This window comes from Coregonus lavaretus, assembly GCF_964263955.1.
Source record: "Coregonus lavaretus genome assembly, chromosome: 7".
Lineage (NCBI taxonomy): Eukaryota > Metazoa > Chordata > Actinopteri > Salmoniformes > Salmonidae > Coregonus > Coregonus lavaretus.
This window is the reverse complement of record NC_139994.1, coordinates 24,796,036-24,866,539: the sequence shown is the minus strand read 5'-3', so window position 1 is coordinate 24,866,539 and position 70,504 is coordinate 24,796,036. Positions and strand designations below refer to the sequence as shown.

Genomic DNA, 70,504 nt, shown 5'->3' with positions numbered 1-70,504 from the left:
ACACTAAGGTTTTTAAGCAAACCTGGGACTTGAACCAACTATGAGAAGTCGGCATTTGATTTACAGTACTTACGAACAAAGGTCAGTTCAGGCGGTTACTGCAGTTTTGCGAAGGTCGGATATACAGACCCTTTTGAAGTAGCTTCAGGGGGAGGGAATTTCAGCAACACACTACTGTACTAGACCACACCTTGAAGTCTTAATCGTCGCCACTTCTTGCTTTGTATTTAATTTGTCATGTCAGTAAAGGAAAATCTAAACAAACTCATGGTGTCCAATGACTAATTTGTCTGGTGAATGTCATTCATTATTTCACAATTGACTCATTCAACCAATATGTAATGATACTGTACACAGCTGGTTTTATATCTGTTGTTTTTACCTGCCAAGCTCCATTTTCTAATTCTTGTGGAAACGTTTTTGAATGTTCTTAAAGGGTTACAGTGGAACCGGACACTAAAATGGAAGTTACTCACGCATACAAACACACAGATTTATTTTCCACTTGTTGCAGGACCATTGCAGTTTTTCCAAAACCAATCATAGGTTTTTCTTCCCTTGCAGCCTCTTCTCTTCTGGCTGCCTTTGTGTTCTTTGGTTTCCACCTTTCTCATATCTTCCTTTGTCTTGAGGTCCTCCTGTTTCTTCTAGTCAGCTTTAATCCGTTTCTGTGTAAGTTTGTCCCACTCGTTCTCACTCTTAAAAGCAGCCAGATACTTGTTTCTGACTACCTTGACCCATTTCTCCTTTATGAAATCCTTCTGGGCCTTCTTAAACTTCATATCTTTGTGATGCCTCTTTTGTCCCAACTTCTTGTTCTTCTCCTACTTCTGTCTCTCATTTTCCATCTTTTTCTGCTCCATCTTTGATGGCTCTTTCCATGACAGACCAGGGGAAAGCTATTATCCTATTGATGTCACTTGTTAAATCCACTTCAAATCAGCGTAGATGAAGGGGAGGAGAGGTTAAAGCCTGGAGACATGGATTGTGTATGTGTGCCATTCAGAGGGTCAATGGGCAAGACAAAATATTGAAGTGCCTTTGAACGGGGTATGGTACACTGATACGTTCTCATACTTACAGCTATACATACTCACACTTTCATACTCACATTCACACACGAACCCCACCTTCAACAGATCTGATCACATACAAGGCCCCTGGATAGGCAATCGAGTAGGCTACTTCCTTACATCAAACTAGATGTAGCTCCGGCGCTGATGTGCTCTGGCATTTGCAGGACAGAGCGTACTCACCAATTCTTGCCCTCTCACTGTTTATTCTCTTCCCCTTGCGCCTTATCGCTCTATATTTGTATCTGTTTATGCAACCTATCTTCCTTGGCCATGCATGTATGTGATAGAGACAGAGATACTAATACTTTATGGGAATTAACCCTGTTCTTAGAATCAGCACTGTAGAACATAGCGTGTATAATAAGTATAGTGTTAATTGCAGTATAGCCTAGGTTGCCTCTGGCTATGAATGTTTCTGTACTTTTATCAGTACATTTTTGGCTAATAACATAGACCTAATAATTATTGTAAATGTGTGTTTACCTTGTGTTATAATAACCTATTTTCAATTTAAATGATAGGACTGACTGAAAAGCTGACTTCCTCCATTATAGGCTCCTGGTTGTAATTATTAAATGTGTAAGCCCACAACAGCATTGCTGTTAGATAGCTTCATTTATTTAGTTAGCTATACGAAATTAATAATAGCCTAAAACGTATATTAGCTGTATGGCTAGCTTTATTCAAAATAGCAGAACATACCTGCCAGGCGACAAGTCAGCTCTCCCGCGCTGCCTCTCTTTACGCGAAAATCGTCATGCAGACTTGTGCCCTCATGGAGATTCCGTGCAGTGGATAATTAATACTGAGGTATTAATTTGTGATACTTCACTAGGCTAAAACAAGGTTTACTCGTTCATTCGTGTCGGTCAACCACTGAAAACATAAATGTGTCAAACTTTGTCTGCCTCTTCTTATCCATTTGGTGGAATTTCAACCATGCTCCGTCTTCTCTGCTTCCCACCCCTCCTCGTGCACTTCTCCAATCCTTCCTCTCAGTCTCACAACAAGAGGATAATGCTAGTGTCTCGTTTCCCTTAGCAACCAGTTGCTATAGGAATATTCCTTAGTAATTCAAAGTGTTGATGATGATGATGAAGAGTCCAGATGTATGACCACGATAGTTAGATTAGGCTAGTTATTCAATCAAACACATTTATTTTACAATTATAGACCCCTAACCTAGGAAGAAATGTGTCTCTTATAAACGTCTGTGTGCAGTTACAGGTAGCATACTCCAAAAACTAGAGAAAATTCGACAAAAAATATATTAAATCCACCTTTTGCAAAGTCCTCGGCATTTTAGCTGTGCACATCTCACATTTCCCAACACGGTTGCAGTAACTAGTCGTTTCTATGCGAAGCGGCTGCGGCCGCTTGTAGAAGTAGCCTTAATGACAGCACTTCCCACAGTGCGACCAAAAGAAAGTCTACACATATGCAAGGGGTATTTATCGCTCAATACAAAAAGTGGATTTAATATTTTTCTGAATATTCTGTTTTTTGGAGTTCCACCTGCAACTGCACACAGATGTTCATAAGAGACAAGTTTCTTCCGAATCGAGAACAAAGAAAGTATTGTCGTATATGATGAATGGTGGCAATTATCGCTGTCAACAAAGAGTTCGCCATACTGCATCGTGTTAGAGGCTTTTATTAAAATCACGAATTTACAGCATAGATACAGACTCGCGATGTCCGGAGAACGGCTCCCAGATTGATATGGCCGTTCTGCCGTCTCATCGTTTACCCCCTATTTATAAACAATGCAAAGGGAGGGGCTACTCCCTCTTCTGGCCAATCACCAGTCTCCCCTCGGGCGTCACCCTCCAAGCGGCACATTTCAAATAACATCATAAAACATCCCCCCTTTGGCCTGAACAACCAACATTCCATTTCGTCATGAAAAACATTTAACAAAGGCATAATCTTCAGATACGATATTCCCCCCTTTCGAGACGAAATAAACGTCTCGAAAACAAACAGAATAAGATTATGACTATCAACCATTTATCTCATTGAACATTCTTAACCTTAAACCCAAAAACATTCTCCTCTAGAGTGTAAATACCTTTCTATGAAATACCTGTTTATGAAGTGTGAATACATTACTATGACCTATGAAGAAATCTCTATGGAGTGTGAGAGCGAAAAACTGTCCAGCAGCCATCCATCCATATCAATCAAGACAGTAAAATTCTCTCACGGTCCCTCTGCCCCAGGCAACCACCGTCGGTACTCCAGATAACCTCATTAACCATGTAAATGCATTTGAAACTATGATGTAATTAAATACACATGTAAACAAAATCCTATCCATAAATATCCATTGTACGACTGGTCCACCCATCGAATCGTACAATGAATCTCTCCCTTCCTAGACCTTCTGTCCCTAACCCCATCGAAATAAACAAAAGCATCTAAGATCCTCATCTGCATTCAATAACATCAAACATCATTCTACTAAAATCAATACCTAAGAATATGACACAATTATGTATTACACATGTCTATATTTCATTGCAGACACTGGAATGTAGTCCACTACACTTCCTCTCCCTGTAGTGTCCTCTTCCAATGGACTTGTTGATGATGGAATCAGCCACACCCTCCTTGTTACATCTCCTCCAGTCATATTGTCCCTTCATATTGTCTTTGTTTGAGTATTCCAATCTCCACATGTTCTCCCAAATGCCTCTGGAAGAAAAAGAAAAAGACCAAACAGTATCTTTCCCAAAAAACACTTTCAAATTAAACATCACTATCCACTAAGACTATAAAACTGATATATAAATGATGCATGAATCACATAAACCCATTCCCCCCTTGATTCATAAATCATACTAAAAATCACACTAATATTGAAAAAAACATTGTAAAATGATCAAATAATCAAAAAGGATATTTATCCATCAGTAGTCCATCTAGATCCCCTCGTCCATCTTCGTCCAGATCAGGAACAATCAACACCGGCATCTGAGTGTTGTCTCCAGGCACCACTTCTCCAACCTATCTCAATCTCATAACTTTCTCAAAAGTCAGTACAAACATCACACAGTGTTATCAAAGCTTAAACTAGAATCTGACCCATCACTGCCCCTACTGGCCTAATTGATCTTGCAACCAAATCCTTTCAAATGCATCCCTTATAATGCATCTATAACCCCAGTGATATTATCTGAACTATCTGGACTCACAGTATAACTAATATTTATCAATATTATCTTCTCAAATGTTACACCATACCATGAATGAAGTCCCCCCTTCTCCCTTAAACTTATTCTTCAATGATAGGCTTGAAGACTATGACATGTCGCCATGTGTCTGCTAAATGACTAAAATGTAAATGTAATGTCACCCTTTTAACCCTAGAGTTAGCTGTGTCCAATGCTATCCCTCTTATAATGGTAAAACCTCATATGGAAGCTTAAACGTTGACATGTAACCAAATCCTGTCCCCCATAGGGTAAGAATATACTCTATCATCACAAACCCACCAAATATCTCTAAAATTCCCATAGTCACATTGTCAGTCAAAAGCTAATCTTTTAACCATCAAAGTCCTGCTCTTCTTACTACCTGATATATAAAAAATAACCTATTATTTGTCATTACTACCCTTAAGGTCATACTTATCCAAAGTTATCATCTAACATCCCAATCTGATCTTCCCATAAACATACCCCTTACCTCATATGTTTTATTAGAACAAACACAACTTTTAGCCCTCAATATTTCACCTGAATACTTCAGAGTTTGCAATTACCTGATTTTACTTTCCCTCTAACCAATGCCAATAGGGTAATCCCTTCACCCAAGAACACTTAAACCCTACTGGTCTGACAACTACATTATTTTATCTGTCAATGACTGTTGCCGACACCACAGTCATGACAAAGCATAACACTTACCCACACCTGCCAGAGGCCGCGCGACCGTCTAACACGTTTTGGGCTGGCATCCCCAACAGACATCAACCCTCAAGATTCCTCACTGACTCTTACAGAATGAGTTAATCTATCTCTAATTTTCACAACAGAGGAACGAGCAGCACTGATCAGATGCCCCCCCCCTCTGTCATCAAAATCAAAAGACCCCATCCTGCAGCTTCCATGATGAATCTCTATTCTCCATTTCAGATTAATCTATATTGTTTCTATCTGCTCTCCTATTTTAACCCCATTCGTACCATAACCTCCTGAGTCCCTCTTGCTACCTCTTTAATTTCAGAACAGTTGTTGTCAGTATCATACTCCTATATTTGCTATTGCCATAGTATCATTAATCCCTTCCAAAGTTACCCTTAAAGTAGTTGATTTAGCTGCTGTATCAACCCTAATTACTTCTAGTGCAAAATTTCCCCTTATCATCTGTGTATTATCTACTGTTGGAGTGACTACTGTCCATTCAGTTCTACTCCTCCTGAACTCCCTCAATGACTGAAAACTTCTACAGACTTCAAATCTTCCATTATAAGCGTTACTTTATGAATTACATAGCCCTTTAACCAATAATTCCTAACCGGAACAAATTCTAATGCTTGCCCTAAATAAGTACACATATATTCTCCCTGACCTTTCTCTGTAACATTACGCAACATCAGTGAACAGTCACTCCTAACCCTCTTCTAAACTATACCTCCTTTTACTCCTGGTCCTGATAACAACACTTATTCTCCATAATTATCTCTCCATATGAGAGAAACATCCCCATCCTAAACCCTAATAAGTGTTTTCCCCCTAAAATTGGTGCTGTATTGGTTCCCTTATAATCAAATGCAATATATTTATGCCTTTAATACCTATCAATGTTGAAAGAGTTAAACTGCTTCTCCCTGTTGTTCTAATAGACTGAAGTGTTAATGTCCTTATTTACTCCTAGTTTTCCCCCAAGACTTTGAACTCCTTCCTTGTACTTCCATCCATCCCCACTAGTGTCACTTTTTCCCCCTTTCAGTTCTACCTCTAAACTTTAAACCTCCTGATTATAACAAAATACACCTATAATGACCTTGATCTCCCAATTCTAAAGTGTCATTCATTACGGTTCTCTCTCTCTCTCTTACTACTAACTTTGAAACTTAGCTTACTGTCTTAGAGTCCCTTCAACCTAGCCTACCCCTAATTCATTTTAATCTAATCTATTCTCTCATAACAGTTAAAACCTTTTCCCCTGAGTTATTGACAAAATCTCTTACCACCAAATTTTTGGAATATGTGATTGGGAAAGTTCCCCACCTGCTTCTGACTCATTACACACAGACTTGGCAAAACCGACTAAACACCTTTAGCCTAACCTCAAATCTCTTTGTGTCAGGATGTAACCCAGAATAACAGTCACTCTATTAAGTTTATTTTCCCAGACAGATTGTCTAACAGGTAATCTAATACATTATCATCCTTCCCATGATATTATCTTTTAAGCAAATGATTCCCAAAAAACCCTACTTCGTAAAATATTCTACCAGACAGTCAGTCGTCTAGTGTGCATCTTATTGTACGCTTCCATTCTCTTCCCAACACTACAATAACAGTATCTTCTAATATTAGTACTTTAAGAGTAAGTACTACCTCAAATCCCTATCCTAATTAGTTATCAATTAGTGAGATGTTTAACCTCTTTAGGCTGAACACAGATAAGTTTACCCCTATTCACTATCACTTCTAATTGTCAGTTGTTTCAACTGTTAGCTATTTTCTCTTCTTCTCTAATCGATGCTCTCAGCAATGCACCCCTTCCGGATATTCTAGGCACTCTAGAATATTTAGTGTTCACCTGAAGCACAGGTGATCTTCACTTGCTCGTTGATCTTCCTCTGTTTCTTCTTCTCCAATTCTGTGTCTGTCCAGAAACTGACAGTCGATATGGAACATCTGGTCCCCCCTTGACTGGTACAATTGCCTTTGATATTGTTCAGTTAAAGCTGTAACAGTGATTGTTGATTTGATTCACTCTGATTCTTCATAACCAACACTTATTTTCTTCTTCTCCACCACCAGTTATAAGTTGTATTTGATAGAGTTTTCTTCGTCCGGTTCTTCTCGTTGTGGACCTATCAGTATTCTTCAAAAGGTTATCTTCTAAGTTCTGTCCTTGAAATATCATCTTCTTACCAGTGGCCATTCCTTTGGCCTCACTGTATTATTCTTCTCCTTCAATTCTTGGGATTAAAAATGTTCTCCGCAGGTTTTCTCCTTGTCTCTTCTGTATCTTCAGCGTCTCGAGCTGGTTGTATTCGTCTTCATCTCTGCTGCCATAATCACCCTGCTGGATGATGTCTTTCTGCTGAATCCATATGTGAGAAAGGTGTACTAACTTCTGCCATTAGTCTCTCCTAACACTACTCTAACCCTACTTTGATTAAAAAAATGACTATTTTAATCAATTTTCCCCTATATCAAGCCCTTTATATTCCTTTATTGTGAACTATCCTATTTTAGACTATATATATAACCTAAACAAATCCATTAACCATCCTGAATAATTAACCCCAATTCCTATTCCTATGTCACCAATTTATCAATTAGTGTTGAGTATATCTTACCACAACCCATCAACTGCCAGTAAATGCAAGTTAGTCATCTTCAGACTAAAATACCCCTAAACAAAGCCTTTTAACCCCTTGCTCTATAACCCCTAATTATCATAAATTTAAAGAATAATGTCAGTACCTGATTTCCAATCGAACTGTAATCCAGCCCAGTGATGCCCATAGCCTCCAAAATGTAACTTTTATTGAAATAGAATTTGCCAAGCCCATGCAAAATTGTCATAACATCACATATCCTGTTAGGGAAAGATCTTGTAACCATAATCAGTACCGAAACCTTTTTGACTTGATCCTCTGCCACGTGACGTGATCACTTCCTGTATCTCCTCGCTCCCCCTCTCTCTCCTGTCTCTCATGACAAGGGATAAAGACACAAGAACAGCTTTTAGTAGTTCATGCCATCACTGAGTATTTCCAACCGTTCCATATTCGTTCGTTCTACATTCACTCTAAGACTTTAACTCAGAACTAAATAGAACGCTCAAAAACATTTATTTTTATTCGTTATTTAATTATTTAATTCACTCTATTATAATCCGTTACCATACATTTAATTTATAAATTCAATAGGTACCCAAACAAGTTTCATCCTAACCCACCACCGTTTAAACTAGAATCATCGTGTGAAAATCTCCTTGTGCCTATTTGTTCCGTCGTCTGTGTTCCTCTGTCTCCCCCTGCAGTTTAACCAATGTGTTGTTTTGCAGAATCCCACGCATGCGCAAATATCATTTATTACATAGATCGCTCCAAAACATTTCATTTAATTTTAATCGTCTTTTAATTTAATTCATTATACTCCGTCAACATATATTTGATTTATAACTTTACCACATCTCGCCAAATAGTTTCCCGTTCGAACAACAGCCGTTTAACACCTAAGAGATTTTTTCCCAAAATCTCTCTTATTCTGTGACTATTATCCCTTGCCGCGTCACATGGGACCTATGACCCTTACCCATAATGCCGTGCTTTGTAGGCTTAGCACATAACCACATGTTGTAGTTTTTAGCCCCGTAAAATCACACGCACCTGCGCACAACCAATTTTAAAGCCATGCTTCCCACACCATAGACCGATAGCATTACGCTACAGCTTCACCATTTTATACCTTATACTCACACAATTACACATAACAGAGCTCACATTTGCGTAGAACTTTCAGCTCCACCACATACAAACAAGTTTAAGAGGCTTGAATCCATCGCAGTGGACCTCTAAGGTTACAGTTATCATGTAGCACACAACACACTTAGCATTTAGCAGTTAGCCATTGCTAACTGCTGCCTACAACATGTAATAAAACCCAGCATTGCGTTCCTTTAATTGAGTACTGTTTCGTTTGCCCTAAATTTATTCTGCCGTGGATATGGCTATTTCAGTGAGCGATCCCCCCCAATGCAACTATCCCGTCGAACAGAAGTTGAGTAAGCCATCCCCAAGAAATGTCCCACCAACCCCAGTCCCAGACTGACCTGGAAACTCCTAATGCATTTCCAGGATTTTGGCCCACCCTGCGGTCGCCCCGTGTGTCACGAGGGCTTATCTAAACCTGCAATGCTCTAAAGAATGCGCATATCTGAATTTACCAACCATTGACCATAGTTACCAATGAAATATACACGTTCAATACTTAAATCCTACCGTTTCATGCTCTAAAAACTCCCAATTATCTGCCGTTTCCCCTGGGATAAATTTTAGCCGACCCTAGTTGACCAGCAACAACACCACCGAGGCCGGGTCATAATGGAACATCTCCTCAATGTACACAAGTCATATCCAATCTAACAACCTCCGAAGCGGTAAGAACACTCACCCTTTTTTTCCATGCCTCAGAGAGAGTTAGGCCGGCGGTTGACTGAAACAAGGAAGAGACGCAAAACCCAGCCCCACGTTGGGCGCCATTATGTCGTATATGATGAATGGTGGCAATTATCGCTGTCAACAAAGAGTTCGCCATACTGCATCGTGTTAGAGGCTTTTATTAAAATCACGAATTTACAGCATAGATACAGACTCGCGATGTCCGGAGAACGGCTCCCAGATTGATATGGCCGTTCTGCCGTCTCATCGTTTACCCCCTATTTATAAACAATGCAAAGGGAGGGGCTACTCCCTCTTCTGGCCAATCACCAGTCTCCCCTCGGGCGTCACCCTCCAAGCGGCACATTTCAAATAACATCATAAAACATCCCCCCTTTGGCCTGAACAACCAACATTCCATTTCGTCATGAAAAACATTTAACAAAGGCATAATCTTCAGATACGATAGTATCGCCAAGGTTTGTAAAAAAATATCCTGATTATGGTAAACAGCAGCCTATGCAAGATCTCAGATGAGCTTTAGCTCTGCCACTGAGGTTCGTGTTTACATGGCTATCTAGGAGTAATGTTAGAGGCTTTGATTCAGTTAGTCTACTGGGAGGAGAAGATTTGTCTTTCCCCAGGATACCCTTGCTTGTGGAGATAATGCTAGCAACCGAATGCCTTAATAAAGGATGAAGGTATAGTAGACCCAAGTAGCCTATTGTAAACTGTAACACATCTCACAATTAGAGTAACATGCAATTTTATCATTGGGGACATCACACTTTGTGCTATAGAGTATAGACTGTTGGGTTTAACAACATTTCCAAAACTCCATACCTGATCATAGGCTTTTGTTTTGAAATGTGTATGCCAGTAATGTTAATTTTATCACCAGCACTTTTGGAACCATAGCACCACTGTAGCTATATAATCCAACCACCTTGACTGATGACTGTCAATTCCTGCTGGAAGTTTCTAACTTTCACAGACTAACCAACCTTTTCTAACTTTCACAGACTGACCAAACTTTTTTCACAAACGTTTTTAGAGTAAGATTGTTGGTCATGAAGATGTCCCTTTCCTAAAATAGTGTAGCAAACAAGGGGCGGGGAAGCGAACCCAGGTTACATGCGTGAAAGGCACACACCCTACGCATCGCTCCAACAGACTTAACCCACTTGGTCAGAATTGTAATGTGGCTCACTGTATTAGCGAGGATCACTACACCGTTTCGACCACTTTGACCACCAATATGCAGCCTACAGTTTTTTAGAGAGACAATAGATTTGTGGGAGTCCTTCGTAATTAAAACACTAACCAGCCGTAACATACGCATTCGATTTCTATTGTCTGCCATTTTCTTTTAGCCTCTGATTACTTTTATCTCCTAATGAAGATTTGTGTTGGTGTACTGGTTTTCCTTAACAGCCACCCTCTTTGGATGTATTATTGTTGCCGGCTGTACAGCCAGAGCTTGTGTGCTCGCCCAGGGTTTCAATTTTAGTCTATTTTAGGATTAGGGTTATGTCATGAAACGTGGGCTACTAGGCCTACATTATAAATATGACACAATCAGCATTCAATCAGTTATCAAAACGCTCAGATATAACCACCAGGGCAGGAGGGCGAAGAGATGAGAAGAGTAGGCTATCTCAGCTGATTTATGCAGGAGATTTAAAATAATAATGTAAAACATATCTGTAGGCTTTTTAGTAACTATTTGAATGATGTTTTAGTCCAATGCATGTTGGTTGAACGCTTTGACACCTTGAACGTGAAAGTGAGTGGTTCAGTGAGTGTCTCCGCCTAGAACATCACAGAGCTGATGAACGCAGCAACGTTCTTTTTCAGAACCATGGCGAGCGCATTGTGACGCTGTCCCTTCTACTCCTACTCAGAGCCATTGATACAGTATTTTCTAAATGGTTATACTCCTACTGTTCTCTAAACAATGGTTTCATAGTTTACAATTGTATAAACTCCCAAATCATGCTCAAAATTCAATTTAATTGATGTCACTGTTGAGTGTTTTTTAATCAGTTTGATAAACATGTTTGTCCCATTGTGACATAGCCAACCATGACTTATGGAAGAATTTGACGTATTAATGGTCCCTATAAAACCCTGTAATTCTAAGAAAGAATTGTCAGATGGTTTTGAACTCAGTCAAAATCACTGCAGTATGTAGAGCGATAATGAGTAGGTCTATGTTCAGTCGTTTGTTGACAGCGACCCCGCTGAGATTCCTCCGCGAGAGGCCGCTTCTGAGTGCAGCTGGCCTGTTGTTTGCGTCCGGTTCGGCAGTCTACTTTTATAGCAAATATTACGGTATCGGTGAGGATGCACTGGCCACCGTGGAGAGCGTGGACCGTGTTGTCACGGTTGAGGAGGGTAAGTTTACATATTTGACAATGTCTAAATAGTAATAGTCCCAAATGCCACCCAATACCCTATTTCTTATTTTGACCAGGACCCATAGTTCTATGGTTAAAAGGCGCTGGTCAAAAGTAGTGCACTAAATAGGGAATAGGGTGTCATTTAGGTAGCAATCATGGTGATTACATTTTTTACAGTGTAGCCCTAGATTAACAACAACAAACAAACTTGCTCCTTTGAAACCAAACCTTTGCTTTAGGTTTAATTGAACATGTTGGTACATTATGCAGACACATAAATACATTTGATGTCATACAATATAAAACACAAGTAAATATATGATCAGCCTAACTACATGGACAGATGTCTGGTGTCTTGTAGCTAGTATTTCTTAAACTTAGAGAAAACAATCCTTTATTGTTTTTCATAAAGATAATGAGCCCACCCTGGACCAGGAGGACCCAGTCCTTGTTCAGGTAAGAATGCTGCAGGCCTATCAATAGCTTGGGTGCCAGTCTTTCTGCTCTCTTGCCAATTCCATCGTGGCAATATGATATTGGCATCACAATCCCATAAGGAGTGGACAGAGAGCTGAAACAGACTGGCACCCAGGCTATAACAATACTGCTTCATTAGCAGGATTGGTTCAATAACAATCTGTCATTCAAACTGTCATTTTACTGACTCATAAATTGATCCTGATTTTCTTCCTTAGTATGTGGTTGAGGAGGTTGGGCACCGGCCCTGTCTGGCTTTAATCCCTTGGTCTGGACCTCTGTGGGTTCCCAGCTCTGTAAGTCCATCCATTCTGATACTCTTTGGTCTTCTCTCTGGTCTTAAAACTGGTTTATGTACTTTAAACATAAACATGACGTTTTCTGAAGAACAATATGGAAATACATTTCTGTAAACATATTCCCTATTTTTTATAACTGCAGCCAACATATTACCTTACCCATGCTGGGAGGATGCTGCTGAGAGAGCTGGCAGTGTTAAACACGCAGGTAACCATGCAGATTATTGGACAAAGCTCATCTGATCTAATAGGCAGGATTACCTTCAGTATCCACTACGGTAGTGAAATACTTTGATGTTCGTTCCCTCATTTTCTCACAGATAGCTAGGAGGATGGTATGGAATGAACTGTCCTCTCAAAATGAACAGGTAGCCATTCATATGCAGGTACCTCAGATGTTTCCTTAACCTTTCAACACAGACCTGTGTAGTGTCTCAGAATCTATCATGCAGTAGCCTCCTCTTGTGATCCTCCCTATAGCAGTCTGTCAGACCTATAGGCTACCTGTCTATCATTCAAACTGACTTTTAATTTGATCCTGTCTTGTTCCTTAGTATGTGGATGAGGAAGTTGGGCAGCGGACCTGTCTGGCTTTAATCCCTTGGTCTGGTCCTCTGTGGGTTCCCAGCTCTGTAAGTCCATCCATTCTGATACTCTTTGGTCTTTAGACTGGTTTATGTAACTTAAACATAAACATGATGCTTTCTGTAGAACAATATGAAAATACATTTCTGTAAACATATTCCCTATTTTTGTAATAGTCTGTAACACTGCAGCCAACTTATTACCTTACCCATGCTGGACGGATGCTGGTGAGAGAGTTGGCAGTGTTAAACACACAGGTAACCATGCAGATTATTGGACAAAGCTCATTTTATCTAATTGGCAGGATTACCTTCAGTATCTACTATGGTAGTGGGATACTTTGATGCCCTTAAAACTGTTCCCTCATTTTCTTACAGATTTGCAAGACTGAGCAGCACATTTTCATCTCTCGTGCTGGCATGATGGTATTGGATGAACTGTCCTCTCAGCTTGAAGAGGTAGCCATTCATCTGCAGGTACTTCAGACATGTTCTTAACATTTATATCTCAGACCTGTGTATTTCAACTATTATCATTGCAGTGGCCTCCTCTTGCAATCTTCCCTATGCCAATATTTTACTCCTATACAGTACCAGTCTATCATTCAAACTGACTCTTAAATTGATCCTGTCTTGTTCCTTAGTACGTGGATGAGGAGGTTGGGCACCGGTCCTGTCTGGCTTTAATCCCTTGGTCTGGACCCTTGTGTGTTCCTATCTTTGTGAGTCTATCCATTCTGATACTCTCTGGTCTTTAGAGGATATTAAAGATTAACATCAAGTCACTAGTTTTCTATAAAACCACATAATGAAAAAACATATTCCCTTGTCTTCATAGCCTGTCTTCTCCAAGGCCAAACCAGTCTACTACCTCACTCGTGCTGGGAGAATGCTGGTAACAGAGCTTGCAGTGTTAAACACACAGGTAACCAAACACATTATTAACCAAAGCTCATCTGATCTTATAGGGAGAATTTACTTTACCCTGTTCCCTTTTTTTTCACAGACTTCCAAATTGGTTATTGAGGAGCCTACCATTCACCTCACTGAAGCTGGGAGGCTAGTGCTTGACGAACTGTCAGCACCTTCAGATAGCCATTCACAGGTAGTCAATCACATTATTAGACAGTCATAGCTGATTAGTAATAGTACACATTACCATGTCCTCTATCTCCACAATTGTGTGTCTTATTAATCACAGAGCAATCTCTATAATTAGGGGATGTCTTTGTTTTTCAGCCAAATAGGGAAGACTCTGGTTTTCCCTATGAGAAGTTGCAGCTGGTTGGGAACTGGGGTTCGTTTCATTTCCATTACTGGAATATCCATTATGGACGAGTGCAGGTACTTCAGACATATTCTTAACATTTATGAACACACCTGTGTATTTGAACTCCCAATTGTCTCTGGGTTTTCTTTTGTATGTCTGTCCCTAATTGAAACCTAGGGAAAACTTGTCGTACGAACATCATGTGGGCTCTATATCACTGCCAGGGATTATACTCAGAACTGAAATCGCCTGCCAAATGTTATAGACATCTACAGCTAACATATAGAGAGAGGTCTGGAGACTGAAGGAGTTTTTTCTTTATAGCAAAATGAAGAGGACATGCATCACCTGTGCATTGTGAGGGGAGTGGAGAAGCAGCTGTGGTGGAGCAGAGTCATCCAGGAAAAAATCCTGGACCCATGGGTGAGAGATTCTCAACTGGTCTTTCGTCTCAAATGCACCTGATTCGTGTCAAATGACGCACATGCTATAGGTCTACTTATATTTCCTGGATGAAATGTAATGTTTCTCTGTCTCTTTTAAAGGGTCTCGTCCAGGTGGTCCTCACCAACAAGAAGCTGATTGGTATTAAGGTACAGTCAGGCAATTTTTCACAAAAAAAATGTAAAGTGGCAAATGTCCATTTACCTATTTGAATAAATACATGTTGACAGAAAATGAAATTACACGTTCTAATCTCTTGCCTCATTTTTAGTTCCTTGGTAGAAGGATCCATGGACTCATGTCCGGCCTTGTCAAGAGGAGGTCTGAGTTCACCTATTATGAGGATGCCCAGGTACACCCCGTGTTATGATTTATTTCAGTGTTTGGTTGAGGGGTTTTCAATATGGTGGTTTTCAGTGTTGGGCTGACAGTGTCACATGTTGTGTGTTAAACAGCAGGTGGATATCTCCACCACAGTGGAGGGGTACCAGGAGAGGGGGGATGAGATGATGGCATATCAGTTCTCCACCTCTGACATCATCACCACCCCTCATGAGCCGTCCTCTGGCTCCTCTCACCAGTCCCCCCAGAATTCTCCGCCTCCCCCTTTCCCTTCCGATTCCCCTCCCAGTCCCCCTCCACCTTACCACTCCACCCAGGACCAGGACCAGACCCCTGACAGCACTCCTCAGGTAAAACTCTTTCTACAGTCAATCATTCTTATTTCATTTGTACTTGTGTGTAAAGGTGTGTGTCATTGTTTTGGTATCGATAGGTTTGTGTTGTCTGTCAAGGGTCAAGTTGTTAGGTCAAGATGAAAGTATTGTTATGATGTCACTGAATGTTTTGTCTGCTTCAGTTGATGTTGCAGGTGAAATGCAGTTTAGTAGAGTTTAAGTTAATGTGATGTCTGTTTTAGGAGTTTGAGGAGGAGTTTGTGGAGGAGCAAAATAATGCTGCAGATGTGCCCCAGTTGCGGTGGGTTCGCTTTCATGTGTTCATCTATAGTAAAAACCTTTGCTTTGAAATAATCTGGCCAATATTGTAGTTATACAGATGTAGGATCTTAATTTGAGACAGTTTGCTACAGCAGGAAAATAATCCTGCAGCAACAGGATACATTTTTCGTTAGGGCAAATCGAGTCTAAAATTTCAAAGTGGAAATTACAAACTTGAAAATTCCAAATACGCTACAAGTTTGCATTTCCTGCCGTGCAGGAAAATTCTCAGCAACAAAAGAGTGATCAAATTAAGATCCTACATTGGTATGGTCTTTCTGAATCCTGCAGTTATAATATAGGCTAACATAAAATTATTTCTTAATTTCATGGCACTGATGTTTTAGCTTCTTAGGTTGAACATTTGTTATTGAACATTTCTATTTACAGGCGTTACTTTGAAAACCAAGGGACAACCAACTTCTCTCTGAGGCTGGCCGCTATCAGACGTGCTATGGAGGTGAGAAAATGTGAATTTAGCACCTTTTGTATTTCACTTCATGAACATTTCTGGACTATTTGTAAATGTACTGTCTTGTTCTCACAGGCTCTGACATCCTCAGACAGTACCTCCCTCAATTACCTCACCCATGCTGGGAGGATGGTGTTGAGTGGATTATCCGAGCTCAACCAGCAGGTAACCAATTACATAATTGTGCAACGTTCATCAGACCAGATATATAGTTCCCACTGGGCACAGATGTCATTTATACGTCTCGTTTTGATTTACATTTGGTTGAGTTGTCAACTAATGTGAATTCAATGTGAAATCCCCCCAAAAATTAACGTAATTGGATTTAGGTTAAAAGACGAAATTCCCTTACGTTGATGACTTCTTTCAAATCCAATCAGTTTCCCACTTTGATTCAACATCATCACATTGACATTTTTTATTGATACAACATTGATTCAACCAGTTCTTGCACAGTGGGTTACATTTAGGCAACAGTGATTCATAGGGTTTAGTTGAAAAGTTTCAACGTCATACTAGCCAAACAATCGGAGGCCCTTTGAATTACAGACCTGAATCTTTGAGTTTATGATCTAAGTTTTAAGGAATTTTATGATTGTTTTGTTTTGAGGATGTGAGGCAGTTTCAGCAGGCCTACGACCTACTGGTGAACTTCATTAATGAGCCAGCAAACAGGGAGCGACTAGAGCAGGAGATGGCTCTCGTAGGAGTAGGTCTACATGCAAGCTTGAGCGTTAGCTGCAGGCACCGTCTTCTCATCTAACATCTACTCAATGAGACTTTCTAAAGTGCTTGTCAATGAAGATTATGTAATTATCCTATTTGTTTGACTTCAGATCGACCGCATCAACTTCGCAGATGTTTTTTATGAATTCGTTCTACTAAGCCTTCTAGAAGGAAAGACATCTCTTCCTATATCTGTAAGTGTCCCTAAGAATGGAACATCCTGTTGTTTATCTATGCTATACACACTGTTGTCATATCAGATCTGTAGACACTCACTCATGTCCCCTGTTCCTTCTCCAGGAGCCTGGTAGCTTCCTTTATCTGCTCCTGCAAGTCATAATGAGGATTGACCCTCCTGGAGGAGCCTGGACAGAGGCTGCTGAGAACTTCTACCTCCTCGTTAAGGTACATTTGTGTGTCTCTCTCTCTCTCTCTCTCTCTCTCTCTCTCTCTCTCTCTCTCTCTCAATAATAGTTGATGATGTGTCTGTTGTCAACAGGACCAGATGAAGGCATGGCTACAATCCATCTTCAACCTCAATGAGTCATTCTATGAAAGCCCAGAGAGGCTCTCGGGGGAGGTGATGCGGAATCTAGAAATACAGGTTGAGTTCCTGCTGTCCAGCCTGGATTAAGGTTCCCAAACTGAGCTGAGGGCCCCATCACAAAATAAAGTGTTTTGCATTCAAACATTATCTGTCAATCGTAAACAAATGTTACATCATGTGTAGGGGAGAGTGGGGTAAGTTGAGCCATTTTTTACATTCAGCATTACTCTGTCAAGGGAAATATAGTATTCTTTCAAAAATATACAGTATCTGTCACGACTTCCTCCGAGGCTGCCCCTCTCCTTGTTCGGGCAGGCTTCGGCGTTTGTCGTAACCGGCCTTCTAGCCACTGCCGCTCCTCATCTCATCATCTCATCATTCCATTTGTTTTGTCTTGTTTATTACACACACCTGGTTCATATCCCCTCATTAGTACCTGTATAAGTGTTCCCTCTGCCCCCTTGTCTTTGTGTGTGATTGTTTATTGTGGAGGAGAGAGAAGCTTGGTGGAGCTCCATGTATTTTGTATCGCCGGGAATATTCCCTGTGTGCCTTGTATTTTCCAGTGCCCCTGTTTTGCGCACTGGAGTGTTTTTACTAGGGGTGTAACGATCCATCTACTACATCGATGTATCGATTTATATTCCTATGATCCAACTACATCGATCTGTGCTCGGCGAGTTGGCCTTTTGGACAACATATATCGATCTAACATCGTTTTAAATGTAATAAATCGATTGTATCGATACTAGGAAATAACCCATTGGATTTAAGCACGTCAGACTTTATATGGATGTTTTTTCTTAGCACTTTTAATGATAAAGGCTTTAAACATTACTCGATTCACTCTGCCTATCCGTGACGTCATCGCGCCAGCAGCAGCGCAAAGGCGCCAAGACAACAAAGCATAGCATGGTGGATGACAGAGGAGAAGCCGACGAGCGAGAAATTATCAAGCCACCATTGCGGTCCTTACAAGAAACAGGAATCTAGGAAACTTCACCTGCACTGTCCAGTATCCAGGTATTTATTTCAGTCACACTGGTTGAATTTTTGGCTAAAAGGTTACTGAATCGATTTCAAGTCACTGAATCGTTTCGGATCGTATCGTTCTAAATGAACCAATATCGTCCTTGAATCGTATCGACAACCACGAATCGTGATACAAATCGAATCGTTGTTAAAACGAATCGTTACACCCCTAGTAGTAGGTGCCAGGCACATGCGGTTTGAGTGTGTCAAGGACTGCAACGCTGCTGGGTTGTTCACCCTCAACTGTTTCCCGTGTGTATCAAGAATGGCCCAAGGACATCCAGCCAACTTGAGACAACTGTGGGACGCATTGGAGTCAACATGGGCCAGCATCCCTGTGGAACGCTTTCGACACCTTGTAGAGTCCATGCCCAGACAAAGTAGCTATAACCCTAGCATTAGAAGTTATTGGCTGCATTCACACAGGCAGCCCAATTCTGATATTTTTTCACTAATTGGTCTTTTGACCAATCACATCAGAGCTGATCAGTCAAAAGACCAACTAGTGAAAATACTAGAATTGGGCTGCCCGTCTCAACACAGCCATAGTGGCATCAGCGCTGCAAATTATTAGTATTCATAATATTTATTTAAAATCGCCAGTTGATTTCAATAGCCTACCATAGCACGTTGAGCGTCATTCCATATTAAACTGCTGAACTAACAATAGTCGAGGCTAGTCTATCCTTTATGGGAAACTGTATAAATCTACTGCAACACAAACTACTAGTCTGAATGAATGTCTATATATGTCATATTTATCAAAATGTTAAAAACCAAGAAAAGTAAAAAACTAAACAATTTCCGATTTATTGAATGAGTCATGCATTTAGTCTCGACATGATAAAAGGTCAGTCTCTGTACCACGTGAATGAAAAGTGAAACAGAATTAGAACGCTTCTTAAGTGTTAGTGTTTTGATACAATGTAAAGTAGACAATATTTCTTCCCCTGTACATTCTAAATGTCTTTAGTATCAAGGTCAAGGCACTCCATATCAACCATAGTTAATTTACTGGAATAAATGCTTTGCTTGGTGTGAACCAATTCCGTCTAAAACCATGTCTCTTTCAGGAAGGCACAATGTTCAGAACTTTGAAGGCAAAAATCATACATATAGAGCAGACATCACTTTCGATTTGAAACAAGTGTGATCTATACAATACATTTCTATCTGGAGCAGTCTGAACATTGTTCTGCACTGAATATACTCCTTGGCCTCAGGGCCATCTGAATGGACAAGCATTTATCTGGTGTGACACTGGACGAAGACAAAAATTCTGCTTCTCCATGGTTCTGAATGGGGAGACATCAAAATCAACACCCAGGTTTGACTGACAGAACCCGCTCCAGCAAAGATAAATGCACTTTAGTTATTTATATAATCTTACAGAATAATGTTTGGGTTGGAATGAATGAAGGGAAAGGCAATGAAGTAGTATTTAGAGAAAAGTAAGCAGGAGTGTTAAACTGATAAAAGCACTTCCTGGGTACATGACCTGTACACCCTTGTCCCAACTGTTGCATTGATAAAAGTTGTACCTCCCGTACATCAAGGCATCTGTTTGCTCACAGGAATGACTGCATTTTGGAGAGACAAGTTGTCCGTTTTTCTACACACAAAAGCCCCCCACCAACGACTTAGCTTTCAAACATAAGACATGAGCAGATAATAAGTTAAGTTATCCAAGCATGTAGCTCTTGAAACCGCTCTCTTCAATACTGAATACATGCTTGTGTTTGAGACTGCAAAAAAAAGAAGTAATATTTTAAAAATTCACATAAATCAAGGAAGTTGACTTGTGATAGCGAGCTCATACTGTTCAAAACAAGGAGAAATAAAACAGTCCAACAGACAGAGGAATGAGAGAAACACTCCCATTATTTACATAATCTGCTCAAGGACAACCCTCTCTCTGGATTGGCCCGAGTTATTCACAGGAATGCATCCGAGAGCCAACCAGAGGAACGTTTGAGCATTCTTTAAATATGCAACCTAAGTTAACATAACATACAATAATAATGTGTTAATATACACATTTCGTTAGAGATTAAAGACTAACATTAGTGGAACAGCAATGTTGAGTTTTTGCATAAATCCATTGTAATGGTTTTGTAAATTTAACCACAGGTAGCCATTTTGGTTCAACATAACTGTCATCAAGTGCATGAGGCTCATTACTACATTAATGTTCCTTCAAGTATGGTGGTTTACAGAGTGAAACTAGAAAATATCTACATGATGCATGTTGGTATGACACAGTCGGCATATTCAAATGGTAAAATGTCCTGCCCTTTCCTGATGGTTTCACATACTAGACAGACTGTTGCATGGTGCTTATTCAGTAAGGACAAGAGTCCCTAGAGAATTGAACTGTGACGATAGAGAACAGTCTCTTTTCTATTCATTGCATTTCTATCTATAACACTAAGTGCGTTACAGATGTGCTCTACTGAATGAGCCCCAGTTGTCCAAAACCCAGATTGAAATGAAACTGCACCTGCTATTAAGGATGGGAACAAAAACACATACAACCAGCAGCTTTGCTGCATGCTTGGACCCCTAATAAGAGATTAGTTGGTCCTAGTTCAATTTTCCAGTTCAAGTTTAAACATCGTTCAAAACACATAAAAACCTTGGATTAAGGAGTTGTTTTCCAGACAGATAACACTCATACACCAATGGTTGTTATAGTCCTTTTTCCCCTCTCTTCGGGTTGGCTCATTCTTGATAACCACAGAACTTTCAGAGAACAAAGAAAATGTCCATTAGAAAACCTCAGCAATTGATATGTCTTGTGCTTTTGTTGTCGTTACATAGTGGTTTCTCAACTTCTCAAAGTCAATTTTGCTCTAAGAACAAAAATAAGTACATATATTCTATATGTACTGCTTTGTGATGCTCTTGCACAATTGATCTACAGTTATTCATTTTTCATCCATTCTGAGAAAAGTCTTCTTGGCTCCTCTGAATATAGACCACTACCACATTGCCCCTCCCCCTTTTCAATGAAGTACCTTCTCCGATATTGATACTTATCCTTTTCGTGTGTGATTTGAACTGTGCGTTATGCCTCGTTTTAGAACAGTCAATGCGGTAAATGTCCTATGGATAGGAGGACAAGAGGGAGAGGAGGTGCGGACTCCCCCTCCACAAGGCCAAAACAAGGAGGGGGTAAACAGTGGTCCGTCTAAGACAAAGAACATACCGAGTTTGCAAACAGGTCCTGTAGCACTAGTCTATACACAAGTCCATTTTCCTAAATGTGCTGCTATGGCAAGCACACATGCGTGAGTCCATATGCACATGTTCACCACCATCTTTATATGTATGTTTGCTTGCTCTCCCATGTGGTTGTCCCATGTAGTAGAGTTTGGTGTCGAACTGTTCACATGATGCCGTTGGTGAAGTACTGGAAGCCGTCGTAAAGCTTGGTGGTGATGGAGCGCATGGAGCCATCCACCATCTGCTCCACCAGCACCTGTAGCTGCTCCTCCGTCAGGCTCATGTGGAAACGTTCCTTCAGGTAGCGGATGGTGCTGGAGCCATGGAAGCAGGGTAGGTGAGAGCCTGGTGGGGGAGGAGAGAGGGGAGACCCAGGGAGAGGGAGTCAGAGGAGTTGCAATCCCAAGACCACAGAGAAACCGGGCAAATAGATAATGTTTATGGAAAAACACCACAACACACTGGTCATGCTAATATACCGTTTTAGCTAACAGTACCTTGCTGCATGATCTCCACTATTTGGACCACCTTCTCCATGTGTTTGCGAGCAGCTATCAGGCGCTGGAGCATCAGCATCTTGTAGTAGTTGAACATGTCTTCATCCAGGCCTCCCATCACCTGAGAGAACCACAGACAACAGAGGTTAGTCTTTACACATAAAAAACCAACAGGTTATGCAGGCTACTGCAGCTAACCAGCAAACTCGCTAATAGCATCTTTGAACACTAACAAATGTATGCATTTATGCAGTGAACATTTTGTGAGGTTTCTAGCTAGATTGTTAGGCAGCTAGTTGTATGATCAATTCCACAGTGTTCTCCAGTTTACACTTATATGACAATGCAAATTCGCATGCAGTATAATTCATTTGACTCACATCCACAAATTCGCTGGTGAGCTTAAAAGCGGAGGTCTCAAAGCCCAGGTTCCTGGGCGAGCTGGACAGGATGAAGCCAAAGTCAATGTGGATTATGTGGCCCTCCGAGTCCAGGAGGATGTTTCCATTGTGTCTGGAGAAAGACAGAAAGGAGATAAGAGGGATAGGGGAACTGAGTAAAGGGTATAGGAATAGAGGAGAGGGTGGGATGTGGTAGTTGATATCAGACCACAAAAACTGTGTTTACACAGGCAGCCCAATTCTGACCTTCTGCCCAATTATTGGCAAAAGATCAGAATTGTGCAGCCTGTGTAAATGTAGCCAAACAGGCTCAAAGACAAAGGAAGCTAAGAGGGGAAATGGAACATGTGAGTAATGTAACGAGTGAAACTGAAGAGGGGTGAAAAGGGAGGGCTGCCCACCTGTCTTTAACCTGCAGCAGGTAGCAGATGAGACTGTAGCCGGCGCAGCTCTCCACAAAGTTGCACTGGGCGGTGAGGAAGGCCTCGGTGGTGTAGCTGCCGTGCTCCTGCAGGAAGTAGTCCAGCAGAGACAGCTGGCTCTGCTTCCTCACCTGGAGCACAGAAACAGCATTTTGTATGAAATAGCAACAGACACAGTATTCCATTAGAAAAAGCTACCGACACGGCATTCCATTAGAATTAGCAACTGACACGAAATTACTTAGATTATCAAAATCTTTCATCCCAAGAGTTACTGGATTACATAGCTAAACAACTCGGCTTGAAGTTATTGTTAGGCAACTTTGTCATGAGATTTCAAGTGCACAATTGGGTCCATCTCATTTTCTCTGCTCACCTGGTGCAGAGAGACAGCGTTCAGCACGGGCTCGATCATCCCGCTGTCCGATGACATCACCAGGATCTTATAGGGCTTGATCCACAGGGGGACGTGCTCCTGCTCCCAGATGGACTGGAGAGGAAAGGGGAGTAGTGGAGCGAATTAGTGATTGAATGAATGCTAATAAGAATAAATAATTCAGAGCATTTCTGTGGAATGGGACTCTACTGTGGAGAGTCAAGTACCTGTAGCTGGCTGAGCACCTGGAAGGCCAGTAGCTCTTGCCTCAGGTCGTACCCACACTTCACGATGACCGACAGCAGCCGCCAGTTTGGCAATTGACCGTAAGGGGAGCCCTCCCTTATCCGCCTGAGGGATGGAGAGAGCGGAAAGAAATAGTGAGACACAGCAAATGACTTTACAATGCCACAATGTGTTGTCTTCGCTGCACTAAGTGGGACAGACATGTATCCTCGGGTGGGGGATTGTGTATGCCCATCCATTTTGTCTCTTCTAGTAATTACACTGCTCAAAAAAATAAAAGGGAACACTTAAACAACACAATGTAACTCCAAGTCAATCACACTTCTGTGAAATCAAACTGTCCACTTAGGAAGCAACACTGATTGACAATATATTTCACATGCTGTTGTGCAAATGGAATAGACAACAGGTGGAAATTATAGGCAATTAGCAAGACACCCCCAATAAAGGAGTGGTTCTGCAGGTGGTGACCACAGACCACTTCTCAGTTCCTATGCTTCCTGGCTGATGTTTTGGTAGTGGTAGCATGAGACGGAGTCTACAACCCACACAAGTGGCTCAGGTAGTGCAGCTCATCCAGGATGGCACATCAATGCGAGCTGTGGCAAGAAGGTTTGCTGTGTCTGTCAGCGTAGTGTCCAGAGCATGGAGGCGCTACCAGGAGACAGGCCAGTACATCAGGAGACGTGGAGGAGGCTGTAGGAGGGCAACAACCCAGCAGCAGGACCGCTACCTCCGCCTTTGTGCAAGGAGGAGCAGGAGGAACACTGCCAGAGCCCTGCAAAATGACCTCCAGCAGGCCACAAATGTGCATGTGTCTGCTCAAACGGTCAGAAACAGACTCCATGAGGGTGGTATGAGGGCCCGACGTCCACAGGTGGGGTTTGTGCTTACAGCCCAACACCGTGCAGGACGTTTGGCATTTGCCAGAGAACACCAAGATTGGCAAATTCGCCACTGGCGCCCTGTGCTCTTCACAGATGAAAGCAGGTTCACACTGAGCACGTGACAGAGTCTGGAGACGGCGTGGAGAACGTTCTGCTGCCTGCAACATCCTCCAGCATGACCGGTTTGGCGGTGGGTCAGTCATGGTGTGGGGTGGCATTTCTTTGGGGGGCCGCACAGCCCTCCATGTGCTCGCCAGAGGTAGCCTGACTGCCATTAGGTACCGAGATGAGATCCTCAGACCCCTTGTGAGACCATATGCTGGCCCTGGGTTCCTCCTAATGCAAGACAATGCTAGACCTCATGTGGCTGGAGTGTGTCAGCAGTTCCTGCAAGAGGAAGGCATTGATGCTATGACGGAATCCAATTGAGCACATCTGGGACATCATGTCTCGCTCCATCCACCAACGCCACGTTGCACCACAGACTGTCCAGGAGTTGGCGGATGCTTTAGTCCAGGTCTGGGAGGAGATCCCTCAGGAGACCATCCGCCACCTCATCAGGAGCATGCCCAGGCGTTGTAGGGAGGGCATACAGGCACGTGGAGGCCACACACACGCACTACTGAGCCTCATTTTGACTTGTTTTAAGGACATTACAGCAAAGATGGATCAGCCTGTAGTGTGGTTTTCCACTTTAATTTTGAGGGTGACTCCAAATCCAGACCTCCATGGGTTGATAAATTTGATTTCCATTGATAATTTTTGTGTGATTTTGTTGTCAGCACATTCAACTATGTAAAGAAAAAAGTATTTAATAAGATCATTTCATTCATTCAGATCTAGGATGTGTTATTTTAGTGTTCCCTTAATTTTTTTGAGCAGTGTATATTTCTATGTACCAATCACCCACCTGACTTTCTCCTGCCAGGGCTCCTTGAGCGCCACAGCGGACGGGTCCTCCGGATCTTTCCGGAACGTTGTGGGGGTGTGGGCCAGGTTCTCTGATAGACGTCGCCTAAGACAAAAGAAACATGCGGTTGTAAAACAGCTATCCAGACCAAAACTCTATAACAAGAAAGTCTTAAAGAGAAACTACAAGCTAGCAGGGCAATTCTGTCAGGCAGTGACCCTGTACCTGATGTCGCCAGCGGCGGTGAAGACAGGCTCCTTGCTCTCCGTTCTGGTGATGCTGTCCACAGAGAACTGGGAGATGTTGTCACTGCTACTGGTGTGGCCTTCTGAGAGCTGAAACCATAGAAGGACCCCAGAGTTAAAAGTACATTCAAATCTGATTCACCTCCTCCTTCCCCAACAACCTAGTCATCAAAATGTGACTTAAAGTCAGACGGTGCCACCATGTGGTTGCCATGGGTACCTACCTCCACTTCCAACTTGCCGATGTCATCCACGGCCCAGGCCTCGTCGTCGTTGTCGTAGTTGGGCACGGTGGAGAAACTGCCGGCGCGCTGCTCGGCTGTGATGCCAACGCACTCCGGGAGGAGGTTGTCCACAGAGCGGGCGCTGCGGATGCATGTCTCCGGGATGCGCAGGGGAATGCCGGACGTCTCGAACCTCTCGCACTCCAGCACCTCCACGTAGATGATGTACGGGGCCTGAGAGGAAGGGGAGAATGAAGAGGTCACTGGAGTTCTAGACCTATTTTTGTAAGGTACATTTATGCAGGAAGTCCCATTAACAAAGAGCATTGGGGCCCACTCCATCTAAACTCCAGGCTCCTCAGAAATAAATAACAAACTAACAAATGAGTTAACTAATTAATCGTGTCAAACTACTAGGCATTCTGGTCACCTTGTTTTTGGAGCCTGTTGTGTGTGTGTACCTCCTTATACATGTGTATTACAACAAGTTGCCTCACCTTATCTTTGGAGTTGAGCACCACGGCCTGTGTGTGGGGCACGCGCACCACGTGGTGGTCGAAGGCTGCAGTGGGCAGCCAGACGCGGGCTGGCAGCTTGTGGTTGAGCTGTGACAGCTCTGAGATGAGCTGCCAGGTCTTCTGCTCCTTGGTGGGCAGCGTGGCCAGCCGCTTTCCGATGCCCATCAGAGACTTGATGAACTCCCTCTGCAGCGTCAGGCGCAACGGCTACAGAGAGGAGGAGCGAGGTTAGGAGGAGGAGAGCTGGTTAGAATCTAGATCAAGATAGATGTCTTTTTGTGTTCTGAAGACATTTACAACAAGCTACAGCAAATAACAAGTGGCACATCTTTTTTTTAGGGTCCTTCCTTGAATGACTGCACACACAAAAAAAAAAGAAAAAAAAAGAGAGGCTGAGAAAGGAGGGAGGAAGATGGGTATGATGGGAATTGAAAGAAGGATGTTTTAGGAGCGGAATCTGAAGAGAAAACCAAGGGGAGGTATAAGACTAAGAATGCATGGGCACAGGGAGAAAGAAGCAAATAAATTAAATTCTGTCAACCCATTGCAGTACCACATTCCAGCACCAGAGATCAGTACCACAATGGTTAAAATGAGAGACTTGAGCGAAACCCAGATACCAAACAAGCTCTTGGGCCTTGGAGATGTTTAGTCAACTTATGGTGTCCAATATCTTCATATTTAAAGTATGAGCAATATTCAATACCATTATAGTAGGTCAAAGTACAAATCTAGGAAGTCCTTTGTTCTACAGTCCACCATTAAGGCTACTTTGAAATTAGATAACATCTCAATCATAAGGTTACTATATAAAAAAAGTACTTACATTTTGTTTTGTTATGGAAACAAGTTCCAATTAAGTAGGCTAACATATGGGACAGTTAACATTTTTGTTAAAATACTTAACACACAAGAAAAAAAGGTTAATTTGTTAGTTCTTAGTTAAAGGTAGACTCAGTGAAATGTATGTTGCCACGAGCAGCACCGCAGATATTGAGATGAGCGAGATAAAATACTTTGCTCACACAGTCGCACTGTTACAGCATGGTAGCCAAGGGACCAAAACAGCGGAGAAGTTGAGCCTCGCACTTCAACGCTCTTAGTTGTTGTGGAAATTGACCCACTATGCTGTTTACTTTCTGCATCTACGTCATCCCACTGAGTCTACCTTTAATACCAGGTAGGCCAATTTTTGCCACATGAACTACTGCCAGTGGCGTATGTTGCTTAGGACTACCATGTAAAATGTGTAAACGTGTGTAATTATGACTGACTTTGACTGACTCTCCTTCAGTAAAGGTTACTCCAGGTGTCTTTACATTTAGCTGAGTCTCCCCATTCCAAAACTCCCAGAAGCATTTTTCAAAAACATGAAGCAAGTTATCCGATTACAGAGAGAAAAACAACCCAAGGGGTTGAGACCATTGCACTACATGCCAATGTCCATACTTTTATACCACAAAGAAATCATGCCCAATGCATACATGTGCTAGTTGGTGTGGACATTGAAACAGAGCCTAGAGGTGGCGTTGACACACAGATTAGGGCTAGGGCTGTTGCGGTGACCTTATTACCGCCAGTCACGAGTCGTGACCGCAGTTAAATTCCCGTTGGTAAAGGTACTCCCAATCCAAAACTGCGCAAATGAACGGTGCTGATGGATAGCCTACCAAACTTGCTAATGGCCTGGAACTCAGTGCTCTATTGTCCCTCTAATCACATCATGATTTAATTTGAATAATCTGAATGATGAGGACAAATAATTATGGGAGTTACAGTTCCTGTTCCGAAATGGACACGGGAAAGCCCCGGACCCAATATGCATACATTTTTAAAACCTCTCCCGAAAGGACAACTGGTCTGATCCGAGTGAGGGAAGCAGCAGAAAAGCCAATTGTTTTGCTACTTTATTCAACCGGACCCATGGGAGGGGAGAGAGCGAAAGCGAGGCCGTTCAGTGTGTGTGTGAATGTATGAGTAAGCACCATGAGCCTGAGAGAGAGACCGCAACCACTGTTAACTTCTTGCTAGTTATTTATCATCCAATCCGATTATTCAGTACCTGTCTTGACTGTATCAAACTGAGAGAAGCTAGCTAACTCGGCTAATTGAGCCTAGCCATAACATTACTGCGCTTTTCACCGTCCTACCGTTAGCCTACACATAACTCCACTCAGACTATAGCGTAAATAGCAGCATACCCGTTGGCTTTTGGTCGTTGTAGCCTCTCATTTCACTTTTAATTCCATCTTCCATTGATTAGATCTCCCCCTCTCCAAATCATCAATATATAGAGTTGCATCATGCAGCCCTTTATGTTTTGATTTCTAAGACATTCCCTGGTTTATTAGCCTATCACAACTAAATCAATAATGGATTTTATTGTGATGGCTATATTAAAAATGTACTTTGACTTTTTAAAATCTAGATGTTCCAAAAGCGCGCTAAACATGTTTATGTTAATTAACGGTCAATTACCGTGAGACCGGCAGTCATTTGCATGACAATTACCGCCTGCCAAAATTTCATGACCGCCACAGCCCTAGTTAGGCCTATTCAAAACCACAGATTTTCCAGGACGAGGAAACTGTATTTCATAGCATTTCCTTGGTCTTTTTGTGTTGACAGGCAAACCAAGCAGCTTCCTTAGCATTCTACTTTTGTAGTCAAATGTCAAAATGCCTTTCCTGTGAAGAAGTGTATTTTCTGGATCATGACCAAACGTCATGACTTCCTGACATTACTTCCAGAGTGGACAGGACGTTCTGTTGAGGAAGGGTCCCCGAGTGTTACTGGGATCGGATTTCCCTATTCAAAACAACTGATTCTGGACCCATGCTTAACGAGGCAAAATAATTGGTGTTCCAAGTGGCTGGGTAACACTTCCCAAAATGTAATTCATAGATTTGAAAAGGTAGAGTGGATATCTGCTCTATCATATAGAGTCGAGTCCTGTTAGGGCTGGCACAATTACCGTATATATTTTACCTTTATTTAACTAGGCAAAGTCAGTTAAGAACATATTCTTATTTACAATGACGGCCTACACCAGCCAAACCCAGACGACGCTGGGCCAATTCTGCACCGCCCTATGGGACTCCCAATCACAGCAAGTTGTGATACAGCCTGGAATCGAACCAGGGGGTCTGTAGTGACACCTCAAGCACTGAGATGCAGTGCCTTAGACCACTGCGCCACTCGGTTATGGATGAAGCCGGCACGAAAATAAAATAACCCGTCTTTTTTTTTGTGGAACAACTGTTCATGGACTCAACAACATGATGAAACTTTGCTCCTTGCTGAAACAAGCAAGGTGTTGTAGCAAACGAGTCTTCTGCTCTATTGCACTCCATTGTAAAGTGCAAGGGTGACAATATACACTACATTACCAAAAGTATGTAGACACCTGCTTGTCAAATATCTCATTACAAAATCGTGGGCATGTTGGAAGATGTTGGAACATTGCTGCGGGTACTTGCTTCTACTCAACCACAAGAGCATTCGTGAGGTCGGGCACTGATGTTGGGCGATTAGGCCTGGCTCGCAGTCAGCGTTCCAATTCATCCCAAAGGTGTTCGATGGGGTTGAGGACAGGGCTCTGTGCAGGCCAGTCAAGTTCTTCCACACCGATCTCAACAAACCATTTCTGTACAGACCTCGCTTTGTGTACAGGGGCATTGTCATGCTGAAACAGGAAAGGGCCTTCCCCAAACTGTTGCCACAAAGTTGGAAGCACAGAATCGTCTAGAATGTCATTGTATGCTGTAGCGTTAAGATTTCCCTTCACTGGAACTAAAGGGCTTAGCCCGAACCAAAAACAGCCCCAGACCATTATTCATCCTCCACCAAACTTTACAGTTGGCACTATGCATTTGGGCAGGTAGCGTTCTCCTGGCATCCGCCAAACCTAGATTAGTCCGTCGGACTGCCAAATGGTGAAGCATGATTCATCACTCCAGAGAACGCATTTCCACTGCTCCAGAGTCCAATGGCGGTGAGCTTTACACCACTCCAGCCGACACTTGGCATTGCGTATGGTGATCTTAGGCTTGTGTGCAGCTGCTCGGCCATGGGAACCCACTTCACGTTGCTTCCAGAGGCAGTTTGGAACCCGAAGACAGACGATTTTTATGCGCCATGCGCTTCAGCACTCGCCGGTCTCGTTCAGTGAGCTTGTGTGGCCTACCACTTTGCGGCTGAGCCGTTGTTGCTCCTAGACGTTTCCACTTCACAATAACAGTACTTACAGTTTACCGGGGAAGCTCTAGCAGGGCAGGAATTTGACAAACTGACTTGTTGGAAAGGTGGCATCCTATGACGGTGCCACGTAGAAAGTCACTGAGCTCTTCAGTAAGGTAATTCTACTGCCATGGTTTGTCTATGGAGATCACATGGCTTTGCTAAATTTTATACACCTGTCAGCAACAGGTGTGGCTGAAATAGCCAAATCCACTAATTTGAAGGGGTGTCCACATACTTTTGTATATATATATAGTGTATTTGACCGCAACTGGATCCAAATAACTGAAAATGTAATTCTCATGCTGATTAGATTTTCAAATATGTAATGCATTTCAGGAGTCTAGCCTAAAATGAGCAATTAGCTGTAGGATACTTTCCGGAATGTACCTGTATAGACAGTAACTGCTCACCCAATAGACATGTAACCAAAGTACACGTTGCTGATGACAACTGCCTTGGGGATAGAGTCGACAGGGAGACCGAGCCTGAGGCTTGGGTTACCTGCAGAACACAACAAGGTGTGGCAGAAATGCATTTTCTCTGTGTGCATGTACGTCAGCAGTAGAGCAGACGTCCTTTGCACTTGTTGTCCAGGTGATTGTTGAACACAGGGCGATGTGTTAGAATACCATTTTGTAAGGGCGGAGCTAAAATCGGGTGACAACGCATAGCTCCTCTGTACTAGCCTATCTGATAAGGAAGTCAGTCTAAAGACCTACAACTGATTTTACAGCAGTCAAATCAATGTTGAGGCATTTGCCTGCCACCGAACGTCTTTATGTTCAAGTGAATAATGCTTGACCGAACGGATAAGTAAAAAATAATAATAAATCACGCTAAAAATCACAAAAATCTAACAATTATGCTACCCCAATCAGAATTTGATCAAAGTGTCCTCTGTTATTGTAGGCCTACAGGCACGAGTGGTCTTTCAATCATGCAGTCGCAAGATGTGTTTTTGAGATCAAAGCGAGACTAGCTCCACGTGAACATGTTGATATTGATTGCTAGTTAGTGAGCTATTTACCCAGTTATAGCCAATTTTTGGTCAGCAATGAAAATCTTGGAAAAGTCATGGTGTGTCCATCACCTGAATGTGTTCAAGTGGGCAGTTGCCAGAGGAGAGAGGGGGTGAGAGACATTGCGCAGCAGGTAAAATAATGATTTTGCCTATAGACTAACTAGATAGCCATTTCAAAACATAGTGAGTGGCTGGTTCTCGCTAGTTAACTATTAGCATGTATTAATGTCATTGTCATGTCAGATGTCCTATATCCAGATAAACTTTCCACCGGCACTCACGTATAACCGCAAATGGCCGACATGCAGTTGATACAGGAGTGTTGATGAAACCAATATTGCATACTCCGGTTGTAAAACAGTCTCTCAAACGCTCAGAATTTGCTAGGATTCTCCTCTATTCAATACTGGCCATGTAATTCTGACATATATATACACACACACACTACTGTTCAAAAGTTTGGGGTCACTTAGAAATGTCCTTGTTTTCAAAAGAAAAGCAATTTTTTTGTCCATTAAAATAACATCAAATTGATCAGAAATACAGTGTAATACGCGCTTTCTATTCTGGTTAGAGCGCTGTTCTGTGAAGGGAGTAGTACACAGCGTTGTACAAGATCTTCAGTTTCTTGGCATTTCTCGCATGGAATAGCCTTCAGTTCTCAGAACAAGAATAGACTGACGAGTTTCAGAAGAAAGTTGTTTGTTTCTGGCCATTTTGAGCCTGTAATCGAACCCACAATTGCTGATGCTCCAGATACTCAACTAGTCTCAAGAAGGCCAGTTTTATTGCTCCTTTAAAATCAGCACAACAGTTTTCAGCTGTGCTAAAATAATTGCAAAAGGGTTTTCTAATGATCAATTAGCCTTTTAAAATGATAAACTTGGATTAGCAAACACAACGTGCCATTGGAACACAGGACAGATGGTTGCTGATAATGGGCCTCTGTACGCCTATGTAGATATTCCATTAAAAATCTGCCGTTTCCAGCTACAACATTAACAATGTCTACACTGTATTTCTGATCAATTTGATGTTATTTGAAAAATGGACAAATAAAATGCTTTTCTTTCAAAAACAAGGACATTTCTAAGTGACCCCAAACTTTTGAACGGTAGTGTATATAGAAACAGAAATAATTAGTGTAAAGCGACAGCTGCATCTGTAGTTAAACCCCTCATGTATGTTTCCATTGAATCCCACTCTGGGGGGAAAATGGTGCTATCTGAATCCACCACAGTGCCCCAGCCCGGCGGCTATGTTGCCAAGACGACGCGAGGTGGGCAGGAAGAGGGAAGTAGTGAGGCGGAGAGGGCATACCTGGGCACTGACAGCTGAGCCCAGACTGTAAACAAAAAAGGGCTGTAATGCAACACCCACCCAATCTGCACTGCGGGGGTGGTCCCACTCACATTACAGCGCGGCTCAAAATTGTGGACATATTTCACAGCATTCTTCTTCCTCTTCACTGTGATTGGTGCCTCTTGGTTTTTCCTCACTGTTGCAATCCAGCCAGAGGCCAAGTAAAAAGATCAAAACAAAATTAGTCAGGTCAGTCCTTAGGCCAATAACCAGGACTAACAAGATGGCGTGTGAAGCCTTATCAATAAGGACTATCAGTACAGTATTTATTATCAAAGCAAAATGGACTGCTTGGCATCCAACTAGTGATCACTGTGTACTAGTAGCTAGCTAGCTAGCTAGCGGGTAGCTACTGGTAACGTTTATTGGTAATTATCTGTTTAGTGCAATGGTGGAGAGTGGTTTCCAATGTTAATGTGCTAGCTAATGTGCTAGCTAGCCAACGTTTAATTTTTTGCTGCGTTATGAAAGGAACTAGACACGGACATGAATTATCTGTTTAGTGTGTTAACACACTCTTGGTATGCTAGCTAGCTAGCGGGTAGCTACTGGTAACGTTTATTGGTAATTATCTGTTTAGTGCAACGGTGGAGAGTTGTTTCCAATGTTAATGTGCTAGCTAGCCAACGTTTAATTTTTGCTGCGTTATGAAAGGAACTAGACACGGACATGAATTATCTGTTTAGTGTGTTAACACACTCTTGGTAGTTTGTTGTAACCATGTATTGGTGCTAAACTGTGTGTTATTGGATGCTAGCATGCTAGTTAGCTATGGCGTCATAGCTAGGCATCGTGGGCTGTTGTGGGTAGTTACTGTGGGTTGGCATTGTTTTTCGGCGGTGCCGGGGGTAGCACGAAGCTAGCTAGCTAGCCGTTCTTCAAACAAGGTCAACACAGTGGCCATTGCTAGCTAGCCAACAGACACGGACACGAATTATCTGCTTAGTGTGTTAACACACTATTGGTGGTTTGTTGTGACCAAGTGTTGGTGCTAAACTGTGTGTTTTTGGATGCTAGCATGCTAGTTAGCTATGGTGTCATAGTTAGCTAGCTGAATAAAGTGGGTTGAGTCTATTCCTTTAAACATTGAACCGCTGTGGTTCACAACAATTCTGATTTCTAAAGGTGGAAGTTGGTAGAGTTTTTGTTCGGGTGGTTCAGTGAAACAATTATAGTTTCTGAGGTAGAAGTTTTTGGTGAGGGAGGCCCTGCTCTCTACTCTCCCAGATGTTTAGTTCATTTCATTCCGATCTCCTCTGCATTATTGTAGCCATTTGCTACAGCCTGTCAACTATGCCTCTGCCTATCCCTGTTCTCTCCTCTCTGCACAGGCTACACAAACGCCCCACACCGCGTGGCTGCTGCCTCTCTAACCTGGTGGTCCCTGCACGCACCCCACACCTGGAGTTCCAGGTCTCAGGCAGCCTCTGGAACTGCCGTTCTGCTGCCAACAAAGCTGACTTCATCCCAGCCTATGCTAATCTCCAGTCCCTCGACTTCCTGGCGCTGACGGAAACATGGATTACCACTGAAAACACTGCTACTCCTACTGCTCTCTCCTCGTCTGACCATGTGTTCTCGCATACCCCGAGAGCATCTGGTCAGAGGGGTGGTGGCACAGGAATAATCATCTCTCCCAAGTGGACATTCTCAATTTTTCCCCTAACCCATCTGTCTATCTCCTCATTTGAATTCCATGCTGTCACAGTCACTAGCCCATTTAAGCTTAATATCCTTGTCATCTATCGCCCTCCAGGTTCCCTTGGAGAGTTCATCAATGAGCTTGACGCCTTGATAAGTTCCTTTCCTGAGGATGGCTCACCCCTCACAGTTTTGGGGGATTTCAACCTCCCTATGTCCACATTTGACTCATTTCTCTCTGCCTCCTTCTTTCCACTCCTCTCCTCTTTTGACCTCACCCTCTCACCGTCCCCCCCCTACTCACAAGGCAGGCAATACGCTTGACCTCATCTTTACTAGATGCTGCTCTTCTACTAATCTCACTGCAACTCCCCTCCATGTCTCCGACCACTACTTTGTTTCCTTTTCTCTCTCGCTCTCCTCCCACACTACTCACTCTGCCCCTACACAGATGGTAATGCGCCGCCGCAACCTTCGCTCTCTCTCTCCCACTACTCTCTCCTCTTCCATCCTATCATCTCTTCCCTCTGCTCAATCCTTCTCCCTCCAATCTCCTGATTCTGCCTCCTCAACCCTCCTCTCCTCCCTTTCTGCATCCTTTGACTCTCTGTGTCCCCTATCCTCCCGGCCGGCTCGGTCCTCCCCTCCAGCTCCGTGGCTTGATGACTCATTGCGAGCTCACAGAACAGAGCTCCGGGCAGCGGAGCGGAAATGGAAGAAAACTAAACTCCCTGCCGACCTGGCATCTTTTCACTCCCTCCTCTCTACATTTTCTTCATCTGTTTCTGCTGCTAAGGCCACTTTCTACCACTCTAAATTCCAAGCATCTGCCTCTAACCCTAGGAAGCTCTTTGCCACATTTTCCTCCCTGCTGAATCCTCCCCCCCCTCCTCTCTCTCTGTGGATGACTTCGTCAACCACTTTGAAAAGAAGGTTGACGACATTCGATCCTCGTTTGTTAAGTCTAATGACACTGCTGGTCCTACTCACACTGCCCTACCCTATGCTTTGACTTCTTTCTCCCCTCTCTCTCCAGATAAAATCCTGCGACTTGTGACTGCAGGCCGCCCAACAACCTGCCCGCTTGACCCCAATCCCCTCCTCTCTTCTCCAGACCATCTCCGGTGACCTTCTCCCCTACCTCACCTCGCTGATCAACTCATCCTTGACCGCTGGCCATGTCCCTTCCGTCTTCAAGAGAGCGAGAGTTGCTCCCCTTCTCAAAAAACCAACACTCGATCCCACTGATGTCAACAACTACAGACCAGTATCCATTCTTTCTTTTCTTTCCAAAACTATTGAGCGTGCCGTCTTTAGCCAACTCTCTTGCTATCTCTCTCAGAATGACCTTCTTGATCCAAACCAGTCAGGTTTCAGGACTGGTCATTCAACTGAGACTGCTCTTCTCTGTGTCACGGAGGCTCTCCGCACTGCTAAAGCTAACTCTCTCTCCTCTGCTCTTGTCCTTCTAGACCTGTCTGCTGCCTTTGATACTGTGAACCATCAGATCCTCCTCTCCACCCTCTCCGAGCTGGGCATCTCCGGCGCGGCTCACTCCTGGATTGCGTCCTACCTGACCGGTCGCTCCTACCAAGTGGCGTGGCGAGAAGCTGTCTCCGCACCACGTGCTCTCACCACTGGTGTCCCCCAGGGCTCAGTTCTAGGCCCTCTCCTTTTCTCCCTATACACCAAGTCACTTGGCTCTGTCATATCCTCACATGGCCTCTCCTATCATTGCTACGCTGACGATACACAACTAATCTTCTCCTTTCCCCCTTCTGATAACCAGGTGGCGAATCGCATCTCTGCATGTCTGGCAGACATATCAGTATGGATGACGGATCACCACCTCAAGCTGAACCCTGGCAAGACTGAGCTGCTCTTCCTCCCGGGGAAGGACTGCCCGTTCCATGATCTCGCCATCACGGTTGACAACTCCGCTGTGTCCTCCTCCCAGAGTGCGAAGAGCCTAGGCGTGACCCTGGACAACACCCTGTCGTTCTCCGCCAACATCAAGGCGGTGACCCGCTCCTGCAGGTTCATGCTCTACAACATTCGGAGAGTACGACCCTGCCTTACACAGGAAGCGGCACAGGTCCTAATCCAGGCACTTGTCATCTCCCGTCTGGACTACTGCAACTCGCTGTTGGCTGGCCTCCCTGCCTGTGCCATTAAACCCCTACAACTCATCCAGAATGCCGCAGCCCGTCTGGTGTTCAACCTTCCCAAGTTCTCTCACGTCACCCCCCTCCTCCGCACACTCCACTGGCTTCCAGTTGAAGCTCGCATCCGCTACAAGACCATGGTGCTTGCCTATGGAGCAGTGAGGGGAACGGCACCTCTGTACCTTCGGGCTCTGATCAGTCCCTACACCCAAACGAGGGCATTGCGTTCATCCACCTCTGGCCTGCTGGCTCCCCTTCCTCTGCGGAAGCATAGTTCCCGCTCAGCCCAGTCAAAACTGTACGCTGCTCTGGCACCCCAATGGTGGAACAAGCTCCCTCACGACGCCAGGACAGCGGAGTCACTCACCACCTTCCGGAGACATTTGAAACCCCACCTCTCTAAGGAATACCTGGGATAGGATAAAGTAATCCTTCTACAGATTCAAGCTAGGCTTAAGTAGCGGAAACTGTCATTACTACAACCTCATGAAAGTGACAGGTTTTTATTTGACAAAAACTTTGATATAAAGTTGTTTTTGTTGAAAATAAAAACCTGTCACTTTCATGAGGTTGTAGTAATGACAGTTTCCGCTACTTAAGCCTAGCTTGAATCTATGTGCCTTTGATTTGACGGCCTGCACGACCGTTAAACCCGACGATGTGTTTCTGCACATGAGCTTAGCTAGCTAACGTTGCCAAAACATCACCTACAAGCGTGATCGGGGATTTCTATTGGAGAAGCAGTTTCTGCCCATCTTTGCTAATACATCCTAAAGAGCAAAGTCAATAAAGCGAAGTGCCCTTGAACTCCTTTGGGCTGTTGGTTGCATTCTGTGGATTGTTAATGTAATCCACCTGCCCTACAGGATTATTCACAGCACAGACACAGATTAAACAGGGATCACTGGCCACAACAACATCAGCAGGGAGGTTTGATGCAGGCATACGTGGGGAAGGGAAGGGAGGAAAACAGAGTGAGGGAGAGCGAAAGAGAAGGAGAGGAGATTAGCTGAGAGAGGGATGGGTAGAGGATTTTTAAAAAGGATGACAAAAACAGGCACAAAAAACAGAATAGAGAGAGACTAGAGGTGAGAGGAAACATTGGTAGTAGGGAGAAAATGCATAACACAGCAAGATGCCTGGGAGAGTCCAAGAAAGCGTTGAACGAGGGGAGAGGGACCATCTTTCTGCTATATTTCAGGACCTTGTCCCATCTAAAACTACCCAATTTGATTTCTCATAAAATAACTGATCCCCTGATGAGAGAGAGAGAGGACTGACAGAAGGTTGCAAGCCAGACAATCAGTGAGACCAAGAGAAAGGCCAGACAAGAGGAAGCAGAAAACTTCCACAAGAACCATATCGCTCGTCAACACTGACACAAATCCTGCCCCAACACAAACATGCTCACAATAGCATCTGCTAAACAATCCAATGTCTGCAATGATAGAAAGTGACCAATTTTTTCACCAAGCTCTCCATTCGAGAGGGACCCACCCTCAACCTCACACCAGCTGCAGAGCAATCTAGCTGAGAAGTCCAGCCAAAAAGGAGAGGGAGGACACTGCACGCCCAAAACAATAGGGAGGGAACTCTGGAGATGTGGGACAGATGCTACCTAACCCCACCCCCTTCTTTATTAGTTAGACTGAGGGTAGTCTGGCTAGACCATAGAAAGAGCTGTTATAACGCTCCTCAATGTCCAAAACTCGTACTCCTGGGCTCCCAAAGAATATTCAATTTTGACAGAACAGTTTTTGCACAAGTAATATTATTGTGAGACATGGAAGACGAGCCTGCAAGTCGCAAGCAAACGCTGCACCTGCGAATAATAAAAAGTATTGCTGACTCAGCACACTCCAGCATGGCTGATCCAAGTTTCCCTTGCTGAATCCCACAGTGTTCTGTAGGACAACCATTTACTACTGACACACAGATGGAGAAAAACTTGGTATTCAGGTTACTCAGGGTTTCCTGTGCTTTATCATCCATAGGGACTATAAAAGAGAACATGTATGCAACAGGCCTACTATTAAAGATTAAAAACGTACAAAGACATTCTATACTCTACAACTCTGATCCCACTCTCCCTTCCCTCTTTTTGTATGACAAAATATGTTAAAAAAGGTACTCACCTCATCGTAGCCGCTTTCCACCTTGGGGTTGCTGGCTGTTCTCCTGAGGCACTCCCCAGGCTTGTGCAATGCGTGGCGTCCGACTTGGATCGCTGATGTGTCCGCTTGGAAGGCGAGAGGTAGGCATCGGCAGGGATGATTTGGCTGTCGGGGGCCGGGGGCGGCTCCACGGTGTGCCGCTGGTGGTGTCGAATGTGGGCAACGTCCCGCAGCCCAGGGCTGGCGTCCGCAGCACCGGCGGGACCCACACCTTTAGAAGCTGAGTGGGGCTTTAGTTCGTCTGAGAGGATTAGCTTGCGCAGCTTGGTGCCGCGCGAGTGGCGCTGGGTAGAGATGTGCATGTCGGAGGAGTAGGCGCCGAGCAGCCATGCCGTCTGCAGGGAGAAGGCAATGCTCTGGCGGCAGCGGTGCACCACGTAGGGCCGGATGGCGTCGCCCATATCCTCGTCCATATAGGAGATGCAAAAAAGTTTGGTTAAAATTAGAGCTAAAGTTAAAGATGACTATATGGGAGTAAGAGAAGAAGAGTCCCATTTAAAGGTCCAATGCAGCTGTTTTCTCTCAATTTAAAATAGTTTCTGGGTAACAATTAAGTACCTTACTGTGATTTATTTTAAATTAAAATGGTCAAAAAGAAACTAATAGCTTCTTAGCAAAGAGACATTTCTCAAGCAAGAATTTTGATAGGACTGTCTGGGAGTGGTGTGAGTGGGGAGGGGAAAACTAGCTGTTATTGACAGCGGTTTGGAGGTGTGATGTCACCAGGCAGGCCAACATTTCGTCTCACCACCATAGAATGACATTTCAGGCGTCTTTTAAAATGGCTCTTACACTAAAAACGGCATTGTAATCTTTCAGAATTTCACTGTTATTCCAACCTCAGTGTGGAATATATATAAAACACAGGAAAATCATGTTGACTACACTAAGGTTTTTAAGCAAACCTGGGACTTGAACCAACTATGAGAAGTCGGCATTTGATTTACAGTACTTACGAACAAAGGTCAGTTCAGGCGGTTACTGCAGTTTTGCGAAGGTCGGATATACAGGCCCTTTTGAAGTAGCTTCAGGGGGAGGGAATTTCAGCAACACACTACAGTACTAGACCACACCTTGAAGTCTTAATCGTCGCCACTTCTTGCTTTGGATTTAATTTGTCATGTCAGTAAAGGAAAATCTAAACAAACTCATGGTGTCCAATGACTAATTTGTCTGGTGAATGTCATTCATTATTTCACAATTGACTCATTCAACCAATATGTAATGATACTGTACACAGCTGGTTTTATATCTGCTGTTTTTACCTGCCAAGCTCCATTTTCTAATTCTTGTGGAAACGTTTTTGAATGTTCTTAAAGGGTTACAGTGGAACCGGACACTAAAATGGAAGTTACTCACGCATACAAACACACATATTTATTTTCCACTTGTTGCAGGACCATTGCAGTTTTTCCAAAACCAATCATAGGTTTTTCTTCCCTTGCAGCCTCTTCTCTTCTGGCTGCCTTTGTGTTCTTTGGTTTCCACCTTTCTCATATCTTCCTTTGTCTTGAGGTCCTCCTGTTTCTTCTAGTCAGCTTTAATCCGTTTCTGTGTAAGTTTGTCCCACTCGTTCTCACTCTTAAAAGCAGCCAGATACTTGTTTCTGACTACCTTGACCCATTTCTCCTTTATGAAATCCTTCTGGGCCTTCTTAAACTTCATATCTTTGTGATGCCTCTTTTGTCCCAACTTCTTGTTCTTCTCCTACTTCTGTCTCTCATTTTCCATCTTTTTCTGCTCCATCTTTGATGGCTCTTTCCATGACAGACCACCGGAAAGCTATTATCCTATTGATGTCACTTGTTAAATCCACTTCAAATCAGCGTAGATGAAGGGGAGGAGAGGTTAAAGCCTGGAGACATGGATTGTGTATGTGTGCCATTCAGAGGGTCAATGGGCAAGACAAAATATTTAAGTGCCTTTGAACGGGGTATGGTACACTGATACGTTCTCATACTTACAGCTATACATACTCACACTTTCATACTCACATTCACACACGAACCCCACCTTCAACAGGTCTGATCACATACAAGGCCCCTGGATAGGCAATCGAGTAGGCTACTTCCTTACATCAAACTAGATGTAGCTCCGGCGCTGATGTGCTCTGGCATTTACAGGACAGAGCGTACTCACCAATTCTTGCCCTCTCACTGTTTATTCTCTTCCCCTTGCGCCTTATCGCTCTATATTTGTATCTGTTTATGCAACCTATCTTCCTTGGCCATGCATGTATGTGATAGAGACAGAGATACTAATACCTTATGGGAATTAACCCTGTTCTTAGAATCAGCACTGTAGAACATAGCGTGTATAATAAGTATAGTGTTAATTGCAGTGTAGCCTAGGTTGCCTCTGGCTATGAATGTTTCTGTACTTGTATCAGTACATTTTTGGCTAATAACATAGACCTAACAATTATTGTAAATGTGTGTTTACCTTGTGTTATAATAACCTATTTTCAATTTAAATGATAGGACTGACTGAAAAGCTGACTTCCTCCATTATAGGCTCCTGGTTGTAATTATTACATATGTAAGCCCACAACAGCATTGCTGTTAGATAGCTTCATTTATTTAGTTAGCTATACGAAATTAATAATAGCCTAAAACTTATATTAGCTGTATGGCTAGCTTTATTCAAAATAGCAGAACATACCTGCCAGGCGACAAGTCAGCTCTCCCGCGCTGCCTCTCATTACGCGAAAATCGTCATGCAGACTTGTGCCCTCATGGAGATTCCGTGCAGTGGATAATTAATACTGAGGTATTAATTTGTGATACTTCACTAGGCTAAAACAAGGTTTACTCGTTCATTCGTGTCGGTCAACCACTGAAAACATAAATGTGTCAAACTTTGTCTGCCTCTTCTTATCCATTTGGTGGAATTTCAACCAGGCTCCGTCTTCTCTGCTTCCCACCCCTCCTCGTGCACTTCTCCAATCCTCCCTCTCAGTCTCACAACAAGAGGATAATGCTAGTGTCTCGTTTCCCCTAGCAACCAGTTGCTATAGGAATATTCCTTAGTAATTCAAAGTGTTGATGATGATGGTGAAGAGTCCAGATGTATGACCACGATAGTTAGATTAGGCTAGTTATTCAATCAAACACATTTATTTTACAATTATAGACCCCTAACCTAGGAAGAAATGTGTCTCTTATAAATGTCTGTGTGCAGTTACAGGTAGCATACTCCAAAAACTAGAGAAAATTCGACAAAAAATATATTAAATCCACCTTTTGCACAGTCCTCGGCATTTTAGCTGTGCACATCTCACATTTCCCAACACCGTTGCAGTAACTAGTCGTTTCTATGCGAAGCGGCTGCGGCCACTTGTAGAAGTAGCCTTAATGACAGCACTTCCCACAGTGTGACCAAAAGAAAGATCTACACATATGCAAGAGGTATTTATCGCTCAATACAAAAAGTGGATTTAATATTTTTCTGAATATTCTCTGTTTTTTGGAGTTCCACCTGCAACTGCACACAGATGTTCATAAGAGACAAGTTTCTTCAGAATCGAGAACAAAGAAAGTATCGCCAAGGTTTGTAAAAAAATATCCTGATTATGGTAAACAGCAGCCTATGCAAGATCTCAGATGAGCTTTAGCTCTGCCACTGAGGTTCGTGTTTACATGGCTATCTAGCAGTAACGTTAGAGGCTTTGATTCAGTTAGTCTACTGGGAGGAGAAGATTTGTCTTTCCCCAGGATACCCTTGCTTGTGGAGATAATGCTAGCAACCGAATGCTTTAATAAAGGATGAAGGTATAGTAGACCCAAGTAGCCTATTGTAAACTGTAACACATCTCACAATTAGAGTAACATGCAATTTTATCATTGGGGACATCACACTTTGTGCTATAGAGTATAGACTGTTGGGTTTAACAACATTTCCAAAACTCCATACCTGATCATAGGCTTTTGTTTTGAAATGTGTATGCCAGTAATGTTAATTTTATCACCAGCACTTTTGGATCCATAGCACCACTGTAGCTATATAATCCAACCACCTTGACTGATGACTGTCAATTCCTGCTGGAAGTTTCTAACTTTCACAGACTAACCAACATTTTCTAACTTTCACAGACTGACCAAACTTTTTTCACAAACGTTTTTAGAGTAAGATTGTTGGTAATGAAGATGTCCCTTTCCTAAAATATTGTAGCAAACAAGGGGCGGGGAAGCGAACCCAGGTTACATGCGTGAAAGGCACACACCCTACGCATCGCTCCAACAGATTTAACCCACTTGGTCAGAATTGTAATGTGGCTCACTGTATTAGCGAGGATCACTACACCGTTTCGACCACTTTGACCACCAATATGCAACCTACAGTTTTTTAGAGAGTGTCGTGTCTGTTGTTCGTGGCTATTGCTGTCAACAAGGAGTCCGCTTAGGCTGCACCGTGTTTAGAGGCTTTTATTAAAATCACGAGGTTACAGCATAAGTTACAGACCTGCGGTGTCTGGAGGAGCACCGTCCCAAAATAATCTGAATGCTCCTGACTTTTCCTTTGTCTAACCCATACTTATAAACAATGGCAATAAATGGGTTGCTCCCTTTTTCGTCCAATCACCGGTCTCCCCTGGGGCGTCACCCTCCAACTGCTACATTCAAACCAAGATAAACAGTTCTTCTTTGTCCCTCAAGACTAGTCATAATCTTCATACATGACATATCCCCCCTTCGAGACTAAACAGTCTCAAAAACAAACAGAATAGGATTATGACAAGTGACAATTTATCTTATTGAATATCTTTAACATTAAACCAAAAACATTCTTCTCTAGAGTGTAAATACCTTTCTATGAAATATGAATAACTGTTTATGAAGTGTGAATACATTACTATGAAATATGAACAAATCTTTATGGAGTGTAAGAGCGAAAAATTGTCCGGCAGCCATCTTTATAGATATCCATCCATCAATCAAGACAGTAAAATTATCTCACGGTCCCTCTGTCCCAGGCAACCACCTAGATACTCCAGATAAACTCATAAACCATGTAAATGCATTTGAAACTATGATGCAATTAAATACACATGTAAGCCCCTGCAAACAAAATCCTATCCAAAAAATATCCACTCTAAGGCTGGTCAACCCATTGGACCCTATAGTGGACCTCTCCCTGCCTAGACCCCCTGTCCCTAAGCATCACCGAAATAAACAAAAACATCTAAGATCCCCACATGTATTCAATAACATCAAATATCCTTCTACAAAAATTAATCCCCAAGGCTATGACACAAATTATGTATTACACATGCAAATATGTCTATATTTCATTGCAGACACTGGAATGTAGTCCACTACACTTCATCTCCCCGTAGTCTCGACTTCCAATGGATTGTTGATGATGGAATCGGAATCTCTCCACACCTTTCTTGTTTCATCTCCTCCAGTCATTGTCCTTTCACATTGTCCTTGTTTGAGTATTTCAATCTCCACATGTTCCCCCAAATGCTTCTGGAAGAAAATAAAAAAACCCAAACAGTATCTTTTGCAAAACAACACTTTCAAATTGAACATCAATATCAACTAAGAATATAGAAATGATATATAAATGATGTATGAATCACATTAACCCACTTCCCCCCTTTGATTCATAAAATCATACTAAAATCACACTAATATTGAAAAAAAAATTGAAAAATGATCAAAACATCAAAAATGATATTTATCCATTCAGTTCCACTTGTCCATCTTCATCCAGATCAGGAACAGTCAACACCGGCATCTGAGTGTTGTCTCCAGGCATCACTCTCCAACCTATCTCAATATCATAGCTTTCTCAAAGGTCAGTAACAAATTACAAACATCACACACAGTGTTATCAAAGCTGCAACTAGAATCTGAACCATCACTGCCCCTACTGGCCTACCTGATCTTGCAACCAAGTCTTCGCTGACTTCCGCTCCTTCAGATCTACCAAATGCATCCCTTATATTCTTCAATGCATATATAACCCTAGTGATAATATCTGAACTATCTGGACTCAAAGTATAACTAACATTATCAATAGGATCTTCCCAAATGTTACACCATACCATGGAAAAAGTCCCCCCTTCTCCCTTAGATTCATCCTTCAATGATAGACTTGAAGACTATAACATGTCTCCATGTCTCTTTTCATCCAATTTCAAACCTAGCTTCAGATTTATCTGTGTCCGGTGCTACCCCTCTTATAATGGTAGAAACCTCATATGGAAGCTTCAACGTTGACATGTAACAACATCCTATCCATCAATAGGGTAAGAATATATACGCTTTATCACCACAAACCCTCTAAATATCTCTAAAATTCCCCATAGTCACATTGACAGGCAAAAGCTGATCTTTTAGACATCAAAGTCCTGCTGTTTCTACTACCTGGTACATAAAAAGTTACATTATATTTGTCCTCTCTAACCTTATGTTCGTGCTTATCCAAAGTCATCATATAATCATCACAATCTGATATTCCCATAAACATACCCCTTATATCATATGTTTTATTAGAACAAAAACAACTTTTAGCCCTCACTGGTTTCACCTCAAATGCTTCAGGGTTTGCTGTTACCTGAGTTTCCTTCCCATCTAACAAATGCACACAAGTTAATTCACTTAACCCAATAACACCTAACCCTAGGCTTAAACAAATGTTTTGACAACGACATTATTTTATCGGTTACTGATTGTTGCTGATACCACAGTCATGACAAAGCATAAGATTGACACATACTTGATAGAGGTCGAACCCCACGTCTCTGACATGTTTGGTGCTGGAATTCTCACCAGACATGGACCCTCAAGATTCCTCACTGATCTTACAGAATGAGCTAACCATCTATCTCTAATTTTCACAACAGAAGAATCAAACCACATGCATATAGTTTCTCTCTTCCCTAACGAGCGGTACTGCAGATACCTCTCCATCCGTAACATAAACCCCTGAGTCCTTCTTGCTACCCCCTTTAATTTCAGAAAAGTTGTTGTCGGTGTCATACTTCCTACATTTGCTATTGCCTTGGTATCATTAATCCCTTCCAAAGTTACCATTAAAGCAGTTGATCTAGTTGATATATTAACACTCTTAACTACTTCTAGTGCGAAAGTTCCCGATATCCTCTGTGTATTATCTACTGTTGGAGTGACTACTGTAATCTACTCCTCCTGAACTCCCTCGGTGACTGCGGAAGCTTCAACAGATTTCAAATCTTCCATTATAGGCATCACTTTACGAATTACATAGCCTTTTAACCAATAATTCTTAACCGGAACAAATTTTAATGCTTGCACTAGATAAGTACACATATATTCTCCCTGATCTTTCTCTGTAACATTACGCAAAATAAGTGAACAATCACTCATAACCTCTTCCACTTCATATTGTTGTACAAACTATACCTCCTTTGATTAGGGGCCACCGCTTCTACATCTGGTCCTGATAACAATACTTCTTCTCCATAATTATCTCTCCATGTGGGAGGAACGTCCCCATCCTAACCCCAAAAACAGTATTTTCCTCTAAAATTGGTGCTGGAGCTATTGGTTCCCTTATAATCAAATGCGATATATTTATGGCTTTAATAACTATCAATGTTGAAAGAGTTAAATTGCTTCTCACTGTTGTTTTAATAGACTGAAGTGTTAATGTCCTTAGTTACTTCATCCATTTTCCCCAAAGCTTTGAACTCTTTGCTTGTACTTCCATCTATCACCAATAGTGTCAAATGACGTAAATGTAACTTACATTCACTCTCTCTTCCTACTCTAAACCCTAACTTTCAAACTTTTGATTATAAAAATACACCTATAATTACCTTGATCTCCCTACTCTAAAGTGTCCTTCACCACTGTTCTCTCTCTCTTACTACTAACTTTGAAACTTAGCTTACTGTCTTAGAGTTCCTTCAACCTAGTTCTCCTAACTTTTTAATCTAATCTTTTCTCCTAACCTTTAAAAACCTTTTCCACTGATTTATTCACAAAATCCCTTTACCACCATTTTTTAGGATATGTGATAGGGAAAGTCCTCACCTGCTTCTGACTTCTTTACACACAGACTTGGCAAACGACTAAACACCTTTTAGCCTAGCCTGAAATCCATTGGTGTAAGAATGTAACCCAGAATAACAGTCACCCCTTTTAACTTTATTTTCCAGACAGATTGTCTAATAGGCAGTCTAATAGATTATCATCCTTCCTATGATATTATCTTTTTAAGCAAATATGATTCCCAAAAACCCTACTTTTTAAAATCTTCTACCAGACAACCGTTTAGTGTACATCTTATTGTACAATTCAATTTAAACAATGCATCTCTTCCCAACAATGCAATAGGTATATTTTTTAATATTAGTATGTCTATTTTAATTTCCCTTTGATTTTTATAGCAGAGCTCCATTGGTTCCTTAAGAGTAATTAGCTGTTTTACTACCTCAAATCCCTATCCTAATTAGTTAATTTTACATAGTGAGATGTTTAACCTCTTTTAGGCTCAACACAGATAAAAGCTTTTACACTATTCACTATCACTTCTCATAGTCCTCTGGTTTTACTTCAATTGTTAGATATTTTATCTTCTTCTCTAATCGGTGCTATCAGCTGACACCCCCCTTCGTATCTTCTAGGCACTCTAGAATCTTTAGGGTTCACCTGGAGAACAGGTGATCTTCACTTGCTCCTTTATCTTCCTTAAAAATGTTCTCTGTTGTTTCCTCCTGGCCCATTGCAGTCACAGGTAAAGTGACCAATCTGTCCATAATTATAACAGTCTTCTGAAAGTTGCTGGAAGTGTAGCTGAAATCTTCCTCCTCCTTCTAAGCCTTCTCGTCCTCTTCCTCTCCAATTCTGTCTGTCCAGAAACTGGCTGTGGATATGAAACACCTGGTACTGTCACACTCTGGTTCTAGGACTTTTTGTGTTTAGTCAGGGTGTGTAGATTTCCGTGTGTTGTGTACTGTGGGTAGTGTCTAGGTGTTCGCGTTCTATGTTTGGTCAGTGACTCCCAATCGGAGGTAACGAGTGTCAGCTGTCGGCTCGTTATCTCTGATTGGGAGCCATATTTAAATGTCTGTGTTCACCTTGTGGTTGTGGGTTTTTGTTCTATGTTCAGTCGGTGTACTGAGGACGTTACGGATCGTGTTTTTGTTTTGTCGTCATTTCAACATTAAAGTTATCATGTTCACTCCCAACGCTGCGCTTTGGTCCTACTTTATTGGCGATCGTGACAGAAAAACCCACCACTAACACAAGAAAACCTACATCTTAAATATGGCTCCCAATCAGAGATAACGAGCCGACAGCTGACACTCGTTACCTCCGATTGGGAGTCATTGAATACAAACAAGGAAACACAACCACAACCTAGAAATAGACACAACAGAACTCCCCACCTAGAAATAAACGTGACAGACATGCAACCATAAAACATCACCCAAAACCCAACAAAACAACATACACCCTGGCTCAAATACACAAGTCCTGGAGCCAGAGTGTGACAGTACCCCCCCCTAAAGGTGCGAACTCCGGGCGCACCAGCATACAGTCTAGGGGAGGGTCTGGGTGGGCGTCTGTCCACGGTGGCGGTTCTGCCCCTGGTCGTGGTCCCCATCCCACCTTAGTCACCACCCGCTTCCCTAGCCTCCTCCACATTACCACCCCCCAACTACACCCCACTGGGTTAAGGGGCGGCACCGGACTACGGGGAAGTACCGGACTAAGGGGCAGTACCAGGCTGAATGGCGGATATGGCCGCCAGTTTAAGGGGGCCACTGGTTACGAAGGGGATGGAAAGTGTGGAGGCACGGCGAGAGGTACTGGGGGGTGTTTCCAGTCCGGTCCGGCCCGTTCCTGATCCCCGTGTAGGGCCAGGGGTGTGTGTCCCCAGTGCGGTTCTGTCTGTCCCTGCTCAACGCACCAAGCCTACGGGGTGCGTCACCAGCCCAGCTCGGCCTGTTCCTGCGCCCCGCACCAAGTCTGTGGTGCGTTTCGCCAGCCCAGCCCGGCCTGTCCCTGCTCAACGCACCGAGCCTACGGGGTGCGTCGTCAACCCTGTCCAGCCAGAGCCGTCCGCCAGACAGGATCAGCCAGAGCCTTCCGCCAGACAGGATCAGCCAGAGCCTTCCGCCAGCCATGAGCAGCCAGATCCTTCCGCCAGCCATGAGCAGCCAGATCCGTCAGCCAGCCATGAGCAGCCAGATCCGTCAGCCAGCCATGAGCAGCCAGATCCGTCAGCCATCCATGAGCAGCCAGATCCGTCAGCCAGCCATGAGCAGCCAGATCCGTCAGCCAGCCATGAGCCGTCCAGCCAGGATCCGCCAGAGCCGTCCAGCCGGGATCCGCCAGAGCCGTCCAGCCGGGATCCGCCAGAGCCTTCCAGCCGGGATCCGCCAGAGCCTTCCAGCCGGGATCCGCCAGAGCCTTCCAGCCAGGATCCGCCAGAGCCTTCCAGCCAGGATCCGCCAGAGCCGTCCAGCCTGGATCCGCCAGAGCCGTCCAGCCGGGATCCGCCAGAGCCGTCCAGCCGGGATCCGCCAGAGCCGTCCAGCCGGGATCCGCCAGAGCCGTCCAGCCGGGATCCGCCAGAGCCGTCCAGCCGGGATCCGCCAGAGCCGTCCAGCCAGGATCCGCCAGAGCCGTCCAGCCGGGATCCGCCAGAGCCGGAGCCGCCTCCGAGGAGGAATGCCCACCCAGCCCTCCCCTGTTTGCTTGTAGTTAGGCGCGGTCGCAGTCCGTGCCTTTGGGGGGGGGTACTGTCACACTCTGGTTCTAGGACTTTTTGTGTTTAGTCAGGGTGTGTAGATTTCCGTGTGTTGTGTACTGTGGGTAGTGTCTAGGTGTTCGCGTTCTATGTTTGGTCAGTGACTCCCAATCGGAGGTAACGAGTGTCAGCTGTCGGCTCGTTATCTCTGATTGGGAGCCATATTTAAATGTCTGTGTTCACCTTGTGGTTGTGGGTTTTTGTTCTATGTTCAGTCGGTGTACTGAGGACGTTACGGATCGTGTTTTTGTTTTGTCGTCATTTCAACATTAAAGTTATCATGTTCACTCCCAACGCTGCGCTTTGGTCCTACTTTATTGGCGATCGTGACAGGTACCCCCCTTGGCTGGTACAATTGCATTTGATATTGTTCAGTTGAAGCTGTAACAGTGATTGTTGATTTGGTTCACTCTGATTCTTCATAACCAAAGCTTCTCTTCTCCACCAGTTGTATGATTGAGTTTTCTGAGAGTTTCTTGATCCTGTTCTTTCTTGCTCTTGACATATCAGGATTCTTCAAAAGCTTATATTCTAAGTTCTTTCCTCGAAATATCATCTTCCATCATCTTCTTACTTTTCTTCAGCATATTGGCCTCAATGTATTCTTCTTCTCCTCCAATTCTTGGGATTATTTTCTCAGCAGGTTTTCTCCTTCTGTATCTTCATCCTCATCTTTCCGAACCTCATTCTTCTCTTAGTTTCCAGACATCTCGGTTTTTCTTCCTTCTGGAGTTTTGGATTCATCTTCATCTCATGCAACAATCACCCTCCTGGATGATCCCTGGAAGCTGAGGATAAACATCCCTAAGCTCTACTTCCTTCTCATAAGGTGGGTGTCTTACCGCTGAATCCGTATGTGAGAAAGGTATACTGACTTCTGCGCTTAGTTTTTCTGTCGCCTTCTCTATACCGTTGTTTATCTTATCGCTGGAATCTTTTATCAGTTTTTGTTTGAGAATGAAGGGCAACTTTCGTTTCATTTGCCGGATAACCTACACAGTAAATTTTGAAGTGTTAAAGTAACACTTAAAGAGTTAAATTTAACACTATTTCTGAGTGTATATGGTCCCACCCTGAAATAGTGTTAATTTGACTCTTTTCATAGTGTTAACATTTTAGAGTTAAATTAACTCTAAATAGAGTAAAAATGTAACACTCGCTTACACTGAATAGTGTTATTTTAATTTTACACTAAAGGTTAAATAACACTGGAGAGTGTAAATATTACCCTTGGAAGAGTTAATCATTTACTCTTCTAAAATAACAAATCAACTCTGATTGAGTTTGATTCCAGTCCAGTTTAACACTGCATGGAGTTGACACTCAAGGTTAAAATAACTCTGATAAGTGTTGATGTTACACACTATTGTGTTGATAATTGACTATCTTGCAGTGAAAAACAAGCTCAAATAGAGTCAAATTCTAACACCGTATAGTGTCACGGAAATAAATCTCAGCAGTATTCATTTTACACTTTTTTAGTGTCAAATTACACCAAATACTCCATTAAGTGAGTAAAAATCACAACTTACCACAAAATAATGCATTTCAAATTTTTATTAACAGCTCAACTATGTCAGGCTAAAATATATTAAGAATACAAATCCCTTTTTAAAACATTGACCTTAGGTTTCCATAAAATGGCAATAGGGAACAACATACAAGGAGGAATCTGTCGTTCCATACTTCATTTGAACATCAAAAGGTTTAAAGTAACACAGTTCAGTAATGTTGATCACCTTTTGAACCCTGTCTGGATGCATCCTGACCTTAAAGGCATAGTAATGGTAATCAAAACACACTGTTTCCATCAGTTTTCCACAGAGCAATACACAGTCATCTTTCACAGCAATAATTTTGATTTTACAAAATACAGGCATCTCAAATGCTACCTCAGTACAGATAATGAAGTCACGGCGGTACTCTGTACCATGATGTTTGATCCACTTGGCAGAAAACACACTGGTAGACAATACAGACCCAAATTTTAAAGCAATCTCGGGACCTTCTTTGAGCTCACTAAGTGTTACCATCTTCCCCGAACCTAAAGTTAATCTTTCCTTGCTAAAGGACTCTCGATACATTGCCATACAACTTTGGTGCTTTTTGGCTAATGTTTTTGTTACATTTTTAAAGCTTTTTAATTGCTTCTTAAAAAAATTATGTTTAGCTTCATAACGCATGCACCACATGTGCAGAACTGGGCCGATGTTTTTTATATTACGAGGGTAATGAATCATGAAGTGATGCTTTGGTAAGAGATTGATTGCAGGAAACAACTGCTTGAAGAGCTGATGATGATCAATGATTAAATGTTTGAGGTAAATGGTCATGCCTTCTGTAAGGACTGGGGAAAATACAATGTTAACAATGTGTAGAAGCAAAAGTAGAAGATGCCAGTGCTGGTCATCTGACTGTATTAAATCACCAAATAGCAAAGGCATATTACGTAATAAGCACCAAGACTGTATAGCATTCAACCCCAAATCATTACTTCCATCAAACAACTTTACTCTAGGTGGACGGTTTCGCTGCTGATTGTATCCATAGTCAAAAGCATGTATTCTACCAGCCAGTTGTTCAGCATTTAGGAAGTTTTCCTTAATGTACTGCAGGACAAGTTTGACTTCAAACTGAGCAACTCCTTCTAAAATATCGTGCATTATATCTACAGAAAAATTGTTGGCTGTATTAAAATACTGTAGTGAATTCAGCAGACAAATGCGTTTGACACCATAGATATGAGGTAGTGTAGGATCTGTTTGTAAAGTTTGACAGTGCAGTTTGTGCATCTCGATAGTTCGTAGTACAACTTTTGGATCATCTTCACAGAACACAGTTTGAAAACAATCTTTCTCAAGGAGACAGAAACGACAACAATACCTTGCCCCAAATGACTCCACAAAGCCAAATAAACCATGCAACCCAAGATTATCACCAGTGACCTGAACTATGGTACCGTGAATCACATCTTTCAATCTGGGAACTTTAAGTCCCTCTGTCTCGAGTACTTTAAGATCACTGACAAGTGGCTCAAGTATCAAATTAAAACCATAACGCTTGATGTCCTGCGCATGGAAAAGAGCACCCAAATGAATATTTATCAATGATGAATTAAAGATTGGGGGAAAATTCCTTAATGTAAAGTATATAGCACCTAATTTGTGTATACCCTTTTTAGACCCCAAGGGGTTTGCTGTTTCAAAGTCGTCATAAAATAGCTGGATCTGTATGGCATCTTTTTCTATAGAGAATAAGGGACTTTTTTTAAAATAGGCGGCATCTCTCAAGTCTGCATACACACCTTCCTTGGGCATGTGCCTGGGCTTGAACATGTCTGCAAGTTCTGGGTTTTGAAAAATGGCCTTTAGTGTTTCTAAAATAGGAATATATGCAAACTTGTCAGTTACAACGACCTGATCGTATGTCCCAGTTGTTTTGTTTCTTCTGCTGTCAAATCTTGTGCCAAGCACCTTTTCAACAGGTTCTACGATTCCCCATTTCTCTTTGAAGTGTTTATTTCGTTTAGCTTCTGAATTTAAGGGTGTGAAAGGGTTTTCCAACTTTTGCAAAGATTGTTCTATTCTGTTCTTATTTTCAGTTTCCTGTGGAGATAAGCACTGCAAAGCTGCATCTGTAGCTTGACTTTGAATCTCAAAAAACACTTCTTCCATGGAGGAAACAAAACTATTTACAGTAGATTGACTTAATCCAGCTGCTTTTAGTTGTGCAACAGCAGAGGCACACATATCTAGAGTGCTCCTGTTGGACTTTTTCAACAGAGTAGATGTGGCTACCTCGTGTTCATTAACTGTCCGTGACGTTGTAGCTGTCTCCTCTACATTAGTGGTCACTGCCTCTCCAATGCTGCTTAAATAAACATCAGGGTCAACCTGTTGGTCAATATACTCAGTGTGTTTTGTGTTTAAATGTTTCCTAAAACCAGAAAACGTACCAAACGCACAGCCACATCCAGTCTGAGCACATTTAAGCCGGAGATTTTTTCCAGGCAAGTAACCGTGAACTAATCGTAAATGCCTAACAAGCATATTTGAACTCGATAACTCAGCCTGACAAACAAAACACTTCATGTTCGAGGAGAAACTTCAAGCACTAATGAAGTAACCTCGCCCTGATTTCAGCAACACGAGGGCTCTCTTTGACCTTGCCAGCATCGATGCTGTACACTGTAGTTTGGATGAAAGTGTACATGTTGTGGAGCATGGTGTTGTAGGATGTGCCAAACACAAAATGTGCCTTAAATAGTTCGTCAAAAGCAACAAGAGAAGAGGTTGACCTGCAAGGTATGGCATTCTTGTCGATAATGATGAAGAACTGGTGGATTGCATTCTTCTTAACTCCAACAGCTAGGAGATAGGGCTGAGCGCTAGTAGTGATGGCATCGAGATGCTCTTGAATGTTTGTTCCGGTCTGCGAAGACAAATGAGGGAAAACTGTAGTTAATGGCCAAGTAGTTGTAGAATATGCAGAAAGAGCCAATACACTACTCTTATTGAATATGAATATTGAATGAATACTTGTAGCCTAATATTAGGTGTTCATACCACAAATTAGAAAAAATACAAACCTTCTTGAATACCACAAGATGTTTCTCTGCTTGGGATGCGGAAACCTTTCCTGGTCTCTTCCGACCCTGAGCGGAGGGTGGAATCAGGTGTATAAGCAGTAAAACCGATGACAGATCACTGTCCCAACCTGTAACAACACAAGTTCAATGTTAACACACTTCAGTTACGTTGTTTTCTTTACAAAAGACCCCCCAGACAGACAGCAGTTCTACATCACAAGAAGTTCTCTAACTAAAACATCCACAGGGCTGAGTCAAATCTCAAAAGTTTTGTTCAATATACTGCTACAGAACGTACTCGTAAATCTTTCACAGATCCAGCTTCTTAGTATTATGTTGATATTTAAATGTTTACACATAATGTTGATATTGCAATACAACACAAAAGGTAGGCTTACAAGCATCTTACCAAAGTCAACATCCAATTCAGTGCCATCCTCAGGAGGATCAGCTGCCAGCAAGAGTTCTTCAAGCTCACTTGTGGATGGAAGCTTTCTGCATTGTTTGATGATCTTTTTCTTGAACGTGACCGGCCACCTTTCCAGAAGCTTGCTTGAGGTATCCTCTCCGAACATTAGAACAAAATCCTGTTCAACCTGGAGTGGGGTGGTGTTGGTGACAATTTCAGTTATTTGACAGCCAATCAAATTGTATTGCGTGCTAGTTTAGCTAGCTAGTATCACTACAATGTCTTACAAAACAATTCACTTGTCATAGTATTTTCAAAATAACATAATTACCAAGCTTTTGACGTCTTTAAAACGTGGAAACTCAGACAGTATGTTGCTTGACTGCTGGGGGTCGAGGATCATTTTGCGGCGATACACAAACGTCAGTTCCATTTTCTTCTTGATTGTGTCTGCATCAGCAGAATGTTTCATCAGTGAGATTGCTTTGTTGCACTCATCATCAGTCAGGGCAGTCTCTGGAACAAACTGGGATTCTCGTCTGACAGTCGGTCCTCCAGACATGTCTTCACCAGTTGATCCTTTGGCTGATTCTACACAACACGGGAAAATTTCAATCATGTCAAAAGTTTTAGTAGCCTGGCTAACTTTTAAAGGAAGTACTCCACTGTAAAATATACTTTTTGAGCTGTAAACTAAATGATATGAATGATATGTTTGATGCTAGGGAGTGTGGCAAGCTGGTTTAGCCAAGGCCAAATGGGAAGAAGGCCAAATTACAGGTGTTGGCCATCTGAGGGGCAGAGGACAGCAAAGGGGGGGGGTGGTTACATGATATATATGAATGTATATGGAGCGTGATAAAAAGGTGACCTTGAAATTGTGGCGTTAATGGCGACGCAAGGAAAAAATTTGGGTGCACCTACATTTTGTGCTGGTGCACCTAAATAAAAAAGTTAGGCGCACAAGTGCAACCAAGACAAAAAGTTAGTGTGGAGCCCTGCATCAATGCTGGTGTTAATATTGACATTATTTCTTCACAATTTATGAAATCTGCAGTTTGTGGGTTGAAAAATGTATGAAAATGCCATCTACTGGTTTAAATCACCCTAAAGTTTGCAAGGCCAGTTTGCCAGGGGTTGCCTCGACCAGTCAGTGTCGAGGCAACCCCCCCTTATGTCACAGTCCTTTGTAGGTCTCTGATGCATATTTTCTTTAAATTTGCTAAGAGGGAGGGAGCTAGCAGAATTGAAGGATGTAGTTACACATTATACTATATGTCTGAGAAATAGTGCAACAAATGCAATTATTGATCTAGCAACTGTTTTGTTCCATACATTTTCCAGTATTACCTCCGAATGATGATCGCCTGTCTTTGGCGGTGCCTCTCTGAATAGTTTTAATCCTCCAGGCCAAGTACCCAGTTCCACTCTCGCCATCATAATAATGCTCCTTGAAGGATGAAAGGATAACAAAAATGGATACTTCATTGAAAACAACATGGTCTGGTAGGATTCAAAAACTTCCAATAGCATTTAACATTACAACTATTACTGTGTGCAACTCACATAGCCATTCTTAGAGAATGGGTCACTGAGGTACGGGAATAAGGTCAGTATTCCTTTGGCATACATTTCTTTCACCTGTCTGGGTGGAGATGTACTGCAAAATTGAAGAAGAAAGGATTGTGCAGTCATATTCACTTAGATTCAGATTTAGATTTACAGATTGAGAACACAAGGACTATTAACAAATTACCCATTCTTTTCTGTCATGTCAGCTGCCAGCATGTTCACCATTTTGCGTCTTGTTTCATCCGTCAAGGACTTGGTTCGGTTGTATTCATTTATTATACGTTCCCCACCGGTTTTGTTGGTAAGAGCTGATTACACCAACTTAAAACAAAATGCATAACAATTCTGCATGTTATGTCCACTGCAAATAAACTGGAAATAAACTAATATGATGTCAGAGGATGTCCCGATCCAATCTCAAAGATTGCAAGTGCTACAAAAATCCAATGAAAAAGCCAATAATGGTAAGAATGTCATGGGCCTCTCACTCCACCGGGTTACCACCTTAATTTTCTTCCACTCTGCTCACCACTCTCTCTACTCAGCCTAACTAGCTCCACCTGTCCCTGCTCTGCTCTGCTCTAATTACTCTGCCAGCTGCGCTGCATTACCCACTACCTCTCCCAGTATTTAAGGCCCTGTCTTTCAGCTCTCCGGTGTCAGATCGTCTGCAAAGCTCACACCCGGAACCTGTTTGCTCGCGCTTCTGGCTCACCCTGGTTTTGTGACCCCGGACCTGCCTGTTTTTTGGATACTCTTCTGCCTCAGGAGATCCAGACCTGCTTCTGCCATTACGACTCCTGACTACTCTTCAATCCCGGTAACTCTGACCAGCCTTCTGCCTTGCTACTACGTATTTTGGATTTCCCTTGAACTGTACTGCTGCCTGGTTTCATTTCGCCCTGTTGTGTCTGTGTCTCCCCCCCCCAGGACTTCTGGACCACCCACCACCGGCTTCATAGGACGCATCGCTGCCACTGGGGGGGGCACAGACCCAGCGCATTGGACGGGATCCCTGTTACCCCTGGAGCCTTCATTCACTCCCTACTTCCCTTTTCCCTTAAGTTTAATAAACTTTCTGGTGTGACGCAATTGTGGTCCTCTGGTCGTCTGTCTGAACCGTGACAGTACGATCTGACCATTATGGACTCAGCGCACACTTTCCCCGACATGGAAACCGATGAGCATGAGCAGCAGTTCCAGCAGCAGCAACAACAACTCGCCATGATCATTCAACTCCTCACCAACCTTACCCCAGCCAGTCTGCCCACCAGCCCAGCCCCCGAGTTACCTGCCCCGGTCATTGCAGCCGCTGCTCCGGAACCCAAGATTGGAAACCCCGAGCGGTTCAACGGCGATTCAACCCAGGTCCGGCCATTCCTGACTAGCTGCCGACTTCAGTTCTCCTTGCAGCCAAGGACCTTCGCCACGGAGGGGGCTAAAGTTGGGTATGCCATCACTCACCTGACGGGCCGAGCTCGACTCTGGGGAACAGCAGAGTTCGAACGTCAAACCCCCGCATGTGCAACCTTCGACCTGTTTGCTGAGGAGATGCTGAAGGTGTTTGACCTGGATTCACCCACCGCAGAGGCGTCTCGTGAACTGTTCAGTATTCGACAAGGCAGACGTACAGTCGCAGACCATTCCATCGACTTCCGAACCCTGGCTAGACGAAGTTCTTGGAACACACCATCGTTGGTGGACGCGTTCTTCCATAGTTTGGCTGACTATATCAAGGACGAGTTGGTCTCCCATGAACTGCCTTCCACTCTTGATGAAGCCATCGCACTGACTGTCAGGATCGACAGAAGGATACAGACCCGTCGTCGTGAGAGGGGGCGCCAAGGTCCACCTACTACCGGCATTCGGAGAGATCCGACTGGGCTCCTGTCATCTACTGCCACTCACCCAGGTCAGCTTGATCAGTCTGAGCCTATGGAGATTGGGCGAGCCTCCCTCACTCCTGCAGAGCGCCAGCGCCGCTTCACCTCAAACCTCTGCCTCTATTGTGGAGGTGATGGACATCGTGTGGTAACCTGCCCTTTAAAGGGCCGAAGCTCACCGGGCATAGGGGGAGTCCGGTTGAGTTCAATGACCATCCAGTCCTCCGACCGCAAACCCCTGCTGCAAGTTCACCTCCGCCTCTCTGACTCAACTCACACCCTGGCTGCTCTGGTGGATTCTGGCGCCGAAGCCAACATAATGGACATCAAGCTGGCACGCCAACTGGGACTGGAGAACCTCCGTTTGACACCTCCTATTCCTGCCCGGGCACTGGACGGACACTTACTCGGATCGGTCACTCATGTCACGGCCCCGGTCTCGATGGGTCTGTCCGGAAACCATCAAGAAACTATCCAGTTTCACCTGCTCCCCTCTCCAGGCCAACCCCTCATCCTGGGTTACCCATGGCTCCGCCGGCACAACCCTCAGCTCGACTGGGTGACCGGGGTGATCAGGGAGTGGGGAGAGGACTGCCACCGAACCTGCCTGCGTGCTGCCGCACTACCCCCTCGGCCAGTACCTACTAACTCCGCTCCTGACCTCTCCAATGTCCCAGAATGCTACCATGGTCTCAGAGAGGTGTTTAACAAAGCAAGAGCCACATCTCTGCCCCCTCACCGACCGTACGACTGTGCCATCGACCTCCTCCCTGGAACAGCTCCTCCAAAGGGTCGTCTTTATTCGTTGTCTGCTCCTGAAAGAAAGTCCATGGAGGACTACATCAATGGCTCTCTGTCCGCAGGATTAATCCGTTCATCTTCATCTCCTGCTGGTGCTGGCTTCTTCTTTGTGGGGAAGAAGGACGGATCTCTTCGCCCCTGCATCGACTACAGGGGACTCAACGACATCACAGTGAAAAACCGTTACCCTCTGCCTCTGCTCACCTCTGCTTTTGAGTTGCTCCAGGGAGCCACTGTTTTTACCAAGTTGGATCTCAGAAACGCTTACCACCTAGTGCGGATCCGGGAGGGAGATGAATGGAAAACCGCATTCAATACACCAACAGGCCACTACGAGTATCTGGTTATGCCTTTTGGCCTCACCAATGCTCCTGCTGTGTTCCAGGCTCTAGTGAATGATGTACTGCGGGACATGTTAAACAAGTTTGTCTTCGTTTACCTGGATGACATCTTAATCTACTCCAGAAACCTGTCGGAACACACCCGCCATGTCCAGCAAGTCCTTCATCGTCTTCTGGAGAATTCCCTCTACGCCAAGGCAGAGAAATGTGAGTTTCACGTCAAGACAGTGGCCTTCCTGGGGTACATAGTGGCAGAGGGAAGTATCCAAATGGATCCTGCCAAAGTATCAGCAGTCACTTCATGGCCAGTTCCGGAGAACAGAAAGAAGCTGCAACAGTTTCTGGGGTTTGCTAACTTCTATAGGAAGTTTATCCGGAACTACAGTACCGTTGCTGCCCCTCTCACTGCTCTAACCAGCACCAAGCAACCCTTCACCTGGACCCCAGCAGCCGACAAAGCCTTCAGTACCCTCAAGGTGAGGTTCACCTCCGCTCCCATCCTCCAGATGCCTGATGTGGACCGGCAATTCATTGTGGAGGTGGACGCCTCGGATGTGGGAGTTGGTGCTGTGATTTCTCAGTGGGCTGCGGAGGATAGGAAGCTCCATCCCTGTGCCTTTTTCTCACGTCGGTTGTCCCCCTCTGAGTGCAATTACGACATAGGGAACCGTGAGCTGCTGGCTGTGAAGCTTGCCTTGGAGGAGTGGCGTCACTGGCTGGAGGGGTCCACCATTCCATTTCTCGTTTGGACCGATCATAAGAACTTGGAGTACATCCGCACGGCCAAACGGTTGAACTCCAGGCAGTCCCGCTGGGCCCTGTTCTTCACCAGGTTTAATTTCACTCTGTCATACCGGCCTGGATCACGCAACACCAAGCCAGACGCCCTCTCCCGTCAATTCCAGAAGGATGACACCCCCTCCAAGGACCCTGTGTCGATTCTGCCAAGTCCCTGCATCGTTGCAGCTCTGACCTGGGCTGTTGAGGAACAGGTGCTGGAGGCTCTCCGTAACCAGCCAGGTCCCAGCACTTGCCCAGCTGACCGCCTTTTTGTCCCCGAAGACCTGAGGTCCCAGGTCGTTCAGTGGGGACATGACTCTCGCCTAGCTTGTCACCCTGGCTCCACCCGCACTTACAACCTGCTCGCCCAGAGGTTCTGGTGGCCCTCTCTGAGGAAGGATGTACGGGAATTCGTCCAAGCCTGCCCCATCTGCAACCAACACAAGTCGTCCTGCCAGCCCCCAGCCGGATTGCTGCAGCCCCTGCCTGTGCCCAGACGTCCCTGGTCTCACATCGCCCTTGACTTTGTCACGGGGCTGCCCCCTTCAAGTGGCATGACCGTCATTCTCACCATCGTTGACCGTTTCAGCAAGATGGCACACTTCATTCCCCTCCCCAAGCTCCCAACCGCCAAGGAGACCGCCCAGGTGGTCCTGGAACACGTCTTCCGGATCCACGGGCTGCCAAGGGATGTAGTTTCTGACCGTGGTCCACAATTCTCCTCCGCTTTTTGGAAGGAGTTCTGTCACCTGCTGGGAGCCACAGTCAGTCTGACTTCCGGATTCCATCCCCAATCCAATGGGCAGTCAGAGCGGGCTAATCAGGAGCTCGAGAAGGCACTGCGATGCATGACTTCACGCAACCCCCACTCCTGGTCGCAGCAATTGACATGGGTGGAGTACGCACACAATTCTCTGACCTGCTCTGCCATCGGTATGTCCCCTTTCCAATGTGTTTATGGATACCAGCCTCCTCTATTTGCCAGCCAGGAAGAGGAGGTTACTTGCCCATCTGCACTTGCTTTTGCCCGTCGATGTCGCCGCACCTGGTCACAAGCCCGAGCCACACTCCTCAGATCCGTTGCCAGCTACACTACCGGGGCCAACCGTCGGAGAATTCCTGCTCCCACCTACCATGTTGGTCAAAGGGTGTGGTTGTCATCGAAGAACCTGCCACTCAGGGTGGAGTCGCAGAAGCTGGCACCTCGGTTCATTGGCCCATTCCCTATCATAAGAGTGATTAGCCCAACTGCTGTCCGGCTCCAACTGCCTAATTCCCTGAGGGTGCACCCCACTTTCCATGTGTCTAAGATTAAGCCCATCCATGAGAGTCCGCTGGTCCCTGCTGCGCCTGGTCCTCCTCCTCCACGGCTCGTCGATGGTGGTCTGGTTTACACCGTCCGCCGCCTGCTTCGGTCCAGACGGAGGGGTAGGGGTCTCCAGTACCTCATTGACTGGGAGGGCTATGGACCTGAGGAAAGGACCTGGGTGCCAGCTAGTCGGATTGTGGATAGGACTCTCATCACCGCTTTCCACCAACGGCATCCTGATCAACCTGCAATCCGTAGGGGCCGCCCCAGAGGGGTCCCTAACCGTCCGGCCCGCTCGGCTTCCTGTCCTGTGCCTGATCCTGTCTCGGGACCTGTCCCATCTCCCGACCACGGCCCTCCGGCTTCCTCCGAGGATGAGGACGTTCACTCGGACCGTTCGGAGGAGTTCTAGCCCTCCTCCGGCTCCCCTCCTCCCGCCCGGCGTGGTGTTGCTCTTGGGACTTCTGGGGCCGTCCCTTGGGGGGGGGGTTCTGTCATGGGCCTCTCACTCCACCGGGTTACCACCTTAATTTTCTTCCACTCTGCTCACCACTCTCTCTACTCAGCCTAACTAGCTCCACCTGTCCCTGCTCTGCTCTGCTCTAATTACTCTGCCAGCTGCGCTGCATTACCCACTACCTCTCCCAGTATTTAAGGCCCTGTCTTTCAGCTCTCCGGTGTCAGATCGTCTGCAAAGCTCACACCCGGAACCTGTTTGCTCGCGCTTCTGGCTCACCCTGGTTTTGTGACCCCGGACCTGCCTGTTTTTTGGATACTCTTCTGCCTCAGGAGATCCAGACCTGCTTCTGCCATTACGACTCCTGACTACTCTTCAATCCCGGTAACTCTGACCAGCCTTCTGCCTTGCTACTACGTATTTTGGATTTCCCTTGAACTGTACTGCTGCCTGGTTTCATTTCGCCCTGTTGTGTCTGTGTCTCCCCCCCCCAGGACTTCTGGACCACCCACCACCGGCTTCATAGGACGCATCGCTGCCACTGGGGGGGGCACAGACCCAGCGCATTGGACGGGATCCCTGTTACCCCTGGAGCCTTCATTCACTCCCTACTTCCCTTTTCCCTTAAGTTTAATAAACTTTCTGGTGTGACGCAATTGTGGTCCTCTGGTCGTCTGTCTGAACCGTGACAAAGAAACTCCCTCCAGACAGCGACAATAACTTGAATGTACTCGAAGTGTGCACTGTATTATCAATAAATAAATAAAAGTATCTGATCAGGACTCAATATCAGCAGATACTTTTTTTAATCGGATAGGGCGCTTAAAAAAACTTGATCGGGACATCCCTAATCAGGACTTCAAAAATGTTTTGAAACCATGTAATTTACAATGTATATTAATGTAATTTTAATTCTCTGAGAACAGATTCAAGAACAGAATTTAAAATGTCAGAATTGTCTTACTTGCTTGGCTTCTGTATCCAGCCTCTGGCGTTTTCTGGAGGGGCTATCTGAAATAATGACTGTATCCTCAGAGTCCAAGGTATCAAGGGATGATGGTTGGGATTGCTCAGAAGAGGCCACCATGGAGACAGATTCTAACCATGATTTTTAGAAGAAAAAGAATTATATATAGTTCCCTCATAATCTAAGACACTTATTTAATAGACACCATGAACTTCATAAAACAAAGAAATAACGTATTCATTAATTAGTCTAATTAACTGAAACAAACCTGAGTCATATTTGATGGTTAGCACCCCAGTTGAGGGATCCTTTATAATATCCTCAAAAACATCATCATCCAATTCAGTCCCTGAACTGTCAACAATTTTCACACCTTCTGTTACAGCTGGGACACCAAACTTTGCAAATGCTAGAAAAAACAGGGATAAAAGCTTGTGTAAACAAAAGTAAATCATTATTTATATAATAATTTCACTGTGTACACCTACCTTACCCTATAAAATAGGTTTTAAACAAACACTATTAAGTGATTAAAATGTTTTTTTTTGTAGCATCATAACTATACCTTAAGCAATGCACCCACAATTAAAGTGTAGTTACCAAGGGCAAAACAGAAGAAATTTAGACGTACAAAAATGGACCAGTTCCAAAAACCTGAGAACTTAACATGTCCCATCATTTTAGGAATATTCCAGTATATCAATTTTAAACAGCTAAATTCAGACAGTTATTACTAACATTGTCAAATTCTTACCTGCAATCAAAAAGTCTTTCAGATTTGGCTCAGTTATTCTGACAAATTTTTGGACATCTCCAAGTTTAGCTTTAAGCAGCATGCTCCCTGCAAATAGTATCAGTACAATTTCTCACAGTTAAAAAGTTGATGGTCTTATTTTAGCAGTATTTCCTCAAATATAAGAAAAAATATTGTTTCAAGCCACCAAAGTGCTGAGAAATGATCAGCACTTTTGCAGAAATGGCCAGTTAAATTGAAGTTACTGTCAAACACATTAAAAAGGATAACGTCTGATTTTCATCCTTGTAACATTAATGTTACCTGCAATTGTTGGGTCTTGGTATATTATAGAGTGTGGTCTAGACCTACTCTGTCTGTAAAGTGTCTTGAGATAACTCTTGTTATGATTTGACAATATAAATAACATTGAATTGAATAATGTTAGCTAAACGTTACACCATAAGTGTGTGCTAAGATAGTGCTTAAGTATTTTAACAGTACTGCTGCTGCTTTGAAACCCGAAAGTCATTTTGTATAATATCCAGGAAAAAAATAAAGGCACACCGCTTAAGCAGTGTCCAAGGTTAATGTCTACCCGCCGTTAACATAATAAATCCATGCCACCCGCACATAGTTAGCCAGTCAAGCTAACGTAGCTAACTGTAGCTAGTTTAGCCAACTCCCCTTAGTCTTTGCTATGTTCCTGTAATATCTGAACGTTAACAAGAAGTACACAATCCCCCCTCCACGTTGTATTAACATAACTTACAATAAATCGGGCTGACATTGTCTAGTTTGAACGTTATGTTCGTCAGTTAATGTTAATTAACGTTAGCTTAATACTGCTGGCACATGGACTGGACAGAAGTCAGTCACAACATGTTAACGTTAGCCTTTTTAAAATTCGACATTTTAAGACCTAAAACCAACTAGAGTGCACTGTTAGCAACGATATAAAGTAATTCTTAAATGCTGCTTCTGTTAAAATGACAAATAATGTGTGTATAGTCGCTTAGGATAAACTTACCGCAGTCATTCCACATGAAGAAAATGGCGCCGTGAAAATGTGTGGTCCGTTTGAGACGAGTCGTAGGTGGGCGGAGCTTTCCAGAGTACGTCTGACACTGCGTCTTTTAACACCGTACTTTAACACCAACACTGGGCGGTATCTTACTCCAACTGTTGTAGTAATAACTCTGTAAGAGTCAATGTACTTTGACACTGCATATTTAACACTATGGAATTTACTGTGTAGCAATACTCTAGTTAAAGGGTTACTATGTTGTACTATATCAATCGATGTAATGACTTTTATAGCCTTGCTGTCCTTTCTCCCCATTGTAACAACCCTTTTATATTCCTTTATCGTGAATTATTTTATTTTAGACTATATAGCCTATGGCTTCCCCCCTTTAATTATTAATATAAACCAAACAACCCAATTGTGGCTATTGCTGTCAACAAGGAGTCCGCTTAGGCTGCACCGTGTTTAGAGGCTTTTATTAAAATCCAGAGGTTACAGCATAAGTTACAGACCCCCGTCCCAAAATAATCTGAATGCTCCTGACTTTTCCTTTGTCTAACCCATACTTATAAACAATGGCAATAAATGGGTTGCTCCCTTTTTCGTCCAATCACCGGTCTCCCCTGGGGCGTCACCCTCCAACTGCTACATTCAAACCAAGATAAACAGTTCTTCTTTGTCCCTCAAGACTAGTCATAATCTTCATACACGACAAGAGACAATAGATTTGTGGGAGTCCTTCGTAATTAAAACACTAACCAGCCGTAACATACGCATTCAATTTATATTGTCTGCCATTTTCTTTTAGCCTCTGATTACTTTTATCTCCTAATGAAGATGTGTGTTGGTGTACTGGTTTTCCTCAACAGCCACCCTCTTTGGATGTATTATTGTTGCCGGCTGTACAGCCAGAGCTTGTGTGCTCGCCCAGGGTTTCAATTTTAGTCTATTTTAGGATTAGGGTTATGTCATGAAACGTGGGCTACTAGGCCTACATTATAAATATGACACAATCAGCATTTCACTTTGGATATGAATAATCCAAATTATCAATCAGTTATCAAAACGCTCAGATATAACCACCAGGGCAGGAGGGCGAAGAGATGAGAAGAGTAGGCTATCTCAGCTGATTTATGCAGGAGATTTAAAATAATAATGTAAAACATATCTGTAGGCTTTTTAGTAACTATTTGAATGATGTTTTAGTCCAATGCATGTTGGTTGAACGCTTTGACACCTTGAACGTGAAAGTGAGTGGTTCAGTGAGTGTCTCCGCCTAGAACATCACAGAGCTGATGAACGCAGCAACGTTCTTTTTCAGAACCAATGCCGAGCGCATTGTGACTGTCACGGTCGTCTAAGGAGGAGGACCAATGCGCAGCGTTGAAAGTGAACATATTTATTCAATTGGAATGATCACACGATCAAAACAACAGGCGATAACGTGATGTCTACGGTTATACACAAACCAAAATAGAACAAAATCCCACAAACCCGAATGAAAAACAGACAGTTTAAATATGGCTCCCAATCAGAGACAACCCACGACAGCTGACACTCGTTGCCTCTGATTGGGAGTCACTCTGGCCAACATAGAAATAAACACCCATAGAAACAAAACCCATAGATCTACACACCCTGGCTCAACATAACAGTGTCCCCAGAGCCAGGGCGTGACAGTGACGCTGTCCCTTCTACTCCTACTCAGAGCCATTGATACAGTATTTTCTAAATGGTTATACTCCTACTGTTCTCTAAACAATAGTTTCATAGTTTACAATTGTATAAACTCCCAAATCATGCTCAAAATTCAATTTAATTGATGTCACTGTTGAGTGTTTTTTAATCAGTTTGATAAACATGTTTGTCCCATTGTGACATAGCCAACCATGACTTATGGAAGAATTTGACGTATTAATGGTCCCTATAAAACCCTGTAATTCTAAGAAAGAATTGTCAGATGGTTTTGAACTCAGTCAAAATCACTGCAGTATGTAGAGCGATAATGAGTAGGTCTATGTTCAGTCGTTTGTTGACAGCGACCCCGCTGAGATTCCTCCGCGAGAGGCCGCTTCTGAGTGCAGCTGGCCTGTTGTTTGCGTCCGGTTCGGCAGTCTACTTTTATAGCAAATATTACGGTATCGGTGAGGATGCACTGGCCACCGTGGAGAGCGTGGACCGTGTTGTCACGGTTGAGGAGGGTAAGTTTACATATTTGACAATGTCTAAATAGTAATAGTCCCAAATGCCACCCAATACCCTATTTCTTATTTTGACCAGGACCCATAGTTCTATGGTTAAAAGGCGCTGGTCAAAAGTAGTGCACTAAATAGGGAATAGGGTGTCATTTAGGTAGCAATCATGGTGATTACATTTTTTACAGTGTAGCCCTAGATTAACAACAACAAACAAACTTGCTCCTTTGAAACCAAACCTTTGCTTTAGGTTTAATTGAACATGTTGGTACATTATGCAGACACATAAATACATTTGATGTCATACAATATAAAACACAAGTAAATATATGATCAGCCTAACTACATGGACAGATGTCTGGTGTCTTGTAGCTAGTATTTCTTAAACTTAGAGAAAACAATCCTTTATTGTTTTTCATAAAGATAATGAGCCAACCCTGGACCAGGAGGACCCAGTCCTTGTTCAGGTAAGAATGCTGCAGGCCTATCAATAGCTTGGGTGCCAGTCTTTCTGCTCTCTTGCCAATTCCATCGTGGCAATATGATATTGGCATCACAATCCCATAAGGAGTGGACAGAGAGCTGAAACAGACTGGCACCCAGGCTATAACAATACTGCTTCATTAGCAGGATTGGTTCAATAACAATCTGTCATTCAAACTGTCATTTTACTGACTCATAAATTGATCCTGATTTTCTTCCTTAGTATGTGGTTGAGGAGGTTGGGCACCGGCCCTGTCTGGCTTTAATCCCTTGGTCTGGATCTCTGTGGGTTCCCAGCTCTGTAAGTCCATCCATTCTGATACTCTTTGGTCTTCTCTCTGGTCTTAAAACTGGTTTATGTACTTTAAACATAAACATGACGTTTTCTGAAGAACAATATGGAAATACATTTCTGTAAACATATTCCCTATTTTTTATAACTGCAGCCAACATATTACCTTACCCATGCTGGGAGGATGCTGCTGAGAGAGCTGGCAGTGTTAAACACGCAGGTAACCATGCAGATTATTGGACAAAGCTCATCTGATCTAATAGGCAGGATTACCTTCAGTATCCACTACGGTAGTGAAATACTTTGATGTTCGTTCCCTCATTTTCTCACAGATATTCACAGTGGAGCAGCCCATTTTCATCTGTTTCACTCCTGCAAGGAGGATGGTATGGAATGAACTGTCCTCTCAAAATGAACAGGTAGCCATTCATATGCAGGTACCTCAGATGTTTCCTTAACCTTTCAACACAGACCTGTGTAGTGTCTCAGAATCTATCATGCAGTAGCCTCCTCTTGTGATCCTCCCTATAGCAGTCTGTCAGACCTATAGGCTACCTGTCTATCATTCAAACTGACTATTAATTTGATCCTGTCTTGTTCCTTAGTATGTGGATGAGGAGGTTGGGCAGCGGACCTGTCTGGCTTTAATCCCTTGGTCTGGTCCTCTGTGGGTTCCCAGCTCTGTAAGTCAATCCATTCTGATACTCTTTGGTCTTTAGACTGGTTTATGTAACTTAAACATAAACATGATGCTTTCTGTAGAACAATATGAAAATACATTTCTGTAAACATATTCCCTTTTTTTATAGCCTGTCAAACTGCAGCCAATTTATTATCTTACCCACGCTGGGAGGATGCTGGTGAGAGAGATGGCAATGTTAAACACACAGGTAACCATTCAGATTATTAACCATTACTTATCTGATCTAATAGGGATAATTACCTTCAGTATCCACTAGTAGAATACTTTGATATCTTTAAAGCTGTTCCCTCATTTTCTCAGATTTTCACAATGGAGCAGCCCATTATCATCAGTTTCACTCCTGCTAGGAGGATGGTATGGGAGGAACTGTCCTCTCAAAATGAACAGGTAACCATTCATAGGCAGGTACCTCAGATGTTTCCTTAACCTTTGAACACAGACATGTGTATTTCAACTGCCAATTGTCTTAGAATCTATCATGCAGTGGCCTCCTCTTGCAATCCTCCCTATTCCAGTCTGTCAGTCCTATAGGCTACCTGTCTATCATTCAAACTGACTCTTAATTTAATCCTGTCTTGTTCCTTAGTATGTGGATGAGGAGGTTGGGCACCGGTCCTGTCTGGCTTTAATCCCTTGGTCTGGACCCTTGTGTGTTCCTATCTTTGTGAGTCTATCCATTCTGATACTCTCTGGTCTTTAGAGGATATTAAAGATTAACATCAAGTCACTAGTTTTCTATAAAACCACATAATGAAAAAACATATTCCCTTGTCTTCATAGCCTGTCTTCTCCAAGGCCAAACCAGTCTACTACCTCACTCGTGCTGGGAGAATGCTGGTAACAGAGCTTGCAGTGTTAAACACACAGGTAACCAAACACATTATTAACCAAAGCTCATCTGATCTTATAGGGAGAATTTACTTTACCCTGTTCCCTTTTTTTTCACAGACTTCCAAATTGGTTATTGAGGAGCCTACCATTCACCTCACTGAAGCTGGGAGGCTAGTGCTTGACGAACTGTCAGCACATTCAGATAGCCATTCACAGGTAGTCAATCACATTATTAGACAGTCATAGCTGATTAGTAATAGTACACATTACCATGTCCTCTATCTCCACAATTGTGTGTCTTATTAATCACAGAGCAATCTCTATAATTAGGGGATGTCTTTGTTTTTCAGCCAAATAGGGAAGACTGGTTTTCCCTATGAGAAGTTGCAGCTGGTTGGGAACTGGGGTTCGTTTCATTTCCATTACTGGAAGATCCATTATGGACGAGTGCAGGTACTTCAGACATATTCTTAACATTTATGCCCCAATATGTCTCTGTCAAAAAAGAGAAAAGTGGACGCAGAGTGCAGAGTGTTCCAAGAAAAATGGTCATCCTATTTAATCACGGAATTGAATGGGAAAGCTGTATGTTTGGTGTGTTCAGAGCATGTTGCAGTGCTGAAAGAATATATCCTTTGTCGCCACTATGTGAGTCTTCATGCCGACAAATATGACAACTTTCAAGGACAGCGGAGATGAGAGAAGGTGAATGAACTGTTGGCGGGTCTGAAGAAACAGCAGTCTGTGTTTACTCACAGCCGAGACATCAGTGACGCTGCAGTGAAAGCTAGCTACCTCATTGCTAATGAAATCGCAGTGGCTTCAAAACCATTTAGTGAGGGTGAATTTGTAAAAACATGCATGATGAAGGCAGCGGAGATTGTGTGCCCTGAAAAGCGGCAGGCTTTTGCAAATATCAGCCTGACAAGAAACACAGTTGCAGACAGGATTTCCGATCTTTCAGTGGATTTGGACAGCCAGTTGAAGCAAAAAGTAAAGTCATTTATTGCGTTTTCGGTTGCAATTGATGAAAGCACGGACATTACAGATGTTGCACAACTGGCCATTTTTTCATCCGCGGAGTTGATGACACATTGACCGTCACAGAGGAGTTCGTGGAGTTGGTGCCGATGACAGATACAACGACA

At 43.4% G+C, this 70,504-nt stretch overlaps 1 protein-coding gene, 1 long non-coding RNA gene and 1 pseudogene across 3 annotated transcripts; all 3 read right to left on the bottom strand.

Annotated features, from left to right (window-relative positions):
• Positions 1 to 21,494: 21,494 nt before the first annotated feature.
• LOC311131975 (phosphatidylinositol 4-kinase beta-like) lies at positions 21,495 to 39,649 on the bottom strand (annotated as a pseudogene). The gene is made up of 11 exons: positions 39,198 to 39,649; positions 26,611 to 26,838; positions 26,114 to 26,347; positions 25,870 to 25,979; positions 25,645 to 25,749; positions 23,829 to 23,952; positions 23,602 to 23,715; positions 23,205 to 23,356; positions 22,783 to 22,915; positions 22,403 to 22,523; positions 21,495 to 22,250 (listed from the first exon to the last, which is right to left on the bottom strand). The product of its transcript is annotated as a phosphatidylinositol 4-kinase beta-like (transcript).
• A 15,039-nt stretch (positions 39,650 to 54,688) lies between these two features.
• LOC311132450 (uncharacterized protein) lies at positions 54,689 to 57,009 on the bottom strand (the record flags this gene model as incomplete). Its single annotated transcript, XM_084165738.1, has 5 exons — positions 56,739 to 57,009; positions 56,549 to 56,642; positions 56,333 to 56,432; positions 55,351 to 55,573; positions 54,689 to 54,701 (listed from the first exon to the last, which is right to left on the bottom strand). Exons 1-5 carry the CDS (start codon positions 56,777 to 56,779, stop codon positions 54,689 to 54,691), a joined length of 471 nt encoding a protein of 156 aa, XP_084021864.1. The 5' UTR covers positions 56,780 to 57,009.
• Positions 57,010 to 62,832: 5,823 nt separating this feature from the next.
• On the bottom strand, positions 62,833 to 64,105 carry LOC311132326. Its single transcript, XR_014613511.1, has 3 exons — positions 63,847 to 64,105; positions 63,361 to 63,501; positions 62,833 to 63,223 (listed from the first exon to the last, which is right to left on the bottom strand). It is a non-coding gene; the product is annotated as an uncharacterized lncRNA (long non-coding RNA).
• Between the last annotated feature and the right edge of the window lie 6,399 nt (positions 64,106 to 70,504).